Below are 72,089 nucleotides of genomic sequence, written 5' to 3'. Positions count from 1 at the left end.
ATCTGGGAAAGAAATAAAAATAAAGAAAACCATCTCTTAATCTCTCTGCTTTATTCAATCATTGATCATAAATTTCATGAAATAATCCATGGGTCTCATCCTGTAATATTTCAGAATAATTAAGATTATTTGTAAAACACTGGCACTTCTAACTTACATGCAAGTTGTATTATAAAGTTCATTTGTAAGTCAGAATATAAAGGTCAGAAAAGACCTTAGAGGCCATCGACTTCCCACTCTATTATTTGTATAAACCCTTCTGGAACACGCTTATCACTGACAGATGGTCATTCATCCTTTGGTTGAAAATGTCAAGTGATCACAAGCTCAGTAATTTAAAGGCAGCCATTTTGCCTATGGACAGCTGGAGTCTTTATTAAAATTTACTTCTATTAAACTATTTCCCTATATTAATGCATTCTTGCTACAGGTATTTATTAATGACAGATATGTAATCACTGAAATCACATAACTTATAGTCTAATGACAAACACATAGAATAACCAAGTTATAACACAAATATATTATTAGAAATTGAGATAAGCACAGAGAAGGGGAAAAAAGTCACCCTTAATCTTAGGCTGAGAAACCTCTTGTCCTCCAGGGGCTCACACACACACACACACACACACACACACACACAGTACTTATACAGGACCATGATCTGAGAGAAGGGAGGTTAAGTGGAGGTTGGAAGAACAGGAGTGGAGGATGCCTGGAAGAGGGGAGGAGAGAGACGATTCTTTCCCTTCAGAGGTTAGGATGAGAACGCATAGGTTCTAAAGAGGGAGGCAGACAACTGCATTCGAGAAACCAGAAGACAGACAAACTGACTAAAGGAAAATGTACAAGAGGGAAAATGCTGCAAAGATAAACTAGAGAGAGAGAAAAGGTGAGGCACACGTAAGGCCCACATATGGACATATTTGAAGGTCCGTCTGTAGCTACATGAAGACAGTAATGTGAATGAGTCCTGTTCAGGGCAAACTAGGGCTTATAGTTGCTCTTAATCATTGCTTGCTTATCTTTCATTGTATATTTTGCTACTTCCCTTTGACCTCTAGGATTGCCAGATAATATATACAGGACCCAGTTAATTTTGAAGGTCAGATGGACAATGAAAGGGACATACCCTAAAAATAATTCATTGTCTATCTCACTGACCTTCAAATTTAACTGGAGGTCCCATATTTTTACTTGCTAAACCTGGCAGTTATTTGCATCTATAGCCTTCCCAGTGGCCTCATGAAAACTGTGCAAAATGTATTTAAAAATGCATATTTAGGAAACATTGTACAGTCAGTCCAGGGAGCATGAGAAGACAGAGCTAAAGATGAGGTTAGGAAAGTGGACTGTAGCAAAGGGCCTTGCTAAGGGGGTGTTCACTAACAGTTCTCACTTACTGAATATATATGATGTGCTAGGCACAGTGGAAATGGAGGTTACATGTAGAGCAAAAGATAAAATTTGCAAGCTATTTGACTTGGATATATGAGAGAAAAGCAAAGATGATTGTGAAGTACTCAGCTTGGGCATTGGGGTAGATAGTGATGCCATTTACTGAGAGAAAGAAAATCAGAGGAAGAGTGAGTTTTTCACTAGGAAAAGAGAAGGGAAGGCAGAGTGGAGCTTGGGCTTGTTAAGTCTCAACAGTGTTTTCCTTTTTTTCATTAAGGTGACGACAAGATCATTTTGCTTGATGACCAATGAAGTGTGAAGTTGGAAGAGTATTAGTTTTCTCTGGATGGTTGACTGTTTTTACCTTCTCCATTGTCAAGTGCAGGTTCGTACATGAACAGATACATGAGTGGCAATGATGAAAATTTCCCTGGATAATATCTCTAGATCAATATAGTGAGTCTCATTTCTTAAAGTTCTCAGTATTACGTGACAGAGCCGGCTTCATACAAAGAGTGACAGCTTCCCATATTGTGATATAAAAGTAAATTGATAAGAAAGTGGGTGAAAAGGTTATTTCCTGACTGAGCTGCATAATTACAAAATTAGCACCAAGTTCTGCTTTTAGAGACTAAAGTTAAAATTTACTTCCAGAGAATGGAGGAGATTATATATTAGGCATTTAGGAAAAGAGTGCAGAGCATAAATCAGCAATGCATTTGCTTTTGACAAACCAAAGTTATTTTCTGAGAACCTCAGAAGTTTCCTTGAATTCTGTTTACTGTTTACCCTTTAGATCTTTGAGTTGTTAGCAAATGAAATTTGTACTTGTATAATAGATTTCTAATATACAGTGTTTCACTTTTTCACTCCTTTTCTCTTTGCTTCTTTTTTAAAAATAACATTTAAAGAGATAAGGAACCATTCGATAATCTTCCCAATGCTTTGCCTCCCAAATAAGCACTCAGGGAATGTTTTTGATGGATGGGCCAACGTGCATCATTACAGTGAAAGGGTGGGAAGTTCTTTCTTACTGAGGAGAGAACTTAATTAGCTCATTACTTTGCGGCATAGAAACTAAGCTTTGCCTCTTATCCATGGTTCAATAATTTTACTCTGAAAACTGCAAAAATGCAATTTATAGAAATGTAAAATGGAAAGTTTTATTTTAAAATAACTGAAATAAAATAAACCATAAACATTAATTAAAATAATTCATTTTATCAATGCAGACTCACATGTAGAATTAATTTTCCAAAGCATAGCAAAATCACTTTGCTCAACCATCTGATTATTTTTGTGTATTGATTGTGCTTTATACTTAGTAAATTGTAACTTTTTATATTTTACAATTAAGTATATTTGTAACACTGACATTCTTAATAATAATTGAATCTTTAAAAATTATTATTGAGGCATTCTTTCTACTATGAAAACATAACTATTATATCAAGATTGTAAGCTATTATGCCATGTGATTGACGTCACACATGCTTTACTACTTCCAAATCCCCTCTTTCCTTTTTCGTATAGACCAACAATTTTCAACCAGTGTTCCTCAAGAATTTTAAAACCATGCAATATCTGACTATTTAGTTGGGGCACTGACCTCTTCTTGTCCCTTAGATCATCAAATAAAAAGAAACGACAACAGGCAACACAACAATAGCTGTCTGGTGGGAATGAAGCAAAATTATACCTAATTTTTTGTTGGATTGGCAAAAAAGTATATTTTTTGGCGTGCTGCAGAATCTTACTAAATAGTTTATGTGCGCCATGAGATGAAAATGGTTGAAATCACTGGTATAGACCATACATGGAATAAACCACATCCCCCAGATTCTCCAATAACACTAAGATACAGCACATAACTACCACATATCCCCAAATTCTGGCAGCCCTAGGCTGTATACCAAGTCAATGAACATGTATTAAGTACTCACTTTGCAATTAGAAGAGGAAGATAGGCAGTGCCCAGAGGCAGGCACCTGTTACTTTTACCAACCTTAAATTTCCTTCAAAATAGGGGTGGGGCCCCATATCATTTTCTGAGCATATGTAAAAGTCTTTGCATCAGCCAACTACTGAGGACTGTAATAACCTATTCCAATTCTCAGTGGCTTAGAACAACAAATATTTGTTCTTATGGATCTGTGAATTGAAAACGGCAGCTCTGCTCCTAGCAAGAGGTCAGTGGGTCCAGGGCTGTGCTGCATTTGTCCCACCCTCCTCCATCACATCTGAAGAAGGCATTGAGAAAAAAGAATCCTTTTAAGCCTAGACTGGCTTTTCCTTTCCCAGGCTGCTTTTTGGCTGTAGAAAGTTGAGGGCCTTGAAGTATTTTTGGTTTTGGTTTTGGTTTTCTTTTGTTTTTTACTATTTAAAACAGTATTAGTACCTTTTACTTTATACTTATGGCATTTTTTGCTAAGACATCTCTTCTGTGGGCATTCTATGTATTTGATGCTGTAATTTGGGGGGTAAATGTCTTTCTCTCCAGACTGAATTATTTGTGTTTTGGGCATACCTAGCTCCTATGTTTTCTAGAAGACCTTCTGCCTGGCTACATGTGTCCACTAGGGACTACCTCATCACTTTCCGAGAATTTTCAAAGGGGTATTGGACCATATCCTTGACTTGATCTTTTACTCTAAGCTAGACCTGACTGCCCACACCCTGCTTCTGAAATTTTTCTGGTGGAAAAGGCGAGACATAACAATTGTTTTAGTTTCCAAGCCAAAAACTCTGCCTATGAACTGGATAATTTTTCCTGAGCTCTTTGTGTTAAGAAATAGTGTTATATGCAGCTAAAAGCGTCGGGTTCATGATTTACATATCTGCCTGGCTACCATCATATCCATATGGACAAGCTCTTAAGGTACATTTACTATATTGCATGCAACTATTTAGAGGCGACAACTCTATCAAATGTTTTAATATTTCTTTCAGTAATCAACACATACTGATTTGCCCAGGAATTCCCTACACTTAAAGTCCCACAATCTAAGAAACCTCTCAATTCCAGGCATACCATGATAGCTGGTCACTCTTATACTACATAACACATAATGTTTAAGCATTGTATAATGATTTCCTCATATCTTATAACAGGTTTCTCACCTATGACTTCTTACTAGCTATACTATACTATACTATACTGTAGTTAGCTATAGTATATACTATAGCTAATAGTATATATAAATATATACTATTATATAGGTTATATAATATACTATTATATATATACACTATTATATAAATTATACTGTTAATATATACTATTATATTAGTATAAATATATACTAATATATATGTGTATGTAGTTGCAACTCCTCACTTGTCAGTACCCATTTCTGTATCAGTATTACAATGCATCTCCAAACTCAGTAGCTTAAAATAGCAATAGTTCCCTTTTGCTCACAAGCCTGGGTGGTTGACTCACTGAAGCAGGGCTCATCGGGGAGAAACTCTGTTCCACATGTCTTTCCCATCCTCCCAGGACCCGTGAAATAGCCTTGGTAAATTCCTTTCATGCAATGGCTGAGATATGAAAACAAGCCCAACTATGCGAGCCCGGTTTAGCACAAAGCTTCTGCTTTCTTTATATCTGTTAATATTTCCTCGACCAAAATTAATCAAATGGTCAAGACCAACATCAATAAGCAGGAAAATACACTGTGCCTTTAATGGTAAGAAAAGCATGGAAGACAACTATAGCAAATAGATTATATCACATTTTAGGTATTCATTTTTATTATGGGTTATACTGTATTTAGGCATTTGGTACCTAAGAGGTTTAAGTTCTTTTAAACTATTTCATACTATCTAATGAGGTCAAGCTACCATCCTAGAAAAGAATACTCACTGTCCTACTAAGTATTTTTTAACTTAATATACATATTTCAAATTGTTACAGAGCAAGGGGGGGTGGCTCATGATAAATTATTACAGAAAGGATCCCCCCTTTCTGTCTCTGGAGGTTCCTCCCCCTCACACCCACCTGCTAGGTTCACAATGCCCGCCGCCAGAGGAAAGACATCTCTCAATGCCAGAGACTGGTGAAAAGGAAAGGAATTATTTATTTAAAAGTTACACAAACTTAGAGTAATGGCTTAATGACTTCAATAAGATACTAAAGTCCTCTAGAATACCCACAGATGCACAGTCCTTCCCTCTCCCTGTGCCCAGTCCGGGGTACCGTGTCTCAGGAAAGGAAGTAGAAGTCCGTGATTCAGGATCCCGGCACCATCAGCTGTGTGGCTGCTGCAATCTCCAGTTAATCCAAAACCATGCGGCACCTTCTCATGGCCCACCAGCAAGAGTCGTTCCTCCCCTTTTCTTCCCAGCAAAGTCTCTCCTGCTGCCTAAGCTGTGTGGCAAAAAGAAGCACTCCAAAACCTCGTGGTCCTCTTCCTTTCCCTTCAGAACCACATGGTCCTCTCTTCACTTCACCAAAGCTGCCTGATCCTCTCCCTTCTCCTCCAAAACCTTGTGGTCCTCTCTTTCCCTTCATCAGAACTGCGTGGACCTGTATCTATCTACTTCGGAACCACATGGCCCTCTTCCTTTCCCCTCAGACCCTCATGGTTCTCCCCTTTTACTTCCCCAAAGCTGCATGATCCTCTCCTTTCTCTGCCAAAACCTTGTGGTCTTCCCTTTCTATGGCTGCCACGCCTAGGTTTAAATCCCAGCACCCATCTTCCTTTGCAGCCCCATATCCGACTCCTCCTACAGTCAGTTACACCTGCCAGCATCCCCGTATTCTTCCAGCTTTACTGGGCTGCCATAGTAAGTCTGGGCAGGTGTGGCCCCATGGTGTGGAGCCAATCATCTCCAAGCTCTCACGCAGGCCCTGTAACCAGGGGGAGTTGCTTCCCAGTCCCATCTTGGGTGGAAGTCACTCCCATCTCCCTGGCTCAAAGCAGGGCCACAGCTATTTAACATATCTATGAAACCAGTTAAAGGTTATAGATATGTTAAATGACTGTGCCAGGGGTTAACTGCAAAGCTCTTGCTACCCAAAACAGCTCTGAATAGCCCTGTTCCATGTGTCCCATCCCCCCTGGCTCAGGCTTGTGGGGGTGAGGACATCCTACATACATTTTTCTAATATTTCCTGGACATTTTGAGTCTGGACCCCATTACAAATCCCTTCTTGGGGCCCTCCTCTTGGCTGCACCCTGCTTCACAATCACAAAGGTAGTTTATGTTCACTATGAAAAATTAAAATAGAGGTTAAAAAAGTAATTCAGAATCCTATAGACCAGTTACAGTCATTCTTAACATGATACAGCGTATTTTTATATTCTTTTTTCTATGTGTATTTCCCATAAATGTGATAAAACAGTATATAAAATTGAATATATTATTTGACTTCACTCAATACAAAAATAGTTTTGTATTTAAATTACCCCTTCATTTTACAGCTTGTAGGCCTTTTCCTATGCTTAGCTTCTATCTCAAATACTTCTATCAAAACAGATTTTCTTTTACTACTGTTTTCCTGAATGAAAATAGGATATTCTTTTCCTATGTGTTGGGTTCCCTGATATTCAAAAGAGAACAGGTTCATTGGAAACATAATTGTAACATACAGTTCTAAACAAACTAAATGCAAAACGCAATACAAACATGCAAACCCATTTGCACTGCTACTAGGGCTTCTGCCTGGCTTGGCCAGTAACTAAAGCACTTTAATTCTCAAAACTCTTTCACAAGAAGTAACCCTTCCCTGATGACCATCCCTTCCCCCGCCCACACTTCAGCCACAACCACAAAGGCTTCCTGATCAAATGTTGTCCTTGCAGTCTGGCAACGGGTTCAGGAAGATCACCAGCCCAAGGGCTCCTCCTCTGGCTGTTCTGGTGTGGCTCATAGCCATCCTGTCAGAAGACACAGAGGCCCAGGTCTCAGGTGGCATTTCTGAGAGCACTTGAATTCCTGAGCCAGAGAGCAGACAGTCACAGCCAGAGGATTTTTCTGGGATGAAAATGAATGCACAGTATGTAATTTTTTTTTAAAGAATAGTTTCTTCAGCCTTGTAATTAGAAAAACTTCCTCCTGGAGTCTGGCTGATTTCAAATCATAGTTTTGTAGAGAGGTTTCATCTGATTCTGTGTCTTCTTAGATGTGCAAGTTAAATGTCAGAAGAATTTGCTCTGGTGAAGCTAATCAAGTAGTATTTTAAGTGGAATATAATCAAATTAAATTTTTGTTATGTATTTGTTTTATTTGATTTTGATTTGCCTTAAAATGTAATAATAATAACTCTCTGCACACTTTACAAAGTTGACAAAAGCTCATTATATACAGCAGGAACTCCTGACTTTTCCAATCCACAAACCATGCCCCACAAGCAATAATTTTCAATTTTTCAAGTTACATTTTGAGTATTTACTCTAATTTTTAAAAATAATCTACTCTGCTACTTTTTCTTAATTTATTTTATAAATTATCCATTAATATTTTGTTTTCTTTTTATTTTTCTATTTAAACTTTTTTCTTTATTTTATTTTTTGATTATTTTATTGTTGTTCAATTATAGTTGCCTGCATTTTCTCCCCATACCTCCCCTCCACCAGCCCAAGGGCTCCTCCCTCCCTTGCTCCCACTCCCCCCCTTGGTTTTGTCCATGTGTCCTTTATAGTAGTTCCTGAAAACTCTTCTCCCCATTCTCCCTTACCCCTCCCCTCTGGCTATTGTTAGATTGTTCTTAACTTCAATGTCTCTGGTTATATTTTGTTCGCTTTTTTCTTTTGTTGATTATGTTCCAGTTAAAGGTGAGATCGTATGATATTTGTCCCTCACTTCCTGGCTTATTTCACTTAGCATAATGCTCTCCAGTTCCATCCATGCTGTTGCAAAGGGTGCTCCTTCTTTCTCTCTGCTGCGTAGAATTCCATTGTGTAAATGTACCTTAATTTTTTGATCCACTGATTTGCTGATGGGCACTTAGGTTGCTTCCAGTACTTGGCTATTGTAAATTGTGCTACTATACTTTCAGGGGTCCTTTCTATAGTTCCATTGATATTTTGTGATGCTAGATGAGCACTTAGCCTTCCCAGAGTTACCACATTCTTTATTCAAATTGATAAATAGTATTTATATTATTATGATGATCATATAAATATTGTTTAATGTGGTATAGTGGCCTATGATTACTCTTTATATTTTCTTATTTTCCTTCACTTATAGTTTCATTTTATTTTACTTATATAGTTGATATACAGTGCTAGTTCCAATGAAGCATGCCTCTCTGTCCATGCCCTTTACAATGTGACCTAGCTATTCCCAATCAAATTAAAAGTTGGAATCCAATTCCCTACCTCTTGAATTTGGGCTGGACTTTGACTTGTTTTGACCAGTGGGATGTGAAAGAACTGATATTGTTCTACTTCCTAGACTAGGTTTTAACAGTCATTACAGTTACTGCTTTTGTTCTCTGGGAGCTATGAGACAACATGATGTGATAACGCCCAGATAAAGACTATAAGTACTAAGAGGCCAAGCCGACCCAGCTGCCTCTGTTCTTAAAAAAAGACCTTACATCCAAATGCATAGACATAAGTAAAACCATGTACCATGAGCAGAACTGCCTTAGAATCATGAAGAATAATGATCCATGGTTGCTTTATGTAAATTGTTCATCCCATAGAAACAATGGAGTAGAGGCTAGACCAACATGCAGTGTCCGTATAACACAGTACTTGGTGGGAAAAAAAAAGAAGCAAAATGAGATATATCACTCATTGGTATTTACATTAATTAAATACAGTAGTCCTCCCTTACCTACAGGAATATGTTCCAAGACCCCCAGTGGGTGTCTGAAAAAACAGATAGTACCAAACCCCATATATACTGTGTTTTTTCCTATACATACATACATTAAGTTTAATTTATAAATTAGACATGGTAAGAGATTAAGAACAATAACTAATAATAAAATAGAACAACTATAACAATGTACTGTAATTAAAGTTATGTGAATATGGCCTCTTTGGCCCCATTTTGCTATCTGAGATCAAAATATCTTATTGCACTGTACTCACATTTTCACTAAAGGAAGCACTTCATGACTTCTCAGCAGTGCGTGCAAATTGCGAGCATCAGTACTCTTGTGCTTTGAGTGCTTTATTAAGTACAATAAGGGCACTTAAACACAGCACTGCAATACCACAACAGTCAATCTGATAATCAAGATGACCGCTAAGGGGTGACTAATGGACGGGTAGTATATGAAGCTTGGATATATTGCACAAATGGATGATTCATGTTCTGTGCAGATGTGAGATTTCATCCTACTATTCAGAAAAAAGTAAAATAATGGATAAAGGGAAACTACAAACATGTATTCAAAGCAGTACACATCCTATGTAGTTATACAAATAGATACATATACATACATAGATAGTTAGTACATAATACACATACACATCTGTGTAACCTGGCAGCCAAGGGGAGTGGACTGAATTGTGCATGTGCGAACAATGACAACTTACCACTGTACTAGTCAGTCGGGGCAGTAGATATGGTTGAGTGAGCATGTGTACTGTGTAGCTGTCACATTCAAAATGACTGAGCAAGTAGAGCAATGGATCTGCATCAAATTTTGCATTAAGCTAGAACATTCTTCTATGGAAACTATTTGGATGATCAAAGGCTGCCGCTATGGGCAACTGGTGATTTGGCAGCTTTGTCACTACAACATGCCTGCTCATGCATCATGTCTTGTGCAGAGTTTTTTGGTGAAACATCAATTCTCCCAGGTGACTCAGACCCCCTACAGCACAGATTTGGCACCCTGTGACTTCTGGCTTTTCCCCAAACTAAAATCACCTTTGAAAGGGAAGAGATTTCAGACCATAGATGAGATTCAGGAAAATATAATGGGGCAGCTGATGGTGAATGGGAGAGTTGTGTGAGGTACCAAGGTGCCTATGTTGACGTGAACTTAGGTGTCATTGTTCTGTGTATAATGTTTCTTGTATCCTGTGTCTTCTTTAATAAATGTCTCTATACATTCTGGACAGACCTCAAGATAGATAGATAGATACATACATACATACATACAATAAAAAACACATTGAAATCATTTCCTATGGTGGGAGAAGAAATGAAGTTTGGCGTAGGGATAAAAGGAAATAAAGAAGGAGTGAGATGTGCAAAGACCAGTGACAGTAGTGGCCATGAAATGAAGAACATGATGAATTCAGCTCTCTGCCTTTGAAATATGCCCTTCCTCACAAAACCTACCACATCCACCACTTACCCAACTCAGACTCATTAAATCAAAACTTTCTAGTGGTGCCCAACTATTGATATCACTTTAAAGATTCCCAGACTATATTACTGTGACAGGCAATCATGGTTGATAATCATTAATCTGGTATAGTAAGGTTATTTTCTAAATTATAATTTATTTATTAACGTATTCTCTTTGTTGGTTTTCCTGGACTTCTCCTGGAATCTTCTACTTCCAACGTGCTCTCATCTGTTTATTTACAGCCCATCCTAAGAATTCTCATTGCTACTCTGTTCAGTCAGTGATGTTATTTCTTGTTTCCAAGCATTGTACCTTAACTGGTTTACCACCTCATTCTTCGGTATCATAGTAATAAAACATGTATGAGAGGTAAATATTATTAGTCTTTCATGCTTGTCAATGTCCTTGTCTTTGCACTGACTTTATAGTTTTGTTGGAGATAAATTTTTGAGTTGAAAATCAATCTGTGTTCTTCTGGCTCTCGTTTTTTCCCTTATATGTAACTGAATTTTCTTTCTTTATCTTTTTTCTCTTTTTCATATCTTCCTCTAGAAGCCCAAACCCAGGAGCTTTTAGATTTTACTATTTAGCTTGTATCTGGTTCATACAGAGTTACATGTCTTAATTCCCACATACATGAGGACAAGAGATCCAAGCTGTGACAGACAATTAAAGGGAAAACATTATATCAAAACTTTATTTTTCAAGTAAGAATAGTACATATGTTTCCATATATCCAGAATGAGAGGAAATAAATTAATAAAGTTTCAACATTTATTTTGTTGTGCTCTGTGCTTAAGTCAGTGTCGAAAGCCTGTGATCACTGAATGAATGTAAATTCATTGAATGACCACTGCTATGCTAAATCCACATACACCTAATACATAATAATTTTACCTAAATTGTATTAAAACAAAAAGAGATTATTCAGAAAGAAAATGCATTTTCCTAAGAAATCATATCTTTACTATTTAGTAATTATCAGTATTTTATATGTATTAAATGAATGTCTTACCTGTTCACTTTGCAAAAATAAAAACTTATAAATTAGAATTCACAATGTAATCCAGATTCACTGACTGCTAATGTATTATTTCTTTTGGTGAAGATGAATCAGGTATAATACAGTATAATACAGAATCACACATGCAAATGCATGAAATGGTCTAGTGCCTATGCAAAGTATTTATGCAAAACTATCAGCTTTAGGGGGATCAACAGTAAACTGTTAAATTGCCACATCTGCAACTGCAAGAAAGTCAACAAATGCTTGCAATGAAGAAACGGAGAACTCTCCACATATACATACCTCTCCTTTTGCTACTGTTGGCTCTGTGCAGTCAACTGGATGATACAGAAAAGTATCAGAGAATCCTCGCTCCTGTGTCCTGAGAATTACCCGGGAAGGCCTGCCGCTTTCTCTTCAGTGCTGTGCTCCACTGCAGGTGATAGGATCTTTCTAAAGAGAATCAACTTCTGGGGGGGAAAAGGAAAAACTAAACTCAGCTCTTGAGCCATAGCACACAGTCAATAAGAGCTTAGTTTTAGAACTTTTAAATATTCATGTGTCTCTAATAGTTGCAGGCAATAGGGAAACTAAGCTGGCCAGTAGAAAGGATGCTGTCCCTGTGTTAATGTGATAAGAAATGGTATGAAAGATTTATGGTATTAAGTATTCCAGCTGTATCATACTAGCACTGTATCATAGACCTTACTTTTCCCCAGCACAACACAGAAATCATTATTATGTTAAGATGTTTTTCCTAAGAAATTATTGGAGAAAGAGCTAATGGGATACGACATAAAATTAATTATGAGTTCAATTTTTTAAATATATATCATTAAAACTGTTCCCCACATCTAAACATATCTGAAAACATTTGATTTACAGTGTCCCTTGGATATACAATAAAATAATTTTGTTAGATAAATTTTATTACTCTTTATTTTTATCACTTATTAAACATTGACTCAATATAGTTTACATTTTATGTATTCACTGTTCACCATGTAAAAAATTTTATATAATATTTGTATCTGAATCAAGTTCCTATTTAAGCAATGAATAATAGAAAGAACAAGAGAAGTGAAAAGGAAATAACATTTCTTGCTGGTTTGAAAGAAGGGCAGAAAGTCAGAAAAGCAGGAAGGGAAGAAAGAAGGCAGGAAGTTGTGGAGGGAGGAAAATAAGTGGAAAGAAAGGAAGCAAAGAAACAAAGAAGGAGGGAGAGAGGGAAGAGGGGGAGAGAGAAGAGAATAAAAGCTCTCATCCTGATATACACATAATTAGCCCATAAACATCCGGGCTTACCTAGGCAAAGTATTGAAAGTTCCCCTCCCTAACTGCTTTCACAGAACCCTCAGGCTGTGTTCTGTGATTTTTTTTTTTTAATTTCCCAAAGTTTGGGGATTAGTGTTGGGTTAAGAACAAAGAAAAAGATGACAAATACCAAATTATAGAAGAACCTCTTTTAGACACTGTCAGAACTAAGGTCAGAATAACGGGAAATGGCTTCAGGGATTTTCTAGTCCAACTGCTTCATTATACAAATGGATTAACCAAGTAAGTCCTGGCACATAGTTTCAGTCAGTTCAAACTACTCTAATGAAATACCATGGCCTAGGTGGCTTAAACAAAAGATGTATTTCCCATGGTATGGAGTCTGGACGTCTGAGATGAAGGTGGCGATATGGTGAGGTTCTTGGTGAGGGCTCTCTTCTTTGGTTATGTCTGCACGTGGCCTTTCCTCGGTGTATGCATTCCAAGATGGAGAGATCCCATGTCTCCTCCTCTTTCTATAAGGGCTCCCCTCTCGTCTAACCCTAATTACCTCCTAAAGGCCACACCTCTAAATACCATCAACATACACATTTGAGGGAGACACAAACATTTAGTCTGTAGCATACACTGAGTGACTTGTCCAAAGTCACTCTACTATTAATGTCAGACGGAGCAGACCCCGGCTCAGATAGTCTGAAAATTTATATGGTATTTACACTGAAGGTGACCCAACATCTGTTATTCAAAGGGGTTAAAACGAAGGGCAAAAATAAATTATCAGGGGAATCACTCAAATTCAATCTTTTTCAGGGATATGATTCAACTTTATCCTATTGGGGGCTCCTTTCAGGTACTTCTCCATTAACTTTTCCATCTTTAGTTTATCTCTATCTTCCATAAATATTTTTTCTCCTTTAACCTTCCTAATCCATTCAACTACACCCCTAGTGCAATTCTTTTCCCTGCCAAATGTTTGAAAAGTATTTTACATTCATTATTTCTACTATCACGGTTCTTATCTACTACTTAGCATTTGCTGTCTGGTCTCTATTTTTCTCAGTCCTCAAAAGTTGAACGGGGCAAAACCATCTATTAAGTGATAGCAAATATTATTCTTATTTGAACTTCTATTATACACTGCTCATAGTGATAGTAGATTTTATGTATATTATTTAATTTATTCATCCAAAATAGTTTGAGAATTATTTACACTTCAGAGAACTGATATTGAAATATTAAGTAACTTGTCCATATTGTTCATATTTGTCTAGCAATACAGGTCATTGTTACTTATCATATTTGCCTTATAAATTTCTTTTTAACCTTCTTAGTTACAAGTTACATTGGAAATATTTTTTCCATAAATTCTTCAAGATTTCTTATTCTACTACACCAAACTTTATTTTAAAAAAGGGTTTTTTTAGTAACTGCTAAATCCAAAGGCACCTTTTCAATTTTCATTTTTATTTAATTTCCATTTGATTACTTTCTGGCTTTGGGCATTACCAACTCTCACTCTATTCTGGGACAGAGGGGCATTTAAGAATGTGAGCTTCTGTCAGACACACCAAAGTTTAAACTTCATCTCCAAAACTTAGTAGATATGTGTGACATCAAGCAAAGTTAAATATTCTCGTGTTTAGTCACCTCATTTGGAAAATTAGGAACATATTACTTCATACAACTGTGGGGAGGACGACATGAGATAAAGTATGTCAAGAGCTCAGCACAGTGTCTAACACCTAAGCACTCTATTAAAGGTACCCTTTATTCCCCGCTGAAATGATTACTCTCTTCCTCTTCTGGTTCTAAAGCCCTCTCTCTCTTATTTCTCTTTCTCATCCTTTTATGACCGTTTCTTTATTATTATAATACAGATTTCTGCCTTTCACTCCCTCTCAGTCCTCTACCATTATCCCTGGCTGATTTTACCAAGTCCATGATTTCACCTGTCATATCTGAGCTGACTTTTTTCTCACCTGTTTCCATATTGTCCTGTATTTCTAAGTACTCTTGTAATTCTTTCTCAAGCAAGGAATATGATTCCCCAAAAGTTCAATAGATTACTCATCACTTTTCCCCTGTGACAACATGCTCAAAGTTATCAAAGATAAGAAGTATAATCATGCAGAAATTTTCTCAATTCATTAACAATTATTACTATGGAAGACACTTCCCATGTTTTGGTTTTCTTCTCTGCTTTCAAACCATCTCCATCACTCTATCAGGGGTGTCCAGATTTTGGTGACTCTGGGCCACACATTAAATACACAAACAGTAATGAAAACTGATGAGCAAAAAAAAAAGGTTTTAAGTAAATTTACGATTTTGTGTCGGGCTGCATTCACAGCCATCCTGGGCTGCACCAGGTCCCAGGGCTGTGGGTTAGACACCCTTCCTCTACACGGTGGCCTCAAAATAGCGCCCTCACTGGGCAACTTCCCCAAAGTGTTTGGCTTCGCCATCCTGGGCGTCTTTGACCCTGCTGTTCACTCTATGTCTTTATTTGTCTAGTAAATTTCTTTTATGTGATTTTTAACTTCTAAATGCCCTTTTGTGTTTTCCTTCACAAGTTCCCCAGGACTTAACAGATTTTGTTTCCATGTGCTTGAAATGAAATTTAGAGGTAACTTAATTCAGCACATTTTAAAATAAATTACAATATGGAATAAAGTCAAATGATATGGTTAAAATCATAGATGGTTAAAGAGAATCAGAATTAAGGTCTGTTTCTCTGTATCTTGTTCCTATTAGTTCAGGCTCCTATGCCACCCTACGGAATGCTTGACAGACTAAACTGAGACTACTTTATAACGGACTCAAATAAAGAAATTAGAAATCTGTGCGTAGGTAAAGGTAATGTTCAATATATTAATAGTTTAGACCTATTTTAGCTATCGTATATTGTTGACTGATAAAGTAGAAAGACTTCCTACTGCAGCACATTGCTTTGGAAAAATACTGATAATGTTTCTGAAGAAATGTAGTACTAGCAGATAGCAGAATAATATTTAAGAAAATAAAACCCTAGATCTGCTATTAAAAATTGCTTTGTTACAAAAAATATATATACATATTTGCAATAAATGGACATTTTACATAATTGTTAGGTGTCTTAATCTAAGATTATTTTTATATGATCTAATAGATCATATAAAAAGGAAATTTTTTTTCTTTAGGATGACTAAAACCATGTTGGAAAATATGTGGAATAAGAAAGAATATGTAATATCTGATATGTGGAATAAGGTGAGAAGCCAATTGAGCTATCCAAAATTACAACTAAATTAATCATAATGTCAAACTAATTAGTGCCTAATTCATTATATGCTTCTGTAAGTTTACTTTCACATTGCTTTAATGCTGTTTTTCCTTATTCTCTAAAATTAAAGGCTTTTTTAATAAGAATATTCATCTATAATTATAAGCAGATTGTAACATCCAAAGTTGAAAATTTACCAGAACTGTAGTTTGATGAAATATAAAATATAATTATATGACATCATAAGATAACCACAAATAGAATCACTTGTCCTTCCTTGACATTAGTTAGATTTTTAGGGCATGGCCTTTACCTCCCTAAGCCTAGTTTTACCATATATAAAATGAGAGGTTTATACCATCAGTTGGACCCTAAGGCATCTTATAACTCTGAATGTGTATAAATCTAATAGATAATGTTAACTTTACAAATTGTATAAGCCAACCAAATTTGGATTAATATAAATTAATTCTCTTCGATATCCTTTAAGGGATTTATAAAACTCTTAATATTTGGCATTACATTGTTGTCAAGGGTTTCAATAGTTTTCTGACAAAGTAATAAAATAATTTATCAAAATGAGTTAAGCTTTAATTCAAATCAAAAGAAAAACACCTATCTCTAATCACAAAAAACAAAACGTTTGATATCCCTAAATTATTTACTTCATTGTTGCATATACTTTTCATAGCAGGTCCATACAAGTGTGTAACCTTACACACACCTGAAATTACTTTAGCAACAAAATGTGTTTCTTTCCCCCAGTAAACACTCTCTGAAATGAGTTTAACACACCAGAGAGCACTTCTGTTCATTCCCAAAGGAAATTCAGCATCTTCTTCAAGATTTTATGATCCTTGTATTATTTGCTATTGAGCAGGCAATAACAGGAAGATGTTTTGAAATCCAGTATGTGTCTTAGCTTTTTGTTTTCCCTGACTAGACTAAAGCTATGGATAGGAAAACCAAACATCTTCATTTACAGCTTTTGCAGAGTATATATAAATTTATTTTATTAATATTATTTTTTAATCCTCACCCTACATATGTTTATTGATTTGAGAGAGAGAGAGAAACATCGATGTGAGAGAGAAACATTGATCGGTTGCTTCCATACGCACTCTGACTGGGGACTGAACCCTCAAGCTAGGTATGTATGTGCCCTGACCAGGGATCAAAACTGCAACCAAACAAGCAAGCAAAATACAACCAGAAACACTGAAATAAAGAGCAATTTGAAAGTAATCAGAGAGGAGGAGGGAGAGGGGTAACAGGGGATAATGGGTGGCAGGCATGAAGGAACATATATGAAGGACTCGTGGGCAAAGCCAAAGGGGTGGGTTTGAGGGTGATAGATGGTGACGGGGGAAAGGGGAGCATGATGGGTGAAAATGGAGACAACTGTACTTGAACATCAATAACAAATAAATGAATAAAAACTTAAACATTAAAAGAAACCCCGCAACCTTTATAGTGTATGGGACTTCACTCAACCAACTGAGCCAGGGCTAGAGTGTATGTACATTTTAATACAAAAAACTTGAAATCCCTCTGGTGTGTACTTAGGACACTAAAGAGTTTGTCCATGCATACAGCGACTAAAATATTAGGTTTTCTTTGTAGCCTGAAGAAAAAGAACTTCTGTAGCCCCAGGATATGGGTAGAATATCCTGAATGCTTTGTCTTGCTTCATGATTAGTAACCTTGTGAAGTGATGGGTATAGTGTGTCATTTAAGAATCTGAAGAGAATAAACAATTAAGATGCACTTCTTTAAAAAAATCAGGTAAAGCAAATATTGAAACAATCTCAGTCATGTCTGTTGTAAATATCATGTATATGTATAAATATTAACTGAGAACATGTTCAATACATGTACTCATTTATGGATGTGCATTAGATGAGAGTAAAGCTGTGATTTTTTAAAGAAGCCATTTCCTTATGGATTTTTAGTGAAATGGGTGTTCCGAATAAGCAGTCCAAAATCTGTTAATAAGCTTAATTGAAACAAGAAATGGAGGTCATAAAATGACATCAGGTATTATCTTATCAGATATTACCAGTAGTGAGGTTGTTAGGAGTGCTATTCTGCAGCCAGCTTGTCTGGATTTAAATCTCAGTCCCACAATTTACCATCTATCAAAACTTGGACTAGCTACTTTCTGTTGAAATTATTCTAAGTGTTCAAATTTGATTCCCCTCTCTTTCCTCAGCACAAGGGAGCACCATAATTAGCTATCTTTTACTGAGAGGCAAGAGCTGTGGTAAGTTCTGGCCAATGAATGATGACAAGCGGGAAAGATGTGTGTACTGCTGGGCCAAGATCTATGTGAGTTCATGTCTTTTCTTTCCCACAGCAGTGACCCTGAAAGCTAAGAGATGAGACAGAGAAGTCACAAATGCTGGGAGATTCCATCGGCTTGGGCCTTGCATGGGAACACACAGAGACCAACACTGGACATGTAATATAAGCAAGAAATTAGCTTGCTGAGTTAAGTTGCTGAAGGCTTGAAATTAATTCAAAACTGGGATATTAACAGTACCTCATAGCTTTTATGGTTGTCAGCAAGAGATCAATACTGTTTTTTAACTCCTCTTACTAGTAGTAGTATATATATACTCCTTCATTTGACAGATTTTAAGTTGTAGAATATTCCACCTGCCATAAAACCCAACTTTGACCAGCAGTGAGTTCACATTTCTGCAATGCCTATGATCTCAATTTAAAAAACAAAGGCTTAAATTGTGCTTTAATATAAAATAGTTCTACTAAGATATATAAACTGTTATCATATAAATTATTTACATGTTTACAAGAACATGTCAGTTGCTGACTTAATGGTATCTTTGCTTTTTAGAAACAATACCTTTTTTGTATTCTATAGAAGGAAATATTAGCTAAGTAACAGGAAGAAATGAGGAAAGATAGAAAGAGACAATGGAGAAAAGTGGTAGACATTAGAGTACAAAAGATTACTGAAAGATTCTTTTCATGTTCTGAATATAGCTGTATCTGTTGAGCTTCGGAAGAGAAAACCACTGGAATTCACCTCCAATCCTAGGAGTGAAATAAAAAGATTTCTTTTCTTTGCTTCAGAAATGTAAGCTTTTTATAGATACACTTCTTACTTAACTCATATAACATCAGAAGAAGGTATTATTTCCTGTACTTTGCAGATAAGAGAAAACATACCATAGACCACAGGAGGACTAAGAGAGTCACTGCTTACTCAAAGGCATTTACTCTACAGAAAAAGCAGCTCTAAGGTCTTCATTTCCAATCAGTTATTCATTCATTCTCTCTCTTGTTTTAAACTAAAGCCAAACATGAAAAGAACAGTTTCTCAAAGAGCACAGAGAAAGGAAAAGTTTTCCCTGGAGAAGCAAAGTATTTTTACATTATTCTCATTTTGCCAAACTCTAGGGAAGAATTTATTGATAATGAAAGAAATGAATGGATTAACAGATCTCGTGGAACCTACAGTCTCTGGATGCTAGGAGGTCCATCCAGCAGAGAGAAAAATGAGAATGTGATGTTTCCAGTATATTTAATTTGAAGGAAAATAATTTCATAGTTCTTTAATAAATGAAGTTAGCCATATTATACTTTAACTGTGGTAAAAAATATTAATTAAATTGTTTATGCTTACATTAGAATACTGTGTAACACATATTACAGTGAAAGAAAATTTATGTTAAAATATTATATCCATTAAGAATAAATAGTACTATGCTGAATACTACATAAACAGTATTTATAAATAAAATAAACAGGCAAAAATAAACAGGCAGAATCTCCTGCATCTAGACATGTGTCATCTATGTCATAAAGGCATTGTAGAATATTTAATAAAAAGTTAAAATCTAAGAGAAGAGTACTTTCAGCCTTGTAAAAATTATAATTTGGATATAGACTACCAGCCCAATCTGTGTTAGCTGCTACAGTCTCTGTTATGTATTTGGGACACAGCAGATAGAGGACTTCCTGCCAAGATGGAGGTGTAGGTAGACACACTGTGCCTCCTCACACAACCACAGGAAGGACAACAACAAATTTAAAAACAAAAAACAACCAGAACTGACATAAAATCGAACTGTATGGAAATCTGACAACCAAGGAGTTAAAGACGAAACATTCAACCAGACCGGTAGGAGGGCAGAGATGGGAAGCCAGGCGGAGAGGACTCGTGGCAAGGCGGCAGCTGGAGGAGCAGGGTGAGCAAGGCAGCGGCTGGTGGAGCAGGCATGGCAGCGGCTTTTGGAGTGGGCTTTCCCGCATTTGTGTGCAGTTAAACCGGGAGGAAAAACTGGGGAGAGAGACAGACCTTGCAATCCAGGGTTCCAGTGTGGGCAAAGAGTCTCAAAACCTCTAACTGAGAAAACCTGTGAGTGTTGAGGCAGCAGGAGAAATTCCAAGCCTCACAGGAGTGTTCGTTGGAGAGAACCACAGGGTCCTAGAATGTACACAAATCTTACTCACCTGGAATCAGCACCAGTAGGGCCCAATTTGCTTGTGGGTAGAGGAGGAAGTGCCTGAAAATGGACAGAGACTGATGCAAGCAGCATTGTTCCCTCTCAGACCCCTCCCCCACATATAGTGCCACAATGCAGCCCTGCCATGGAGAATAATTAAGGTTCTGCCTATTACTATGTAACAGATGTCCCAAGACAAAAAAAAAAAAGTCCCAAATGAAAGAACAGATCAAACCTCCACAAAAAATGTAACTAAGTGACGAAGAGACAGCCAACCTATCAGATCCATAGTTCAAAACACTGGTAACCAGAATGCTCACAGAAATAGTTGAGCATGATCGCAAAATAGAGGAAAAAGTAAAGGCTATGAAAAGTGAAACAAAGGAAACCAACAGTGACGGGAAGGGAACTGGGACTCAAATCAATAGCTTGAAGCAGAAGGAAGAAATGAACATTCAACCAGAACAGAATGAAGAAACAAGAATCCAAAAATGTGATGAGAGGTTTAGGATACTCCAGGGCAACTTTAAAAGTTACAACATCTGAATCATAGGGGTGCTAGAAGGAGAAGAGGAAGAGCAAGAAATTGAAAACTTATTTGAACAAATAATGAAGGAGAACTCCCCAATCTGGAAAAGAAAATAGACTTCCAGGAAGTCCAGGAAGTTCAGAGAGTCCCAAACAATTGGGACCCAAGGAAGCACACACCAAGGCACATCATAATTACACTACCCAAGATTAAAGAGAAGGAGAGAATCTTAAAAGCAATAAGAGAAAAGGATACAGTTACCTACAAAGGAGTTCCTATAAGACTATCAGCTCATTTCTCAAAAGAAACCTTACAGGCAAGAAGGGGTGGAAAGAAGTATTTGAAGTCATGAACGGCAAGAACCTACATCCAAGATTACTCTATCCAGCAAAGCTTTCATTTAGAATGGAAGGGCAGATCAAGTGCTTCTCAGATAAGGTCAAGTTAAAGGAGCTCATCATCACTAAGCCATTATTATATGAAATGTTAAAGGGACTTACCTAAGAAAAAGAGGATAAAAAATATGAACAGTAAAAATGACAGCAAACTCACAGTTATTAACAACCACACCTAAAACCAAAATGAAAGAAAACTAAGCAAACAACTAGAACAGAAACAGAACCACAGAAATGGAGATCACATGGAGGGTTGTCAATAGGGGATTGGGAGGGGGAGAGAGGGGGGAAAGGTACAGAGAATAAATAGCATAAATGATAGGTGGAAAATAGGGGAAGGGTAAGAATAGTGTAGGAAATGTAGAAGCCAAAGAACTTATAAGTATGACCCATGGACATGAACTATAGTGGGGGAATTTGGAAGGGAGGAGGTAGGCAGGATGGAGTTGAGTGAAGGGGCGGAAATGGGACAACTGTAATAGCATAATCAATAAATATATCAAAAAAAAGAAAAAAAGATACAGCTGAGAGTTAAGAAATTTACCAAATATGTGAAAGAAAAACACATCACTCCATACTCTATTCTATAATGAACTTTATAAAGCAATAAGAAAAACTATCAATTCCCACCCAAAATTTTAAAAAATAAAAGAAATTTTCCATTTTCCAAAGTTACTATTCAATAAAAATGATAAAAAAGTGCTATTAGGTCCTATGATATTGGAAATAAATAAAAATATATCTTATCTAGGAATGATACCAATGTAGAAAATAAGCACTTCGCGCACTGCAAGAGCTACTGCAAATTACTAAAAATTTCTTGAGATATATTTATTAGAACACCCTAGGAAACCTTAAATTTTTATCTCTCATTTTAAACACATAGTCAACATTTAATAACTTATACTAAATAACCATAACTGTTTACAAAGATTGGATAAAGGAAGCTTCACTGAAAATACTTTTATGAGAAATACTGAAGTAAAATGTTTATATCCACATGGCAAACCTATGTGAGTAAATTTTATTCTGTCCCAAATGATAAAGAATATGTAAAGACATGCCAAATGATCATAACTTGCTATAAATTATAAGTGAAATGATTTGAAAAACCTCTAAATTCAATAGGATTCAAAGGAATCAAAATTGAGATAGATTAAGGCACCAAAAAAAAAAAAAAAGGAATGAAGAAACTCACATATGCTGGAGTGTGAAGTATGTTTTGAAAAAGCTAAATACAATGTAGGAATTTCTAATTGAAGAAAAATATATCAGCAAAGGTACAGAAATAGCAATAATTTCACAGTGTGCTGGAAATAGAAAGAAGCATGTTCTAATTCAAGTAAAAATGAATGATGGGAAAGAGAGGGAAAGGAGAGAAAGGAAAGAATATATTTTACAACTAGCATTTATTGAGCCTCTTTATGCCTCATATTAAAATATTGACAGTAACAGTATCTAACCCATATAAATGTTATGAAGATTAAATGATTTGATATGGGCAATACTACCAACTTACTGAACAGGGAATTGAAAACAGGAATTGAAAATCTCAGACCACAAAGCCTAGGCTGATAGGCACAATGCTGTTTCTTTGTGTACATCCACAGGCTAGAGTGAAATGCACTTCCATACATTGGCAATAAAAAATAAAAATAATAAAAAACATCTCTTTCCTGATTTATTAGGGAGCGAAAGCAGGAAAGTGCTCTTCAATGAAAGAAAACAGTGGCTAGACATCAGGCTTCCCCGACTTCCCCGTGCCCTGAGAAAAGCATCTTTGTTTTCCAAGAAATCACGTGTTCATCAGCAGAGAGAATGGTCACTTTGGAAACAACCACCAGAAAAAGGAGCCTTCCAAAGTGCACTTCAAAGCCCTGAGCAGTGGCAAGGAAATCAAAGCCAAATGGCTATGAGTGTTCCGTTTTCATTGGCTGGACAGTCCCAGGCTCAGCCAACTGTGAATAAACATTTGATTCAATTTACAATTTGATTCTTCTTTTGTTTCTGTTTTATTATATTTTGGGGTTTTTTTGAGGATTTAAAAAATATATTTTTAATGAGCTAAGTTTTTTTATTATGGTTTTTTATTGTATTTTTTCCATTACCATTTAGTTCCCTTATAACTCCTCTCACTGCAATCACCACACTGATGTCCGTGTCCATGAGTCCTTTTTCCTTTTTGCCCAATCCCTCCACTCCTTAACCTCCTCCCACCCCTTAGCTGTCATCCTGCTTTCTATGAGTCTATCTCTATTTTGTTTGTTAGTTCAGTTTGTTCATTAGATTCCACACATGAGTGAAATCATATGGTATTTTTTTTTCTATGACTGGCTTATTTCACTTAGCATAATGTTCTCCAGTCCACCCATGTTGTCACAAATGGTAACATGTTATACCCAAAGGAACCCAGAACACTAATTTGAAAGACCATAAGCACCCCTAAGTTCATTGCAGCATTATTTACTATCACCAAGACATGGAAAGAGCCCAAGTGTCCATCAGTAGATGAGTGGATAAAACAACTTGTAAGACATTCACACAATTAAATGCTACTCAGCCATAAAAAAAAAAAAAACCTTTTACTCCTTTTTTAGATCTGTCTTCAGAAAAGAAAGCACTGACTATACCACAGGAATCTGAAAGTCTTTGTAACAGTTATATTTTCATTGCTCATTGATTTTTCTGCACCATTCTTGTAAATATGGTTAATTTAAGTTGGTCTTGTATTTCATTATCCAAATTTGTTATTTTAAGAATGAAAGAGGGCATAATCAATGCCCTGGAACAATAGTTTACAAACAGCATGACATGGGGAAATTGAGTCAGGCTAGGTCGATATGAGTTATGATCTGAGATTTTAAAATGCTCTATCTCCCCTCCTTACGGAAATTACACTTTTCAGCCTGTATGACTGAATAGCCTACTACCTCAGGAACACAGTGCCTGAATTAAGGCACTGCTTAGAATGCTCTAAGTTATGGCTGTGTGATCTTAGATAATGTACTTAAAGCTGTAAGCTGTAATATCCCCATTTTTATTTTTAATACATAATCTTTAATATATATTTTTTCATTACCATTTAGTCCCCTTATACTCCCTCCCCCCCAGCGTTCACCACACTGTTGTCCATGTCCATGAGTCCTTTTTCTTTTTTGCTCAATCCCTCCACCCCCTAACCTCCCCCGCTCACAAGCTGTCATCTGCTCTCCATCTATGAGTCTGTCTCTGTTTTGCTTGTTAGTTCATTTTGTTCATTAGATTCCACATATGAGTGAAAACATATGGTATTTGTTTTTCTCTGCCTGGCTTATTTCACTTAACATAATGTTCTCCAGGTCCACCCATACTATCGCAAAAGGTAAAATTTTCTCCTTATTTATCGCCAAGTAAAATTCCATTGTGTAAATGTCCCATAATTGTTTTATCCACTCATCAAAGAATATAGGGGTGCTTATGCTTTTTTTGAGTTAGTATTTTGGGTTCCTTCAGATATATTCCCAGAAGTGGGATTGCTGGGTCAAAAGGCAGATCCATTTTTAATTTTTTTAAATTCATACTGCTTTCCATAGTGGCTGCACCAATCTGCATTTCCACCAACAGTGCAAAAATGTTCCCCTTTCCCCACATCCTCACCAGCACTTACTGTTTTTTGATGTACTCATGATAGCCATTCTGACAGGTGTGAAATGGTATCTTACTGTGCTTTTTATTTGCATTTCTCTGATGATTAGTGACACTGAGCATCTTTTATTATGTCTATTGGCCCTCTGTATGTCTTCTTTGGAGAAGTGTCTATTCAGGTCCTTTGCCTGTTTTTTAATTGGGTTGTTTGTTTTTTTGGTGTTGAGTTTTGTAAGGACTTATAAATTTTTTATATTAACCCCTTATCAGATGTATTCTCAAATATGTTCTCCCATTCTGTAGGGGCTCAGGACGAACGGGCAAGACCTGACCAGCACACTGCAGCCAAGCAATCCCAGACAGCCTCTCAGGGACAGGTCACATGGAGAGCATGTGCCCTCATATGATGTGATGTGGTCCTTCCCCACACCCACAACCCCAGTCTATTGTGACAAACCCCAATAGAGGAGAGCCTGAAAACACCAGCTGGTCCTTCTCAAAACTGTCCAAGCCTCAACAGCAAGGACAGCCTGAGAAACCATCCCAGCAATTGTTTTATTTTATTTATTTACTGTTAAAGATTTGATTGTTTTCTTTTTAGAGAGAGGTGAAGGGAGGGAGAAAGAGAGAGAGAGAAACATCAATGTGTGGTTGCCTCTCACATGCCCCGCTATGGGGTCGGGGAGGACCTGGACTGCAACCCAGGCATATGCCCTAGACTGGGAATCGAATTGGTGACCCTTTGGTTCGCAGGCCAGCACTCAATCCACTGAACCACACCAGCCAGGGCCGTCCTAGCATTTATATATATAACTCACACATATGCACATTCATAAACAAATCTACATGTATGTGTGTGTCTGTATACAGGGGTGGGCAAAAGCATGTTGACAGTTGTTCATATGGAAAAAGACATGCAGGTTACGATCGATTATAATAATACAAGAATAAACTGCTTTGCATACTCACAACTGTATATCTACTTTTGCCCACCCCTGTATATGTGAGTAGGTATGTATACTTATATACCTTATTCTAGTGAACGCTCAAAAACTAGTAGCTGTTATTTTCTTACCACTCTAATTCAACTTTCTGGGCCTCTTGGGATACAGGCTGCTGACTTTTCTCAAGCAACAGTACTCTGTGCTACTTGGTGATTTCTTCAAACTTCTATTATCAGCTACATTCCAGGAACAGTCTTCTTTGTATTAATATGGTGAAAGCAAAACTATACATCTCAGTCTGTCTTCCTCCAAAGACAGAAATAGTAGTGATGGGTTTTCACATTATTTATGGACTACCTTCAGTACTCAATATGTTACAAGTGTGGACATTGCTGTTTTACTCTAGAAGCATTGCCATATGTTAGATTAATTGGCCTTGAACAGGGCATTTTGAATAAGAAGGAGCAAGTGCCCTTAGGGGGAGGACTTTTAAGTGTCACCCGGGAGACAGGCATTTCAACTCCAGGTGACTTCTCCTAGTGATAGGAAAAATTTTGGATGTGTAGAATTGTGGACTTTACAAGTGGAATTGGGAAGCCTATTTATAGAAATGAATGACTACAATTATAATGAAAGTGCTCTCAGTGAGTAATTACAGTAGAAGAAAACAGAAGACACCTTTGGAGGAAACTATAGTTAAAAAGTGAGAACAGACCCTGGCTGGTGTAGCTTAGTGGATTGACCATGGTCCTGCAAACCAAAGAGTAGCAGGTTCGATTCCCAGTCAGGGCACATGCCTGGGTGGCAGACCAGATCCCCAGTAGGGGGTGCACAAGAGGCATCCACACATTGATGTTTCTCTCTCTGTCTTTTTCTCCCTTCCCATCTCTATAAAAATAAATAAATAAATCTTTTTAAAAAGTGAGACCAGGAAGAAGGAAACCCAGCAGAGTCAAAATAGATTAGAGATAGATGGTACAAAACACAGTTAAGTACAGTGTCACAGAAGTCAGGGAAAGTGTTTATAACACACAACAGCAACAAATAAGAGTATAGCACCTTCTGTGTTGTTTCTACCATTCTTCAGTCTGTTAACTTCTGATGAATATGCTATTCACTTGCCAAAATGTAAAGTTGATTCAAGATTTGTAATATTTTTTGATAACCGGTAAGTGGTGAGATCATATCTTTTTGCCACAAATGGTCACTACTGCTTTGATTATGGTATTAAGGAGACTAACTATAGGCTGCAATGTAACACCTCAGAGAGCCTTTGGCAGGGATGCAGATTCCAAATATCCACGTCTAGTGTAGGAGAGCTTCTCTTAAATATTATATGGATATGTGAAGATGGCACCTCGATCAGTCTCGATCCAGAAGCCCCACAGAAATGCTAAAGTATTCACACTCACAGCTAACAAGGATATGGGAGTTTTCTCAGCTTTAGGACTAGTGTGCTACGCTGTGTGTAAAATGCCTTTTATAGTCATTACTGAACAGTTCGAAGCTCTGGCAGGGCTCTAATAGAGTCGTGGATTTTTTTAAAAGAGGTACTGAGGAGTGGAAGTGGCAGTATGTGTTGCCACCCTTCAAGGCCAGGCAGGTTCATGGAATTCGTGCCGACGGTAAAATATTCATGGAGCTATTGGGATGTGTAGGCACGCCTTTATTCATGGGTGGGTGGGCAAGCCACGCACGCTGCAAGCTGCGTGTCTATCTGCATGTCTCATGTCATGGCCCTTGCTCCCCAGAGTGGCACCCATCGTGGCACCTGTCCCCTTGGGTGACTCTCATCATCATCGTCCCCAGCAAGGAGTCCTACCTGTTTAAGTACTAGAGGGGAACAAAGCCGGAAAGACGCCAGAACATTATATAACATAATTCTGCACATGTGAGCCCACTTCATGTTATGGGAATAGTTTCTCAGACCCAGTCTCAGGCTATGAGAAGACTACTTATCAGGCCCCTCCAAGGCTGTGGGAACACTGTTTCCCTCAGCTACCCAGACACCTGGGTGCAGGAGCCAGACTGCCTCCACTTACCCCACACAGCAACTGTGTTTTAATGCTTTGTTTTAAAGATAGCTCGCCACACACCCACATTTACAGTAAGGAAAATTGCTTCCATAGAGAATATACATCACGCTCATGGCACGTTCAAGGAATCTCTAGTCCTTTCATTTAAAGAAGATGTGCTTTCAACATAAACCTCTCAATCTTTTTTTTCTTTCTAGCTTTCTTATCTCCTCTGTCTAGGTGAGTGTTAAATTGCACAAAGTCTAAATTCTGGGCAATGAAAGTTTTAATTTAGTAATGTTCATCTCATCTACATTTTTGGACTTATTTAAAATCCTAAAAGAACATATGAGTATTTAAAATAAAATTAGCAATTACAAATTAAAACCCAATTACTAGCAATATCCCATTTAAATCTAGTTAATGAAGAATTTACTCATAAGGAGAAGCAACCATAAAAATTATAATAATCATGATTGTATTTCAAATAAAGTTGGTATCAGTTTGACTACATGTAAATGTTATCTCTAATTAAGAATTGGTGGGCCTTTAGGATATGTGTAATTTCATTATCCAGAAACACATTATTGTCATCAAATAAATGTTTTATTGTCATATAACTCCAAATAATGAACAAAAATCCATTTATAAAATCCACATCCTTTTATTAATAATCCAAATAAAATATATGTGTTATTTCATAAATACATTTACATTTTAAGTCCATAGTTATTCAAGTTATCCACAAGTGTGGTATTTCTTGAAAGGATTCTATTGCTTTCAGATTTGCTTCAGTTTCTAATGTGCATGTAGTCATATTAACACATGTGCCTGCTTCAGAGAATATTTGAATATCCCCAATATAGAAAACAAAGATTCACTGACATGAAATAAAACCACCTCAAACTTTCCCTGTTCAATTCTAACTTGGCCACTTCCCAGCTGTGTGACCTCAGGCAACCTACTCGCCCTCTGAAAGCCTCAGACTCCTCATCTTTAAAATGGGGTTCTCCTTAACTGCAGGGAACTTGTGAAGATAATGCCCATCACAGCACCTGGCAAAAGTTAGGTGCTCAGCAATTGGCCTGTGGGCAGTCAATGAAACTGAGGTCAGCAACCTCTACCCTCCTCCCAAAAAGACCTCCAGAAGAAAGCAGCTGGTGACCTTAGCTATACCACCGTGAAAATGTGGACTCCACGTCACTGACCCTGCAGTACCGGTCCAGTGCTGTTATAGCACACACACAATGAGCTCAGCACCCTCACGCGGTTCTCTGCAATCCCTCCTTAGATTCAAAGAATCAGATCAAAAGAGGTTTTTATAAAACCAAGCAAAAGTTCTATCTGAGTAAAAAATTATCTGAGCACAAATTCTCCTTAAGCTTTTAAAATGTACACTTCAATTATTGACGGTGAAGAACAGGTGTCTGAAGGATACAAGGCACAGGATCAGTGCCCTAAAATGCACTTATTTTAAATTATGTCTCTCCTTGTATGGATTTGTTTTGCCCCTGACCTGATTTTTATGCTAATTTATAGGGTTTATGATAGCTTTATTCTCACACAGCTCATACTTCTCCCTTCTTTCAAGTCTCCCAGGGACTGACTCCAGAGGATAAGGCATATATAACAAAAATAAACTGCACTCAGGAATTTCATTATTCAGCAACGGCTGATCCACTTTGTGGATTTTCCTTGCCCTTCATTTCTTCTCCTCCTCAGTCCTACTACCTCGCTTTTGATGATTTCACTGCTCATTATCACCTCTACCAGAAGTGAGACGGAAGAATGTGAAGTTTAAATGAGTCGAAAATGATTTCTAAAATTTATATTGAGGATAAGGAGAGAAAGTCAAATAAGTGAGTTAAAATTAAGCCTGGGATTTTCTGATGATTTCACCTAGCTATAGGTATCCTCGTTAATGTGATGCTAATTGAGTTCTAAAATAAAAGGACCTGTCAACCTTGTCATATCCTTCCCCTTGGAATATATGGAAAAAGGGAAGATACATAAAATCTATTTACACAAAGTTTTCTTAAACAAAATAAAGTACTAGTTGAGATAGACTAATGTTTATAAAAGTCACATTAAGTTGCACAGTATAGTAGTAAATATTTTAGAACACGAGATTGTATTATAGCAAATTAGCTTATTTGCATCCTTTTCATACAAGTAGTGCAAATCTATATTCATTTACTAAACTAATCATACAGCTTTTGTAGCAGAACCAATTCTAAAATGTTTAAATACTTAAAGAACCAATATGCTGATTTCCTATTAGTGTCATAATTAATTTCCAAGTTGTGTAGGGAAATAGCAAGAGGCTTTTTAAAAGGTTTGCCTGATATCCTTGAACAGCAATTTACCCAAATTAGCACTCTTCCTTAAAAAGAGTACTGTTTCTTGTAAAGTCGAGAAAGTAATAATATAATATAAAGCAGAGTAACTAACCACTACTTACAACAATGCTTAAGATCAAGGTTTTTGTAAATAAAAGATGGTTAAAAAAAATAACCTTCTAAGTTTTACTAAGTATTTTACTAAGTTATCCTCTAATATCAGAAACAATCTTGAGGCCAAAATCTACTACTATTTTAAGAAATAGAAGTATTCTGAGAATTTATTTTTTATTATTGAATTTATCGGGGTGACATTAGTTCACAAAATCATACAGGTTTCAAGTGTACAACTCCACAAAACATCATTGGCACACCGCATCTTCCATCCAAGCAAAGTGTCCTTCTATCCCCATTTTCCCCTCCTTTGTCCACCTCCACCTATTCCCAATGCCCCTTTCCCTCCATCACCACATTGTTGTCTGTCTCCAGGTGTTATGTATATATGATTTTTGTTAATCCCTTCACCTTCTTTCATCCAGTCCCCCAACACCCCTGGCCTCTGACAGCTGTCACTCTCCCGTATCCATGCCTCTCTTTCTATTTTGCTCATCAGTTTATTTTGTTCATTAAAATCCACATATAAGTGAGATCACATGGCATTTGTCTTTCTGACTGGCTCATTTCATTTAGCGTAATAATCTCCAGGTCCACCCATGCTGTCACAGAAGGTAAAATTTCCATATATATATATATATATATATATATATATATATATATAGCCAAGTAACATATTCTGTTTTGTAAATGTACCATGCTTTTTTTATCTTTTCAGCTGCTGATGGGCACTTGAGCTGTTTCCAGATCTTGGCTACTGTAGATAATGACGCAATGAACATAGGGGTACGTGAATTCTTTTGAATTTGTGTTTCAGGTTTCTTAACACACATTTCCAGAAGACGGGTCAAAAGGCAGTTTCATTTCTAATTTTCGGAGTTTTCACTGTTTTCCACAGTGGCTGCACCAGTCTGTTTTTCCCACCAACAGTGCACTAGGGTTCCCTTTTCTCCACATTCTTGCCAGCACAAGTTGTTTGTTTGTTGATTTATTAATGATAGTCACTCTGACAGGTGTGAAGTGATATCTCATTGTGGTTTTAATTTGCATTTCTCTGATGACTAGTGACATTGAGCATCTTTTCATATGTTTATTGGCCATGTGTATGGCCTCTTTGGAGAAGTGTCTATTCAGTTCCTTTGCCCATATTTTAATTGGGTTGTTTGTCTTCTTGGTGTTCACTTGTATAAGTGGTTTATATATTCTGGAAATTAACCCCTAGCTTATAAGATGTATCACTAGCAAATATTTCTCCCACTCAGTTGGTTCCCTTTTCATTTTGTTGATGGTTTCTTTGGCTCTGAAAAAACTTTTAGTTTGATGTAGTCCCATTTGTTTATTTCTTCCTTTTTTTTCCCTTGCCCTAGGAGATATGTTGGCAAAAATATTGCAACAAGAGATTTCTAAGATTTTACTGCCTATGATTTCTTTGAAGATTTTTAATGTTTCATGACTTATATTTAACCTTTTATCCATTTTGAGCTTATTCTTTTGTTTGGTGTAAGTTCTGGTCTAGTTTCTTTTTTTTTTTTTTTTGCATGTACTTCTTCAATTTCCCCAACACCATTTACTGAAGAGACTGTCTTTATTCCATTGTATGCTCTTGTCTCTTTTGTCAAATATTAATTAATTGACCATAAAGCCATGGATTCATTTCTCGGCCTTCTGTTCTGTTCCGTGGATCTATATATGCCAGTAAAAGGCTGTTTTGTTTACTATGACCTTGTAATATAGTTTGATATCAGGTATTGTGGCATCTCCAACTTTGTTCCTTTTCTCAAGATTGCTGAAGCTATGCGAGGTCTTTTTTGTTCCATATAAATTTTTGGATTGTTTGTTCTACACCTGTGAAATATGCAGTTGGTATTTTTATAGAAATTGCACTGAATCTATATATGGCTTTGGGTAGTACAGACATTTTAATGATGTTAATTTTTCCAGTCTGTGAACAGGGTGCATGCTTCCACTTATTTGTATCTTCCTCAGTATCTTTCTTCAATATCTTAAAATTTTCCGAGTACAGGTCTTTTACCTCCTTGGTTAAATTTATTCCTAGATACCTTATCTTTTTTGTTGTAATAGTAAATGAGATTGTTTTCTTAATTTCTCTTTCTGATAGTCCATTATTAGTGTATAAAAATGCCACTGATATCTGATTATTAATTTGGTATCCGGTTGCTTGGTGGAATTCACTTATTATATCTAGTAGTTTTTTGGTGTAGTTTTTAGAATTTTCTATGCACAATATCATGTCATCTGCGAATAATAACAGTTTACTTCTTTCATTCCAATTGGCTGACTTTCATTTGTTCTTTTTCTTTGATTGCTGTGGATAGAACTTCCAGTAAAGTGTTGAATAAAAGTGGTGAAAGCAGACATCCTTGTATTGTTCTTAATCTTAAGGGAAATTCTTTTAGGTTTGCCCTTTGAGTATGTTGGCTGTGGGTGTGTCATATATGGCTTTTATTATATTGAAGTATTATCCCTCTAGTCCCAATTTGCTGGACATTTTTTTATCATAAATGGGTACTGGATTTTTAAATGCTTTCTTGATATCTATTTAAATGATCATGTGATTTTTATCCTTCATTTCGTTTATGTGGTGTATTACATTTATTGATTTGTGAATATTGTACCAACCCAGCAAGCCCAGAATAAATCCCACTTGATCATGGTGTATGATCTTTTTAATGCATTGCTGGATCTGGCTTGCTAATATTTTGTTGAGTATTTTAGCATCAATCTTCATCAGGGATATTGGCCTAAAATTTTCTTTCTTTATAATGTCTTTATCTGGTTTTGGAAGTAGGATAACACTGGCCTTGTATAAAGAGCTTGAAAGCCTTTTTCCTCTTTAATTTTTTGGAATAGCTTAAGGAAGATGCGTGTTAGTTCTTATTTGAATGTTTGGTAAAATCTGCCTGTGAAGCCATCCCTTCCAGGATTTTTGTTTTCTGGGAGTTGTTTGATCACAGCTTCAATTTCAACTTGTAATCCATCTATTGAGGTTTTCTGATTTTTCCAGATTCAGCTTTGAAATATTTTATATTTCTAGGAATTTATCTCTTTCACCCATTTTATCCAATTTTTTGGCATACAGTTGTTCATAGTATTTTCTTCAATCCTCTGCATTTCTATGCTGTCAGTTGCTACTTCTCCTTTCATTTCTGATTTTATTTATTTGGGTCCTCTCTCTTTTTTTCTTCATGAGACTGATTAAAGGTTTGTCAGCCTTGTTTATCTTTGCAAATAACCAGTTCTTGATTTCATCTGCCTCTTGTAATTTTTTCTCTATGTGATATATTTTCACTCTAATCTTCTATTATTTCATTCTTCCTACTTACGCTGGGCTTTGTTTGTTGTTGTTTTTTTTTCCTAGTTCCTTTATGTGTAGGGTTAAATTGTTTATTTGAGATTATTCTTGCTTTTTAATGTATACCTGCAATACTTCGAATTTCCTCTCAGGACTGCTTTCTGTGTCCCTTAGATTTTGAGTTCTGGTGTGTTCATTTTCATTTGTTTCCTGGTAACTTTTTATTTCTTTCTGGATCTCAGTGACAATCCGTTCATTGTTTAATAACATGCTATTTAGCCTCTATATGTTTGAATGTTTTGTAGTTGATTTCTAGTTTCATACCATCATGGTCAGAGATGATGCTTTGTATAATTTCAATCTTCTTGAATTTGTTAAGACTTATTTTGTGTCCTAAATAATGGTCTACCTTTGAGAATATTCCATGTGCACTTGAGAAGAATGTGTATTCTGTTGCTTTGTAATGAAATCTTCTGTAATATCAACTACATCCATCAAATTCAGTGTATCATTGAAGGTCACTGCCACTTTGTTGTTTTTTGTATAGAAGATACATCCATTGATGTCAGTAGGGTGTTAAAATCCCATCCTATGACAGTATTTCTGTCAATCTTTCCCTAATGTCCAGCAAGATTTTCTTTATATAGTTAGGTGTTCCTATGTTGGATGCATATTTTTACAATGGTTATATCTTCTTGTTGGATTGATTCTTTTAGTATACCTTCTTTGTCTCTTGTTATGACCATTGCTTTGAAGTATATTTTGTGAGATATAAATATTGTTACCCCAGCTTGGTTGTTTGTTTCTATGAATATTAGCATGGAATATTTTTTTCCATCCCTTCACTTTCAGTCAGTGTGTATTTTTTGTTCTGAGGTGTCTATAGACAGCATACATATCGGTCAGGTTTTCTTATCTATTCAGCTACCCTATGTCTTTTAATTGGAACACTTAATCCATTTACATTTAGCTTAGCATTGATAGGTACTTATTTATTGCCATTTTATTCTTTATACCTATATTCCTGTTTCTTGATTTCTATTTTTTTTTTCTTCTTAAAGCAGTCCCTTTAACATTTCTTGCAATACTGGTTTGGTGGTAACAAACTTCTTTAGTATTTTTTTTTCTTTTTGTCTGGGAAGTTCTTTATTTCACCTTCAATTTTAAATGATAGCCTTGCTGGATAGAGTAGTCTTAGTTTTAGGTCCTTTCTTTTCATCACTGAGTATTTCATGCCAATCCCTTCTGGCCTGAACTGTTTCTGTTGATAAATCAGCTGACAGCCTATGGAAGCTCCTTTGTAAGTGACCAACTGCTTTTTGCTTGCTGCCTTTAAGATTCTTTGTCTGTAATCTTTGGCATTTTAATTATGGTATGTATTGATGTGGGCCTCTTTAGGTTCATCTTGATTGGAACTCTCTGTGCTTCCTTAACTTGAGTGACTTTTTCCTTCACCAGGTTAGGGATGTTTTCAGCTATTATTTCTTCAAACAAGGTCTTTATCCCTTGCCCAGTCTCTTCTCTTTCTGGTACCCCCATGATGCAGAAGTTTTTATGATTGATGTTGTCCCAGAAGTCCCTTAGACTATCCTTAGTATTTTTAATTCTCTTTTCTTTTTGATGCTCTGCTTGGGTGCCCACTGTTATCTTGTCCTACAAATTTCTCATTCGGTCCTCTGCCTCGTCTAACCTGCTGTTGATTTCATCTAGTGTGTTCTTCATTTCAGATATTCTATTCTTCATTTCTGACTGGTTCTTTTTAAGGTTTCTATATCTTTTATAAGCTTGCTATGTCATTGTTGAAGTTCTCACTGAGATCATCAATTCCTTCCCTAATGTCCTTTAGCATCTTTATAAGCATTATTTTAAATTTTGCACCTGGTATCCTGGTTGCTTCTATTTCATTTCATTCTTTTGGGGGATGTCTCTTATTCTTTCATTTGGGGCACATTTCTTTGTCTCCCCATTTTTTGTTTGTGTATTATGTAGATCTGCTATTACTCCCAAATTTGTGATGATGGCTTTATTATGAAGGTAGTTTGTTGGACTCAGTGCACAGCCTCTCAGAGCACCTGAGCTCTGTGCTCCAGGAATGTATCTTGTAGGTTTTGTGCACCCTCCTGTTGTAGTTGAGTCTTGAATGCTGTTTGCCCTTTTTTGGGTGGATTTAACACTTCAGGCAGACTCACCATAAGTATAAACCTTAGTCACCATGTATGAGACATGGTGCTGGGGATGCCCCCCTAGGCAACATTGTTTGTAGCAGGATCTGGTGCCTTTTGAATTTTCAATTTGTTGTGCGCTTGTGTGGCTAGTTGGGTCAAGCTCTGGTGTTGTCTGAACCCCACCACTGGTTGTGTTGGTTCTGGGTCATCTTGGGCAGGGCTCAGGTACAGGTCAATGCCAGACATTGTGTGTGACAGGACTCGGGCTACCTATCTGAAACTACCATACTATCCACTGTTGGTGGCTGTGTCTACCAGGCCTGGATGTGCATGGGAGGGGCTAATCTGTGTAAAAGGGTCAGTTTCTTCCAGCTTAGGGCTGGGGTTAATGTTTAAAAGGCCAGAAGGTAGCTGAGGTCACTTCCACCAGTCAGCTACTCTACCTCTCCCTGAGGTTGCCTAGTCTTCCTCCAGAATCTCCTGAAGAAAGACTATAGAGTGGGCCAGGCTGGCCACAAACCAGAGACTCTTCCACAGGTTGAGAGCTTGGTAGGTCAGGGAAACTGGGGTCAGGAGGACAGTGCTAAGGGGTCCTCTACTGGGGAGAGTAGTCACATGGTCAGGCCCTCAGTGAGGCCCAAGTTGTCCCTACTCCAGAACCAAACCACTCAGTCTCTGCCAGAGTCTTCAATTGTAGTTCCTCCAGGGTGGGGTGTGCTGCAGGTTCAAGTTTGGTGCAGTCAGCCAACCCCTCTGTGGAAGCAAGCTCAGCCATGCCAAGGCACCCAGCTCAGGAGGACAGATTAAAAGAGTCTCCCTTTGGAGGTGATGCCAGCTCAGCCTTCAGTTGGCCAAGCAATTTGTCACAGTCCCAGACAATAGCCTCCCAGGGACTCACACTCTGAATGTCCGAGCTGTAAGCAGCTCTCCTTTCCCAATGGACCTGATGTCAGCAGGGCATGTGATTCAGGGCTTGGAAAAGCAGACCCTAACAGCCCCCCTGTGGGGTGGTGTCTGCAAGCCTGTAGGAGGGGAGCAGGCACTTCTTCCTCTTCCTGGGGTAGTGTGGACTGAGCCACAGGAAAGGTAGGAGTGCCCTGCCTGACCCATGATGTAGCCACGCAACCCAGAGCCCTTGTCTTGCAATCAGACTGGCCACAACCCTTTTGGCCAGTGTGATTGCAGGACAAAGGCTTCCCCAGGAAATACATTCCAAAAGTCCCAGCTCTGCATGTTACCCCGATGCCCCTACATGACTAAGCACAGCAGGACAGGGATAGCCAAGTGTTTCAACAGGTTGGGGAGTGGGGTGCCAGCTGTGCACTCAAGGTTGGGGAGACTGGTCCCCTTTCTAAAACCACATATTTCAGTCACTGTCTCAGTCTCTGCCAAGATCCTCCCCAGAAAAATAATGTCTCAAAGGTCACTGCTGGGTAGAGCCAGTAGATCCCTCATCCAGACCCAAACATAGCAGAGTGGCCTCATCAGCAGTCAGGGGACTGGACAGTGCACTCCCCAGGCTGGTGCTGTAATAGGCATGCTTGTCCCTAAGAAGTGGCCTCTGGGTTTCCAGCAGACTCTTATGTCTCCCAGGTGGACTGAATGTTCGTGGATTTTCACCACCAGATGCATTGTAGGCTCCTCTTCTTGTCTTTGCTATTCAGGGTTAGGGATCGCTGCATAGGGTTGAGACCACACACTTCTGGGGGGATGGAGTTTTGTAACTGAGATATCCCTCTGGCTTCCGGCTTCTCAACCATTGCACCTGGGTGAGGGAGCCAACACTTTCTGTGTCTTTTCCCTTCTTACCAGTCTCTATGTGGCTTTTATAATATGTTATTTCAGCCAGACTTCACTTGGTTACTCAGGTTTATTACTCTATAATTTAGCTATAAATTCAGTTTGGGGCCAGGTGCAGGTGAATGTAGCTTCCATCTATTCTGCAGCCATCTTGGAATCCTTATTTTGAGAATTTGAATTAGCTATGGGCAATCTCTCTTGTTCTCAACTAATATGTAAAATGACAGCTAACTAGGTGGTCCATAATATTACTTAAAAGTTTGCAAGACTTTCATATATATACACAAATATACATACATAATATATTTTTAAGTCTACGAGTTGGGAGAACCAAGCTAAGAAACACATGAGTTTATGTCTGTGTGTATGTATCTGTTTAAGAAATAGTAATTAAGTAAAGAAGTTTTCACTTCAAAAAGGCATCATACAGCAAATCTATTCCCACACTTTTTTTAATTGTAGGTGAGTGATAAATGTTTGTTAGTTTGAAGTCCATTTAAACATATATAGGTCCTTGATCCACCCATTAAAGTGGGAAGGGTAGGCTAGACTGGAAAGTTCACCTGCTTCAGAGGCCACAGATTGGAGTCCTGTTGCTGTAGACACTGACAAATATGCAATTTATGGCTATAAAATTAATGTAATAGTATCTGTATTATAACACTGTCCTGAGTTTTAAGTAATTAAACATGTAAAGCATCCCGTAGCATGCTCGAAAGATAATTGACAATTAATTGTTGATATTATCATTTCTCAAATATTGTATTACTTTTACAAATAAGATTACCCCTTCTCCTGCCTATTGGCTCAGAAAAAAGAATATTTTATATTTATTAATATAAATTTATAAATTCTGTATTTTAAAAATGTATTCTTTAAAAATTGTCATATCAATATGTTTATGTGTTCATAATGATTACATATTATATTTGTATTACATGCCATATTTTTGTACTGTTTATATTTACATGTGTACATACTAAGGGGGACCCCCAAAAATGGAACTACCTTCTGGAGGGTGGGATCCTTGTAGTACCGGCTTCCCCCACCAGGAGAGTGTTTTAAGAACTCCTCTGTATCAGTGCACCAGCTGGCATTTTGTGAGGGGCTGTGTTTGGCTTCAGTGAAGTTTTTCTGAAGACTCTTCCAATGTGTTTGCCCATTTCATGATGGGTGATTCATGAGCGTGCCAGCTCACACTGTGTGTGCCTGCCCACACGTGCTGAGTGTTCAACACTTCTGACCAAAAACAGCATGACGCGTGGGTCCCACTCTCTCTGCTCACCTGATCTCACCCTGAGCAACTTGTTTTCTTTCCCAGATGAAAAACGTCCTCAATGGGAAATGTTTTGCTGATGCGGAAGAATTGAAACAAAAAAATGGCAGAAGCACTAAAAGGCATCAAAATCGATGAGTTCAAAGACATTTGAGAAGTGGGAAAAATGTTTTGATAGGCGTACTGCATCAAATGGAGAGTATCTGAAGGTCACTGAAGTTTAAACATGTGAGAATAAGTACTAATTTTAATAAATAAATTCTGGGTTTCTTGGGTCTCCCCTCGTAAGTGAATATATATATGTGTATACACACACACACACACACACACATATTCTAAGTCAGCTAAAGGAACTCTAATTACATATTATATTTGCAAGGAAAAAATGACATAGTCCTAAAAGAAGTCATATTCTAAATTTATATTTATATGCAATCTTGAATTGATTAGAATACTTATAGAACTGTGACTCAAAATAGGTATAAATATCTATGTATACTTTGTAGATATCATACTGTTATTAAAATACTTTAAATGGTACAATTAGAATTAATTGAAAACTACAAATAAAAGCTACCTAGAAAATGTCAAAATTTTTTAAAGTTTTTAGGGTATTTTCCTAAATGTATAAAGTTTGCAGATGGTATCCTCACAGACATTTATAAGAATCCTCCCAGCTTTTTAAAGAGAGAAATTATACGGAAAGAAGGCTTGCAGTAAATAAAAAAATATTATCCTTCAGTGACATAATGTGATACATAATGATCAAATTAACTGCTTACTAACATGGGGTGTCTTTTAATGACAAATATTAGGTCATCCAATTCCTAAGTCTATGGGGTGTGGGGAAGGGGGTTATGGGAAATTGAACAGAAAGGTGTGATGACTTATCTAAAGTCGCACAGTAACTTAGCACCAACCAACAGAACAGAATCCAAATCCCCCAGCTGGGCTCAGGGTACCATCTATTGCATCTAGCTGTTTTCCTTGTTATAGAAAAAATAGACTTGGGAGGCACATAATCTAACGATTCTTCTGGATCGATTTTTATAAAACACCTGGGAATCAGGCCCAGAGAAATGGATACATCTGAGAAGTTTGTAAATATTGTTTTCAAGGGAATATCTGTAGCATTGAAGCTCTCTAAGTCATCTTTAGAAAGAAATATGTGACACCAGGTGGTAGGTCCCAGGTGGTGATTCCACCACCACGGAGCTGGAATCATATGGAACAGGAGTTAAGGAATGTTTTCACAGTGCCCAGAGAAATGGCACAGGATAAGGCATTTGGTCTTTTTTGTTGGGGAGGTGGGTGAGGAGGAGCAATTACAGCATACACCATCATGAAACCCTTAGTTAGATCTTCAAAGAGGAAAGATAATAACAAGAAGCTCAGTTAACAGTTTAGAATGTGACATGTAAGATATTAACCAAAATTCTGCCAAGGTCTCCCAGTCTTGATAACAGACTTCCATACAGAGACTTTGCAATCACCATGGTGACCTAAAGCAAGGGCACTTTTTATTGTCATTTCAAACATTATCTCCAGAACGTGTTTAATTCCTGTTTTAATGTACATTATAGTTTCTGTTTGTGCTTTTTAGAAACACTCTACAAAGTTATTTTTGAATATGTAGATTTAATTTTTTTGCCAATTTAGCAAAGGGGAAAAGGAATAATAACCTTTTCCATGGAGAGCAGCTGGAGGTTGTGGCTAGAAGACCAAGATCCTGCTGGGAATGGACACACGGACACTTGAACAAAACGCATCCCCGCTCAAAGCGTCCACTGCAAAGCAAACAACCCAAGGTTTCAGGGAAATTTAAAGGTAGTGGAGAAAATAATTACAAGGAGTGATGTCACTTCAATTAGATTATCTTCATAAATGATAGTTCCTGTGTAGTGTCCTCATAAACAAAGGAAAAACTAAAGAAAGAGGCATATTTCCCCCTCCAAAAAGGCAAATGATCTTAACTTGTTGGAGCAGCTGTGAGCAGGGAGGGGACATACAGTCCACTGCTGTTACCCACGTAGCTGTAGAATTAATTTGGATTGTGGGGCTAGCCTGCACATACACTGACGGATTGCCTAATCCTGGCCATGTGCCCCAAACTTCCAGAAGCTGTGGGTATTATGTGAAGACATAAATTCAACACAGTTCAGAAGCAGCTTGATACTGATTTTTGGAGTCCAGTATGTTTCAACTACAAACCCCAGAGTAAATATTTACCACTCAGGACTAGCAGCTGAAGAAGCAAGGAGAGGCAAATCATGTGTCCTGACTGTGCTTTGTTTACCAGTTGTACAATGGCCTTACACAGGTGAGCATGTCCTTGTGTGTGTGCTTTCTCCATCAGCACTCCAATTTCACTCTAAGGAGTTTAAGGGAGCTGATTTTATATGCCAATTAGATTATTTGCCAGACTGTGTTACAGGCAGTTTTGTTTGTGAACTCCGTGTATAGTTGCATTTGGTCAATACGGAGCTGTTACACACCAGGTGTTCTGATGTGCGGTGTCAATATCAAGGACTCTGTGTTTTAGGATTAGTGGATGAGAGAAAATAGGAAGGGACAGAAGAAAAACAATTAGCTCTGCCAAGTAATTCATATTCTAGTTAGCATAATGTTGCATTAGAAAGAAAATTAGAAGTGGTTCCTATGGAAAGCACAGGAATGTCAGGTCTTCCTAGGAGAGGAAGACTTTTTCTATTCTAGGCTCAGTCACTGGGCATTCAGCCTGGAGGGTTTTATGCTCAGGGCAGAGCACAGGATACCTGGAAACCTAGTGATGAAGAGCAATGTCTGCTCAGGGAAACGCCAATGGTCCTTTTCATCACTAATATGACACCCTGCAGATCAAAAAATGTTTCACTGACTTAATGCACTGAACTCTCTCCAGCCCTGATTTTATAAATGAGGAAACAAGTCACGTGGCCATTCAGTGTCAAGGCCAGAGAGGATATCCAAGTATTTTGCACCACACCCCTTCAGGATTCCTTTCTAAAGGAGCACTTTCCCAGGGAGCATTACAAGGAGAAAAACGTAATAATTTGAAAAGTAACTTTTTTTTTTAAACCCAGGCTTCAGTGAGCACCCCCTCCCTAAATGTGTCCCTTAGAGAAATAGGTTAAAATTGCCTGCAGGCAGAACCACTGTGTTCCCCCACAACTGCGTCCACTTTTCCCCTTGGTTTCTTCCCTTGGCCAGAAGCCGCAGCTGCCTCTGAAATAAGACCGCAAGGCAGACACCCAGAGAAGACACTTGTGCCTACAACTAGGAAACCAGCAGAAGCTCTGCCACCACCAACAGCAGATTCCAAAGTAGAGCTTGTCGAACCATCACCGAATTCACCTATTTGCTTTTCTGGCTCAGGTCGCCTTCCAAAGAGTTTGAAATTCCTACTCTCCGCAAGTGCATTTTTTTTTCCTCTGCAAACACTACCGGAGCCAAACCTTTCTTGTAATAACTGGTGGCAAGGCGGGCGTTTCGGGATCGCACCTGCGACTACTCTGTAGCGCCGAATCCCTCCCTCTATAAATAAGATGTACTTGCAGGCTTATGTATTCTAATTCTCCCTCCCCTGCTCGCACACTGTGGACTTGGGTTCTGACTGGGGCGGCCAGGAGAGAGACTGTGGGCAGGCGCCCCGGTGCCGGGCCAGGTGACGCCTCGTCGCAGTCTTCAGAGGCAAGTCCCCCATTCTGGCTCCTCCTGTGAGATCTGGACTTACCCAAGTGCTGGGCAGGAAACCAGGGCCGTGCCCTGCTGCCCCTCGCCCTCCTGCCCCGCTCTGCTCCCGTCCTAACTGGCGAGCCGGTGACTATTGGCTGAAGTTCCCCAGCGATTTGCATGCACGGAGAGGGAGTGTCTTCTGCTGTCCTCCCACCAGGAGCGCGCGGACTGCAGCCTCGCTGGGAATGCGCAGCCGAGGGCATGCACGCAGCTCGCGGACCCCGGCGGTGAGCTGGCGCCCGGCGACCTGGCACCCGCGCCCGGATATGGGGCGGCTAAGTCGTCCCGGGAGCAGCACCGGCCGCAGGAACCTGCCGGTAAGGGCTGGGGGAGCACAAGTTGCAGGGCTGTGGGCAGTTCCCAGTCCAGGAGGGTTTTCGAACCTTTAACCTTAAGCCAAACTTCATGGGAAGATTGAGGGGAGGGAAAGGGGGGTTGGGATAACGTATTTTCATTTTAGCAAGGAATGGGCCAGACCTTGGGCGGTGAGAGGAAGTTTCTGAAGCAGAAATGTAGGCAGAAGTAGTGGAGGAGATGGGGGTGCAGGCTCAATATGCTTTACGTACTGGGGTTCAGAGACCGTTTCCCGCTGCCGGCTTCTGGCTGAGACGGTCTACGGCAACTGACAAATTGTTCTCGGATAATCTTTTCCCACGTTTACTTCTTTCTGTCCGGGGGAGGGGGATTAGTGGGGCTTCATAAGGGGTGGAGATGCAGATCGTTCCTATTTTTGATCCATGCTAAAATGAAAATCGCTTCTTCTGACCGAAAGCGTTTATTTAATGGGGGGGGGGGTGTGAGCAGAAAGCGTGATTGTGTTTTCATATTATTATCACTAACATTGTTCTTGTTGCTATTGGTTTCATAGTAAGCGGTGTAATATATTATTTTGCGTTCCCGGGATCTTAGTGGTGGGAGCATTGCAATGGGAAAGAAATTGATAAATCGCCCACCTCTCAGCCCTCTCCCCCCCCCCCACCTCCTTCCCTCTCTCCAGCCTCCCCGGGTGCAGCCCTGTCGCGTTGCGCAGTCCCAGAGTGAGAGTCCTGTCCGCTCCCGCGGTGCTTCCAGGGATGCTCCACGGTTAGGGATTCGGATTGTTAACTGGATGAGGAGGGTGAGGGGTGTGCAGGGAATGAGTAGAAAGTGAACCGAAAAAAATAAGTTTTGGAGACAGCATTGCTCCGTAGATCTCTTTGCAGTAAGTTTCCTCTTCACCTCGCTCTGCCTAGAGAGGGTTTGCCTCTGGGAATGGTAGTGAGAGCGGCCATCACCCCGGACTCTGGTTTCTGACTCCAAGCGCTGTGTTGCCGCCAGTATGTAACGAGGTTTCTCTCCCCCCCACCCCAACTTTCAGCATCTGTTTCTCTTTTTCCTCTTCGTGGGACCCTTCAACTGCCTCGGGAGTTACAGCCAGGCCACGGAGCTTCTGTACAGCCTGAACGAGGGACTGCCCGCGGGGGTGTTCATCGGCAGTCTGGCCGAGGACCTGCGGCTGGTGCCCGGGGCGGCGGGCAGCCAGGATCCGCGGTCGCAGCCGCCCGAGCGCTCGGGCGCTGAGCCGAGCCCTCCTCTCTCCTTCAGCCTGGCCTCCCGGGGACTGAGTGGCCAGTACGTGACCCTAGACAACCGTTCTGGGGAGCTGCACACTTCTGCCCAGGAGATCGACCGAGAGGCCCTGTGTCTTGAAGGAAGTGGAGGGGCTGCCTGGGGCGGCAGCATTTCCATTTCCTCCTCCCCTTCTTCTGACTCCTGTCTTTTGCTTCTGGATGTACTGGTCCTGCCTCAGGAACACTTTAGGTTTGTGAAGGTGAAAATAGCTATCCAGGACATCAATGACAACGCCCCGCAGTTCCCCGTTTCCCAAATCTCGGTTTGGCTCCCAGAAAACGCACCTGTGAACACCCGACTGGTCATAGACCATGCTGCCATGGACCCAGACGTGGGCACTAACGGGGTGCAGACGTACCGCTTACTGGACTACCATCGCATGTTCACCCTGGACGTGGAGGAGAATGAGAACGGGGAGCGCACTCCCTATCTAATTGTCATGGGGCTGCTGGACCGGGAGACCCAAGACCAGTATGTGAGCATCATCATAGCTGAGGATGGTGGGTCTCCACCACTGCTGGGCAGTGCCACCCTCACCATTGGCATAAGTGACATTAATGACAACTGCCCCCTTTTCACAGACTCGCAGATCAATGTTACTGTGTATGGGAATGCTACCGTGGGCACAGCAGTCGCAGCTGTCCAGGCCGTGGATAGAGACTCGGGGATCAATGCTCAGATCACCTACTCATACAGCCAGAAAGTCCCCCAGGCATCCAAGGACTTACTCCACCTTGACGAAACCACTGGAGTCATCAAACTTTCCAGGACCATCGAGGGCAGTGTCCTGCAAACACACAAGCTCACCATTCTCGCTAATGGGCCTGGCTGCATCCCTGCTGTGATCACCGCCCTGGTGTCCATTATCAAAGTCACTCTCAGACCCCCTGAAATCATCCCTCGTTATATAGCAAATGAGAGAGATGGTATTGTCTACCTGAAAGAACTGGAACCTGTTAACACTCCAATTGCTTTCTTTGCCATAAGAGACCCTGAAGGTAAATACAAGGTGAACTGCTATCTGGATGGTGAAGGCCCCTTTAGGTTATCACCCTACAAACCGTACAATAATGAATACTTGCTAGAAACCACAAAACCTATGGATTATGAGGTACAGCAGTTCTATGAAATAGCTGTGGTGGCCTGGAACTCTGAAGGATTTCATGTCAGAAAAGTTATTAAGGTGCAACTTTTAGATGACAATGATAATGCTCCTGTTTTCCTTCAACACTTGATAGAACTAACCATTGAAGAAAACAACATGCCCAACGCCTTTTTGACTAAGCTGTACGCTACAGATGCTGACAGTGGAGAGAGAGGCCAGATTTCGTATTTTCTGGGACCTGATGCTCCATCATATTTTTCCTTAGACAGTGTCACAGGAATTCTGACAGTTTCTACGCAGCTGGATCGAGAAGAGAAAGAAAAGTACAGGTACACGGTCAGAGCCGTTGACTCTGGGAAGCCACCCAGAGAATCAGTAGCCACTGTGGTTCTTACAGTGTTGGATAAAAATGACAACAGCCCTAGGTTCATCAACAAGGACTTCAGCTTTTTTGTGCCAGAAAACTTTCCAGGATATGGCGAAATTGGAGTAATTAGTGTAACAGACGCCGATACTGGGCGAAACGGATGGGTCGCTCTCTCTGTATTGAACCAGAGTGATATTTTTGTCATAGACACGGGAAAGGGCATGCTGAGAGCTAAAGTCTCTTTGGACAGAGAGCAGCAAAGCTCCTATACTTTGTGGGTTGAAGCTGTTGATGGGGGTGAGCCTGCCCTCTCCTCTACCGCAAAAATCACAATTCTCCTCCTAGATATCAATGACAACCCTCCTCTTGTTTTATTCCCTCAGTCTAATATGTCTTATCTGTTGGTACTACCTTCCACTCTCCCGGGCTCCCCAGTGACAGAGGTCTATGCTGTTGACAAAGACACAGGCATGAATGCTGTCATAGCTTACAGCATCATCGGAAGGAGAGGTCCTAGGCCTGAGTCCTTTAGGATTGACCCTAAAACTGGCAACATTACTTTGGAGGAGGCACTGCTGCAGACCGATTACGGACTCCATCGTTTGCTGGTAAAAGTGAGTGACCATGGTTACCCCGAACCTCTCTATTCCACCGTCATGGTGAACCTCTTTGTTAACGACACTGTCAGTAATGAGAGCTACATTGAGAGTCTTTTAAGAAAAGAACCAGAAATTAATATAGAGGAGAAAGAACCGCAGATCTCAATAGAACCGACTCACAGGAAAGTCGAATCTGTGACCTGCATGCCCACCTTAGTAGCTCTGTCTGTAATCAGCTTGGGTTCTCTCACACTGGTAACAGGGATGGGAATATACATCTGCTTAAGGAGAGGGAAAAAGCATCCCAAGGAAGATGAAAATTTGGAAGTACAAATACCACTAAAAGGAAAAATTGACTTACACATGAGAGAGAGGAAACCGATGGATATTTCCAATATTTGATACTTCATTGAGGAGTAAAACAGAGATAGTTTAACTGACCTTGGGTGGTCTTCACCACCCAACGAGATGGTGTGGACAGCAGTTCCGATGAAGGACAACTAATTTATAATTTGTACTATATTGTAAATAGCTGTTTACAGGTTTTTAAATTCAAAATCAGAGGTTATAAAATGTGTACAGCATTTTTTAATGAAAATTAGTACTAACAGCTCTAAAACTATTATAAAAAACCTTGGGTGCGGTTTGCAGGTTTCATACACCAAGCAGATGATTGATAAAAGCTGGGAGTCAGGTAAGAAAATGGCACATGCATTTTTTGTCTAAAAAGTCTTTAACCACAAGAGGGCATCCGCTGCTCCTTTGCAGGGAACTGTTCTGAGGTATTGCACATGATACTTGTTGTACATCAAATTAATGACAGAGTATATTTTAAATAAATTGTTTTTAACATTGAACAGATAGGAAGTTAAAGTGAATTGAACTTCACCCCACTTAGATACACGATAAAAAAAGGCATTTGTAAACAGAATGTTTACCTCACGAGTACATCATTTGTAGTTTGAAAGAGAAGGCATTACAAAGAAGTGCACTTTTTTTGTTAGTAAGGATAAAATCATTGCCCTGTGTAAAAGATTTGACCTGCTGACAACTGTTTTACTTTCTGTGTACTCCAACTGCTTTCTGTTTGCCTTACCACTGCACTTGCTATTATTACAGGGGGAAATACATATATTCTTCTTTACAGAAAATGTAACTAGAAATTGTATCCAAGAAAAACAGCCAGAAGCAAGAGATGTTTCAATCCTTAGTTGCTTCAGAGAAGTCCATGACATTTTGGTCCTTTCAAAATGTGTAAGCAGTGCTTCGTATTTGGGTTATATATTAGTTCTTATGTGCTTAAATGCATCCATCACATAAGAAAATTTTAGAAACCATTAAAGCAGAAATAACCTAGAAGCTGATGTAGATTACTGGCTGTTTTAGTTGGGCCTTTTGTATGAAAATTATACTTATCTTTTTGTTGTTGTTTAGGTTTGTTGGCTACCATTTCTGGCTTCCTTTATTTGGCATTGGATTAAGTCGAAGAGTATTTGTACGCCCAGCAGCAGATTTCTTTGATAATTTAGATAATTATCAATTTCTCTGATAATTTCTTTTGCTGAATCTTTTGCAATGATGCAAACTGGTTCCTCAGTGATTGATCACTTCCACTTCATTGTGTGAGCTGGAAATTTTATTGTCTATGAGAGCTAAAGCAACATTATCTGTATAAGCAAGTAATGTATTAGCTTAAACTGGATCATTCTACTTCTTTTGGCTTCTTGTGTCTGTACTGTACCAAAAGTGTTTATATGTCTGCAGATTAAAAGTATATATTTTCATAACTTCTTTCTCATTTATACCATTTTCTATTTTAATCTGGCGTGTTCTTTCACTGAAGTGCCTGTTATTGGCATTTGTTTGCTTCTAAAGGTAAATGTGGGTGAACTGTAAATATTCTGTTATGCTAAAGTTTATATTAAACTAATTCATTACTCAATTAAACATTGGGTAAATTATTAAATATGCATATAATTACAGACACATACATATGAGAGTATGCCTATATGTTTGCTAGAAATTCATACAATAATTTATACTCGTGCATGTGCACATGAATATTAATTTATTGATTTAATATCAATGTTAAACAATCATATACTACATAATTATAGCAATTCTGTTAGCTGTTTTACAACAGCTTCCAATACATTTTTAAATAAGAATATACTGTAAAAATTTTTTTGAATGCAAACACCTAAAACCTTTTGGATTTGTATCAACCTTATTTTTCTCATTTTCATCAATTTGACAATATGAATAAAATGTAAGCATATGAGACAGCAGTGTTTGTTACAAAAAGGAAGTATATTTTTATTGGCAATTTATTTTGTAGGAGAGGCACCTGAGCTAAGAAACTAAGAGCATTTAATCCTTAAAACTTTTCATTTCTAATTGATGAATAACCATGGAGGAAACCATTCTTTACCAGACCGTGTACATGTGTATGTTTGTACATATCTTATTTCTCTTTTTTTAAAGGAAGGAACTACACTTGAAACAAGTAGCATCATTAATAAAAAAATTCTCCATAAGTACAATGACTTAACCATCAGTAAAAATAACAATATTTTATTCATTTCTACATTTGGAGAAGGCTCACGTGTTTGGGGGTATGGACTTCATCTATGGCATGAGAAACACCTGTAACATTAATAAAAAGACATATTTCTGAATAACACACTGTGCCAGGATTTCCTTTACAAAAACATCTCATTCACATTTTAAAAAAATTTATAACAAGGGAATTAAAGTAAATTAAACTCAAAGATAGTAGCTTCTTTTTACTAACACCTCATGCTAGAACAGTTGCCAAAATGTATGCTAATTATGTCAGTGTTGTTCGTTGAGCTGGCACAAAAATAAACGTTCCATTCATTAAAACCCCTAGTATCCATTTAACAGTTTGAGAACCAGGAGTCCTCGTTGCCCAATTTAATGAAGAAGAGATTGCTCTGATCTTTGTACTGCCAACTCCGTTCTTCTACCACAGAGAAAATTGTTCATTAATTTGGATTGGGAAATGTAAAACCAACATAGCAATTTCAGCTACAAGAGAAGCAGTTTACAGCGTTTGACTCTTTAGGGTAGATTCCACCATCCTATTTTTTTTAGAGTTTTCTTGGCATTTATACTCCTAACAGTGGTGGCTTAAAAGGAAAAGAAAATGCTTTAGAAACAGTTTTATCATCCCAGTGTATTTTTTAAGAATCCATATTTTTTGTGTTTTGGGAGCTCTGCAAGTGTTTTATGACAGGCGTGATCTCGCTATGACATGACATCATTGAAGAAATATTAGGGATGGTGTATAAAGTTGACCTGATGGCAGTAAAATCTCCCTTAAAGATTCAAATTTGTGCTCCCAGAAAACGTCTCAGTTGACAACTGTTAAAGGAGAAAGTAAGCAGCCTTTCCTCTGGAGACTCAGGTTCCAGTCCCTCCTCAGTGAGGTGAGGACTCCTGGGGTCCTGACCTCTGGCAGACGATGGGGATGGTAATAGATGAAAGGACAGCCTGAGCATATAGTGCTCTTCAGCGCCACTGGGCAGCCTTGCTCACGGAGGCCCGAGACACAGGCAACTAGGCATTTTCTTTCCTGTAAGGTAAATTTGCTCACTGCAGGAAAGCAGTCAATTGCTCAAAATGTTATTTTGTTGACTTGTGTAATTTCTTCCTAGCAATATGCCTTTAGAGTGTAGGTCATCAATGATTATTTACTGAAAGAGCCTTAACAGTCTTTCATTTAGTTATATATTTACAGCAGAAAAAACTTAAAGCAGAAAAAAATCAATCAATTAAAAAACTGGTGATTCCTGAGCAAAAAAGACACACCATGTTTTTTCTAGGTATTTCTATTTCTGATAAAAATACATATATTTTTCAGAGGCTAGATAAATGCATACATTCTATAATCATTTTTAAATCTCAGTCATTGTATGTAATTGCTTTAAAAATAGTAGCATGTTTTTCTCTAATAAATTCCTAAACTGGGAATGTATTCCTTTAAGGGCATGAAACAAAATTGGGTGAACTTTAAGACTTAACCCACTAATGTCAAGAAGTAAAAATATTGTGATGACTAGGAAAGAAATAATTTAGTCATTCATTGTATGCATGTTTATTTTAGTACTCTAATTTCCAGGGATGTGGCGGAGAGGACAGAGTCCCTTGATGAATTAGATGATGATTTTAAAAGGCCAATGAGTAAACGTTCCATCTCAAAACATTGTGTCGGATGACTACCTATTGCCAGGATGCTGTGTGAGCAGGACGTAACCCAGTAATGGGAATTCTTGGAGAAAGCTTCCCGAAGGAGGTGATTTCTAGGTAGGGCCCTCTCAGAGGAGGTGATGTTTAAATTGAGAATAAGAGAAGAGGAAATAGCGTGCAAGGCACACATGTAAAAGTGAGCATGCCATGATTGGAGAACCACAACTATGATTATTCTTGGCTGACAGGATGAACAAAATAAAAGATACTGTTGGCACTAAGCTTGGAGATGTAAGTATATTTGCAAATAATAAAGGGACCCATATGCCATACTTAGAGATTGCACTTTTATCCCAAAGGTGATGGGAATTTTGAGGATTTTGGTCAGGGAATTTTTATTTAAAAAAAAAATCACTTTGGCCACACGTGGAATTTGTGTTGAAGAAGTTTCTGGAGAATGGATGGAAGGTAGCCCTGACAATCTAGGTGAAAGGTGGAGCCTTAAACCAGGGAATATGAAAGAGATAGGTTATAGTACAGAATATAGTAGGTAAACAATTTATTGTTGATGAAGAAACTTGCTATATTAATAGAATAATCCACATGTGATAAATGAGAATATTTATAATGTTCATAATTTCCTTTCCAGCCTATTTTACAAATTTGAAAAGGATAGGGAACTCATTTACTAAACATTACATTAGCGACAAAAGCACAGGAGCCATAACTCCCTTTTTAACGTTGGATTTTATGATACAGGATGTTATGGACTTTTAAAGACATTAATTTACCCAGTTCATTTCATACTTAGGACTGTCAGTTCTGTTCAATTTAACAAACACTACTGTGTGTGCATGTGGTAGATATTGCAACCTCAGGTTGACCATATCAAGAATATTGTATCCAAGGCATTTGCAATATTTTGCTTGTAGTTGCACTAAAAATTCCATGTTGAAAATTGAACAAAAAAGACCAAAAAATGTCAAATGTGAAATGTAAGATACAAATACAATTTCACGCGTTGTGTTACTATCAAGAATGAATGATGTGTCTGTTTCAGGCAGTTCTGAACAAGATCCAGGAAATATAAATAGGTGAAATGGGTAGTTAGGGCCAAAAAGGACATAGGCCTTGAGATTAAAGATCATTTTTGGTTTTAAAAAAGGCACTTAACATATATTGTGCCTCAAGTTATCTTGTGTAAATGAATTTAATAGTATCTAGTACCCACCGGTGGAAGTGTCAAACCCAGGCTAAGTAAACACATGGTAGATGTAGAAACGGTATTGCATGCAGCCCTGGTTTCAAGAAAAGTCACTTGTCCAATCTCCCCAAAAATTACCCTCCTAAGACTCATCTGTATGGAAATAATGAACTTACTCTGTCTCATGGTATAATTTTAAAGATCAAATAAGTTACTTGATGCAAAATATTTCATACAAATCAAGCACTCAAATATTAGCTATTCTCATTGCTATAGGAATTAAACAGTGTGCTATGAGGCTGTCTTTAGCAGTTTTTTCACTCCAGTCAGATTCATTCAACCAACGTTTTTATTACAAAAGAAAAATCCATAAAATTGGAAGTGTTTTAGCTTAAGGGCCTATTTGCTCAACACATTATAATATATTTATCCTCATTATCCATTTGTTAGGCCCTTTGACTTTTTTCCCATTTTTCTCGTGGTGATTTCACACATCCCTTTTCATTAGGAAATCTCCTGATGGCTGGGACTATGACTTCGATTGTCAGACCATGGAGCTTACGAGACGACTTAGTCCAATCTCCTCATTTCAGAGTCGAAGAGACAAAGACATAGAATGTCAAGAAAAGATTTGGCATCTGAGGGGGATTAGAAGAGCAAATGGCATTCATGTGTGTAAAAAATAAGTCATACAACAGCAGAGTTACTTTCCTTCAAATATTTCCCTTGAAACACATCCTTTAATATCACTTTCACTGGAAAGTTAACCAAAGTGGTATACTTGCAAAGACAATATACCAAAATATTAAAGAAAAATCTCACCTAAAAATGAGTTTGATCAAAACTAATTAAAGTGAATTATTAAGAATCATATATCTCACCTTCATGCACTTGGAGAAAAATATATATAATTTAAAAATTAAGTTAATTATCCCTAATAAAGAAGAAAATAAAAAGTTATAAAAATATAAAATTATGTATTTGATAATATAACTGCAAGAAAATAAAAAAATAAAACTTTAGGAGATTAGAGAACAAATGAGAATAACCAAGGACAATTTTATGAGCCCTAAAGAAAAATGAAAAGAATAAACTTGATTTATAATATGGGAATAAATATTTACTTACAGAAATTCATGTATTTATTAGATATAGAAAAGGCAAGTTCAAGTATGGATACAAGGGATATAATTGATTCAAAAATAAAGGTGACCAGGCTCACATATAGTAAGGTAAATTAAGGTAAACCAAGAATGACTGAATGTTAGGAACACACTAAATCACAAATTTTACAACCTTAAAGGAACTTTGAATTATTTTCCTTCTTATAATTTTGGGTACAGTACCCTGAAGCTTTAACAAAACTAAAAACTATTATCATCAACTATTTACTTTCTAAATATACTGATTATGTTGTTTATATTCGTTTTCCCAAACTGGAGAATAATCTTTTGAAGAATGGAAGAAAACTTACCCTTGTGCTTAGCACCATGTCTTGCTTTCAATAGGCACAGGCTAAGAGTAAATCACCGTACTTGCACTGAATCATCTAAGCATTCACATTTAGCCAAGCCAACTATCCTGCATGTATTTGATTCCTTCGTCTAGTCCTACAAAATATTTTTTTCTTACAAAAAACACTCTAGGACAAGTCATTTCCCATCACACTTACAAATATATTTAGCAAATGAATGTACAGATTTCAGGGAAGAATAACTGGGTCTAAGTTGGCCTATAAGATTTTTCAAACTAAGAGATTTAATAGAACTTAAGTGATTAAAGTTAATTCCTTTTTTGTGCTTTATGTTTGACTCAGGACACGTTGTTTGACATTCTGTGACATACCAACATTACCAATCAAAGTGTTTGGTGGGGAATGTCAATCAGCCCAATTGAAGATGAGTTTCGAAGGACCTAAACATTAAATGTACATGTAAGAAAATAAAAGAAAAACTTACAAAACATCTGTCTTACTGAACCAGGAGGAATCTTCAGCTATCAATATTTTCTTCCCTTTCGAGCTTCCTTAATCATACTCAATTATCCTGTTGGTCTTTCATAAGGGAAGCTCAATATTTTCAGAATCCATGCATTAGCTTGTCTGTGGTAGGCAGAGTAGCTCCCCCAAAGATGTTCATGCCTTAATGCATGGAACCTATGAATGTATTCTGTTTCATGGCAAAACCTTCCTTGCAAAAGTAATTGACACTGTGAACCTTAAAACAGGGATATATCCAGGCTTAAGGAACTAGAAAGACTCCTAATGGGGATTTCAGTCCTATAACCACATGGAACTGAATTCACCAACAACCTGAATGAGAATGGAAGTGAACTCATCCACAGAGCTTCCAGAAATCCATATGGCTCTCTCGACACCTTGATTTCTGCATTGCAAAACACCAGATGACCAGCTGAGCCACTCTGTACCCAGACTCTTGACTTAGGTCTGGGAATTACTAAATGGGTATTCTTTTAAGCTGCTAGTTTTGAGGTAATTCATTAAAATGGTATTAGAAAACTACTCTAGTATCTTGAAAACTACAGGGTGCATCAGTTAAAGGCCAAGTGGAGTTGACTCATTCTAAGAAAGCATTGTTGTATTTTGGATAACTTTTATAACAGATGCTTGAATATTTTTTTAAATAAAGAGTATTGAGTACATACCTAATTATAATTTGCTAAGTAAAGAAAAAACAATCAATATAACTATAATGGAAAAGAAAACCATGTACTGTGAACCTACTGTTTTCCAGGCAGTGTGTTCCTGCCGCTTAGACTCTATGTTCATTTTTCTTTTACTACATCACAGAAATAAACAGAAAATTATAAAAGACTTCCTCAGTTGACTAGAGCTGTAATAAATAGTGCAGAATTGTTGAGTTCATCTTAGATCCAATTTGGGACGAGATGAAGGGAATAACTGATATTTGTAATTGAGGTATACTGTGGAGGGTGTACATGTTGCAATGGCATATATAAAAGGTTGCTCTAATGAAAAAAAGATGCATGTTAAAATGTATCTCTTTTGTTGTTTTTATTGCTGACAAAATAGCCTTTCTAATGAGTAAGTCTGCAATGGATGAATTATTTGAAGTGACCTATAATCTCTAACTCTGAAAAGGAACACTTTGGGGAGTTTTTTGTTTCTTGTTTTGAATATATTTGTATCCCACTTTCCGACCAATTCTATGTCCTATTCCAAAGCTGCCTCGCTCTATACAATAAATTCACATTAGAAGATGAAATTCATTAGAATCACTGGTTTAGTATGCATTGACTTTTTATTGGGCATTTACTATTGGTATATCCAATACATAATGCATAGGACTATATTGGAGAATACATTTTGTACTGGTAAAATGATAGCATTTTGCAAAAGCAGTAGAGTATTTTGGATTCATATCAGAACTCCTGTGACTGAAAGGTTAAAATGGTTTTCCTCATTTTGCAAAAAGACAGGTTTCTTTCTTAAATGGGTACATTTTTTTTCACATGTATGTCAGTCTTTTCTTTTTGTTTTTAAAGTGTATTGTAGTTCTATTTCAATTGTCCCAAATTTTCCCCTGTTGCTCTCCCCTGCCCTGCCTGCCAGCTCCCACCATCAACCCCCACTTTGTTGTCCATGTCCATGGGTCATTTATACATGTTCTTTAACTAAGCCCTTCCCCTTCTTTCTCCCCTTTTCCCTCACTCCCCTCCCCTCTGGTCACTGTAAGTCTGTTCTTTATTTCCATGCCTCTGGTTCTATTTTGCTCATTTGTTTCGTTCATTAGGTTCCTGTTATAGGTGAGATCATATGGTATTTGTCTGTCGTCACCTGGCTTACTTCACTTAGCACAATGCTCTCCAGTTCCATCCATGCTGTCCCAAAAGGTAGGAGGAACTCCTTCTTTCTTTCTGCTGCACGGTATTCTATTGTGTAAGTGCACCACAGGTTTTTGATCCAGTCATTCATTGATGGGCACTTAGGCTGTTTCCAGCACTTGACTATTGTAAATAGCACTACGAACACTGGGGTGCCTGGGTTCTGTTGAATTGGTGATTCAGGATTCTTAGGGTATAATCCCAGCAGTGGAATTGCTGGGTCAAAAGGCATTTCCATTTATTTATTTATTTATTTATTTAATTTTTATTGTTATTCAATTACAGTTATCTGTATTTTCTCCCCACCCCTCCACCCCACCCCAGCCAAACCCACCTCCCTCCCCTGCCTCCACCCTCCCCCTTGATTTTGTCCATGTGTCCTTTATAGTAGTTTTCTGAGGAAATGTTGTGCTGTATTCCACAGTGGCTGCACCAGTCTGCATTCCCACCAACAGTGCATTAGGGTTCCCTTTTCTCCACAACCTTGCCAGTACTTGTAGTTTGTTGATTTATTTATGATGGCCATTTAGACTGGTGTGAAGTGGTATCTCATAGCAGTTTTAATTTTATCACTCTGACAGCTAGTGATGTTGGGCATCCTTTCATATGCCTATGGGCCCTCTGTATGTCCTCCTTGGCGAGGTGTCTGTTCAGGTCCTTTGCCTATTTTTTAATTGGATTGTTCATCTTCCTGGTGTTGAGCTGTGTGAGTTCTTTATATATTTTGGAGATCAAACCCTTGTCCAAGGTATCATTGACAAATGTGTTTGCCCATGTTTGATGATGTTTTCTTTAGCCAAGCAGAAGCATTTGAGTTTGATGTATTCCCATTTGTTTATTCTTTCCTTTATTTCCCTTGCCCTAGGAGATTTATTGCCAAAAATATTGGTGTGTGGGATATCTGAAATTTTACTGCCTATGTTCTCCTCTAGGACTTTCATGGTGTCCTGGCTTATATTTAAGTCTTTTGTCCACCTTGAGTCTATTCTGGTGTATGGTGTAAGTTGGTGGTCTAGTTTCTTCTTCTTCTTTTTTTTACATGTACCTGTCCAGATCTCCCAATACCATGTATTGAAGAGGCTATTTGTACTCCATTTTATGCTTCTGCACCCTTTGTCAAATATTAATTGACCATGAAGACTTGAATTTATTTCTGGGCTCTCTAGTCTGTTCCATTGATCTATGTGTGTGTTCTTATGCCAGTACCAGACTGCTTTGATGACAGTGGCCTTGTAGTGTAGTATGATATCAGGTGTTGTGATCCCTCCTACTTTGTTCTTCTGTATGTCAGTCACTTCTGATGATTGTACAGATTTTGTTCTAAGTTAAGAAAAAATTTGAAAGTTGGAGATACTGATTCAAATAAATTTAACATCCAAACAAGAAAAACATATTCCAAAAATAAATTTTCTTATAGTTAATAAAGAAAGAATTGGTGTGGAGAGCTAGGGGATTACACATGATCATTTAGGGCACATTTTAGAAAGAAATTGGGATGATCATTCATGGAGCAAGATATGGCATTTCTAAATGTTTCCTGATTCCAAGCTACACTTTCACGAAAAGAACGTGTTTTTCCCGTCACTTGTCTAATCACCCACTGGGGTGTGGAATAATTTGTACCCAGGTTATTCACTCACGAAGCACATTTAGGATGTGGAGAAGCTAAAAAAAAAAAAACCCTACAACTGTACATACAGATGATATGCTTTTTTTCTTCTCTTCCGGGAGGTTTAATTGCTGGTTGAATATGAGCCAAGTACTTCCTGAAGAACTTGAAGGAGATCAGCATCTCCAGCTGTATGTCCAAGTGGTCCCTCTCATGTTTGGGTTGGGATGGGGAGTTCTTTCACACTTGTCAGAAAAACCTACAACATCAGAGAGTCTCTTCCCTGAGTGGTTTTTACGTAGTTCCTGCTGCATGGAACACTGCCGTGCCTCTACTGTCCTGAACGGGGTTTGAGGTCTCCATTGTGCAGAAAAGGCTGGCAGCGAGCTACACACCTTCACAGTCCTGATAAGGTGATAGGTGTTGTTTAAAGCCTTGCTACTCAGTGGGTAGTAGGCAGAACAGCAATAGCATCTGATCACTTGTGAGATATGAAGATTCTAGGAGCCACCTCAGCTCTGTTTAACCAAAATCTGTATTTAGTAAGATCCCCAGTTGATTTGTTTGTAAATTAAAAATGGACAAAAATGTGTTTGGAGCATTTCCTCTCAAGCTGTCCGCATGTTGAAAGAGCTTGCTAAATTAAAAACAAACAAAACTGGTATCTGGGTTTCTCCCCTACTTTAATTGATGTGGGGTATAGGGTAGGAGTGAGGATCTTTATGACGTTCTCTGGGTGATTTGAATGTGCAGCCAAGTTTGAGAATCACCATCTGAGAGTTCCATTATTCCTATCACTTGCCATTTTTACTTAGTATTCTAATACCTACCTTATCTGGGATTTTCTTTATCACTAGCATCCCCTTCCAAACTGCTGTAAAATAGGACACTATTTCCAATACCACCCAAAGATTGAACTCATAAGTTGGTATCAATCAGATCATTTTTATGCACATCATCATGAAAATATTGTCCTGGTCATCAACAGCAGGCAAATTAATTAGAATGATACAGGCATGTTTACCTTCTGGAAATTTTAGTCTAGGACAGGTGCTGGAATATAAGCCTGATGAGCACAGCAACTTCGTCTTTTTTATTTCTAAGTAGTAGTTCTAGAGCCCAGAATAATGTCTGGTACGTAGCAGAGACTCTGTACAATTATTTGTGCAGTGAATGAATAAATGCATGCGTGAATGGTAGGGAGTCCTCACACATGAATTAGAGTAGTTATGTACTTCAGAAGAAAACCATTTTATCTTGACTTTATAGGGCAAGGCAGCAGAGGTTTGGAGCTGGAACTGAGTCTGGGAGTAGTTCTCTGGGGAGGCTCTGCAGTGAGAACAGGTATGATCTGCCCCATTGGCTTACATACCCTAGTGCTCTGGTAGAGAGTAAGACATGCTCAAGACGGCAAAATGAGGGAGTGGTCGCAGCAGTATAATGTATGGCCATTGGGACCAAAGATACAGTCTTCCATGAGGCTTTCTTTTTCCAGGGTCTGTAAACCCTGTTTCAACTACCAATATGAGAGAGGTTTAGTAAGGAGGAGGATTATAAAATATGGAAGGAGGAGAATATAGAAAAAAAATTCTAGGTATGAAAATTTGAAGTAAACAAAAGTGGAATTACTAGCAATTTTAATGTTGGGAATGAAAGGTATGCTGATGAGAATCTCACTACTTACCCTCCAATTTTACATGACTGAAAAGAAACAGGAAAATACTGCCTAAATAAATGGAGTAAAAGAAGACTAGCAACAACCAACAAGGTAAAAATATATGTGTGTGTGTGTGTGTGTTTACAACGTGTATCTCCCAATGACTGGTGTTAAAACCTTGGGGAAACTTCATAAATACCTGTAAGCTACTCTTCTCCCAGATGTACACAAGGAAATGACTGTGGGTTGTTCTATGAGTTAAAGACAATGCATGTAAAGCAGGTAGCACTATGCCTTGTACATGGTAGCAAATCATTCAAATATTAATTTCCTTTTCACTTCCCTTTTGGCGTCCCCACATTATTTAGAGTGTGAGGGGGACCCAAAAAACTGGAATTGATTGATAAAAATTTGTTTATTTATTCCTCCATGTTTAAACATCAGTCACCTTCCAAGTACTCTCCATTTGATGCAATACACCTTTTGAGACATTTTTTCCACTACTCAAAACAGTTTGGAACTGGTCGATTTTGATGTCTTTTAATGCTTCTGCCATTTTTTGTTTCACCTCTCCCACATTGGCAAAACATTTCCCATTGAGGGCTTTTTTCATCCAGGGAAATGAACAAACAAACAGAAAAGTTGCTCAGGGCGAGATCAGGTGAATAGGGAGGGTGGGGTACAGGGGTCCTGCTGTTTTTAGTCAAAGTGCTGAATAGTCAGTGTGGTGTGGCAGGAGTGCTCATAAATCACCATCATGAAATGGACAAACACGTTGAAAGAGTCTTCAAAAGAAATTCACTGAAGCTGATCACAGCCTCTTTTAACAACACCAGCTGGTGCACTGATACAGACAGGTTCCTAGAACACTCACCTAGCAAGGGAAGCCTTTACTACATGGGGCCTGCTCTCCAGAAGATAATTCTTGTTATTTGGGGGTCCCCATGTATGACACATCAAGGCATAAAAATTTCCCTGGCCAATTTTTGTATCATCAGGGCCTTGCACTAAACATTTGTTGAATGAACAGTTGAAGGTGGCAGGCATTATTTTGGGTTTCATCTCCTTTGAATGGGGGCAGGAGGAAAACCCATGCAAATGTATTAAAATTTAGTCATAAATTAACTTTTTAAAAATTCTCGGTAAGCATCTAGAATGCAGCAGGTACAGAGATACTTTAAAAATGCACCATTGGAAATATTTTCTGCAGCTCAGAGTTTAGTTAAGGACACTGAAAATAAAAGTGCAATTTAATGGGTAAATGTCTTAATTGGAATAAATGAAGCCAAGATAATCAATTCAAGCATTTGGTTTACATTATTTTGTATGCAGCTGGTACCAATTTCAAAATTATTAATAATCTCAAGGCTGAGTACATTTCAGTGTGTCCACACAGATTGTCACAGCAGAATAAGCAGGAAAGGCAAGCTGAAAGATTAGGGAGTTCGGGCTATTGAGGCATCATCTGTTCCTTAGAATACAGACTTCCTCTTTCTTTCCCCTGCCTTCTGCTTGCTAACACATCCAAATGGTTCTCTCATTCATTTTCCTGTCCCTTCCAACTGAGCTATGATGCCAGTAATACACGCCATCTTCTTTGTGGACCTTTCTTTCTAATCTGCACTGCTAACCTATTGTTTTGTAAAAATGTAGGATTTGTCAATGCTCTCTCCCACCTGTCATACTGCTTGAGGGAGATACACTCACATATTTTAAGATTAGAAATTACATCACAGGATAGCAAATGTGCTGAGACAACCGTGTCTGCCACCCTTTACTAACCAAACCATGAATGGATGCAGAAGACAATAGACAGGTCCTGTTTTCTGAAAATATACAGCAAAGAAATTCTCTTCCGGTAGAATTGTGTTATACTGACAATTACAAAGATACATATTTTCAGGGAGTCTAAGCTATTAGAAGATTGAAATAAGTCATTGCTGAGGCAAGTAAAAATTTGAAATATTTTTCTGGAGGGTTAATTGTGGATATATATATTTTTTAAAATATACATTATCCTTTCCCTTGGCACTTTTACTTGCAGAAATATAACCAAAGAAAGCTGTGTCAAACTTGTGGTGCAAGCATACTTGCCACAGTCTAATAGCAATGGTAAAAAAATAAAAAACAATGCTACATTTACATTAATATATAATTGGTTGAATAAATTATGACATAAGCATAGTAAAGACTATACAATATGTCTACCATCACAATTCCCATAGCAACTTTTTGCCCTGTAACTACTAGAGTTATCTTGTTTTTCTCATACATTCTTGACAAAGTTTCCCCATTCATTTAGAGCAGGGCTCCTTAACCTGTTATGTATATAACTGGAACATGCATAGAAAGTAGAAAATATAGTGGGAGGGGGCAGTAGTCGCATATTATTAAGACATTTACTTTCACTCACAGATTAGTCATGAAATGAACACACTCCCTGTGATCCCGGAATCTGGGGATGATTTAGTTTAGCACTGCTGGTGGCTATTTTGGCTTCTCTGGGGCAAGAGCTTATCTGAGGATCAGAAAAAGAGAGGGAAAGGGAGGTGAAGAGAAAAAAAGAAAGAAACAGAAGGAAGGGAGGAGGGAAGGGGGAGGGGGAGAGAGAAAGAGAGAGAGAAAGAAAAGAAAGAAGAAGAAAGAAAAAAAGAAAGAGAAAGAAAGAAAGAGAAAGAAAAAAGGGAGGCAGGGAGGAAGGGAGGAAGGGAAGAAAAGAAAGAAAAGAAAGAGAGAAAGAAAAAGAAAGAAAGAAAGGGAAAGAAAGAGAAAGAAAAAAGGGAGGCAGGGAGGAAGGGAGGAAGGGAAGAAAAGAAAGAAAAGAAAGAGAGAAAGAAAAAGAAAGAAAGAAAGGGAAAGAAAGAAAAAGAAAGAAGGGAAGGAGGGAGGAAGAGAAAAACAACACGGAGTGCTGGCTTCGTGTTTTGTTTTGTTTTTTTAATTTTTTTTTTATTGTTATTCAATTACAGTTGTATGCCTTTTCTCCCCATCCCTCCACCCCACCCCAGCTGAACCCACCTCCCTCCCCCCTCTCCACCCTCCCCCTTGGTTTTGTCCATGTGTCCTTTATAGTAGTTCCTGTAATCCCCTCTTCCCACTGTCCCCGCCCCCCCCCCCCCCCCCCCCGCCCTGGCTATTGTTAGATTGTTCTTAACTTCAATGACTCTGGTTATATTTTGTTTGCTTTTTCCTTCTATTGCTTATGTTCCAGTTAAAGGTGAGATCATATGGTATTTGTCCCTCACTTCCTGGCTTATTTCACTTAGCATAATGCTCTCCAGTTTCATCCATGCTGTTGCAAAGGGTATAAGCTCCTTCTTTCTCTCTGCTGCGTAGAATTCCATTGTGTAAATATACCATAGTTTTGGGATCCACTCGTTTGCTGATGGGCACTTCGGTTGCTTCCAGTACTTGGCTATTGTAAATTGTGCTGCTATGAACATTGGGGTGCACAGATTCTTTTGGATTGGTGTTTCAGTGTTCTTAGGGTATAATCCCAGCAGCGGAATTACTGGGTCAAAGGGCAGTTCCATTTTTAGTTTTCTGAGGAAATTCCATACTGTTTTCCACAGTGGCCTCACCAGTCTGCATTCCCACCAACAGTGCACGAGGGTTCCCTTTTCTCCACATCCTCTCCAACATTTGTTTGTGGCTTCGTGTTTTAAATCCTCCCATCCATCTGTGCTTGAAACCAGGCACTGGAGATTTTCCATTGCGTGAACAATAAATCCACTCTGCTGTTTTTATTCCTTTAAACTGTTTTGAATTGTCTCCCTGGTAATTACTTTTTTAAAAGTCTTGACTGATGCTTCGCTGGAACAACTGGTTGTATTTCTCTAAACACACCAAGGTATCTATGTCTTTGCATCATGCACATGCTGGTCTCCCCACTTACATGCCCTTTCCTCCCTTATCCACCTGAAAAGCATCTCCAGTCCAGTAGTATTAGCTCAGTTGCTGTTTCTTCTTGAAAGCTTGCTCTCAAGAGTGCATTTTCTTCTATTTACAGGGAATTTTGCATATATCTATTACATAGCAATGAACTGAAAATTCCTGTGAAATATAACTATTCTTCTGAATAATTTTATCACCAAAATATAATCTCCTTAATAGAAAAAGTGTTGTGAAGAAAGGGGGGCCAATTTGGATTTTTTTCCAAATAAGATGAGAGATAGATTAGAGATTAACTATTCAATATTTGGCTTTTTATTCCAATGGGGCCAGTTCCTAACATTGGGAGAGCTTTTACTCTTTCAGTGTTCTTTATACTTCTGCTCCATTCAGTTTACATTCCACAGGAGCAATAGTCTCTTTCTAACATGTTGAATGTCTGTATTTTTACTCAGAAATTCATGAGGTGAAACTTTTCTCATTAGCTTCCTTTTTCCCAAGAAATGTCTGTGTCTTTTAAATTATTAATAACTTCAGGTGCTCTGGCCTCTACCATCAATGCAGGCCACGGAAATATATGACCTTAAGTAAAAAAAAAATAAATTGTAAATATTCATGAAATAATGAATATGAGAATAGAATTTATCCCTCTTATTTACCTGTAGCAAAACATAGAAGCCTGAGTCAGAAGTCTTTGATTCAAAATCAGTGTTTGCAACCTATAGATATAAACTAGGGATACTACTATAAGGTTTAAATAATACTAAAAGAAAAGAAGGTAAGTGAAAATGATTTGTATTTGCTAAAATGCCAGATTGATCTAGCAGCAAAGAGGTCACAGTGGCCTCGCCCAGAGAAATTTCAGTGGAGTGGTGGGTGTGAAGGCAAAATTACAGTAGAATTGGGAGTTAATAGAAATTGAATAATGGTAGACAATTCCCTTAAAGAAATTTGGCTTTGAGAAAGAAAAAAGATAGAGGGCAAAGTTGAAGAAGGATATGTTGTTAGAGGAAGTTTTCTTTCCTCCTGCCTCCTGTGAAAAATATTGCATGCAATGGAATCAATAGGGAAAGAGATTTGAAGGGAGGAAAGAGAATGGAATCAATAGTTCAAGTCTAAGATAAATTAGGCGGTCATGTTATCCAAAGAAGGGGTAGAGGTGGTGGCCAGAGTCAGGGTGAAAGATGTTTCACTGCAGTAAGGAAGTGGCCAAAGATGGGTGCAATTATAGATGGGTGAGATTGTAGAGCTGGGTGAAGGAATTTCAGGAAGCAATAACCCATTCTCTCTGTGAAATTAAAAAAAAAAACAGTAGAAAGATGAATTCATCTTTGAGAATTAAAGGGAGGTGGGAGAGGTAGAAATCTGTGGACAGTAGGGATGTTTAAAATAACTACTTTCAAAAAAGGGAAAGAAGCTGATTGTGGAAAGGACACCAACAGATACTTTGACCATGAATTTGCATGATTTTGTGATTTTCTAAATCACTGTGCATAGGCACAGATTCAGGCATGAAGAAAGGTGACATGAGTCCCCACTGAGACTGAAACTTTGCCATACAGGAGTGACAAAAAGAGGACAAAGGGGATGAAGACAGCAGAAGGATAATGATTAAAGTGGAAAGAACACTGAAACTTGGGGAAGACAAAAACATTTTGATGAAGAGAGCGAGCTCCTATGAAAAAATTATAGAGGATTGCATAGATTAAAAATACACACACACTGAGGTATAGATATTGATTCACTGAAATTAAATGAGTAGGATAGAAGGTTATGGTCAGACAAGACTATTTACTTATTATTTTAGAACTGCGGCAGTTCTGGCTGGCTGCATGGTCCAAGATGTGACCGTGGGGAGGGAGGTTGAAACAGTGGACGTGAGCGGGTCGCTGGACATAAGGGAATGAAATACTGTATTTTTCAGACTATAAGATGCACCCCCCAAATTTGGAAGGAAATGGGGGTGCATCTTATAGTCTGAATGTAGCTCACCTGGCTCACTGAGGGGGGGCAGCTGTGGAGCGGGTTTTTTTTTTTTTCCTATTTTCCTCCTCAAAAACCTAGGTATGTCTTATGGTGTGGTATGTTTTACAGTCCGAAAAATATGATATCGGAGTACTGTCTGGATTAACTGCATGGATGGTCAAGTAACCCATACGTGTGGTAGGGCATGAGGAGGTAGCTAAGAATATGAGGAATACACCATTTCTTCAGTAAGTGAGTGGGGGGGTATGAGGAACTTTGAGGCTGACTGTGTGACAAAGAAGAGCACAGCAGAGTGCAAATGTTTCATTCTTAATTTTTATTACATGAAATTTTACTAGCATGAAATTTTCACTCTTCTTATCAAAAATTAAAACTATTAGTATAGCAAAAAAATTCACCAAGGGGTCCATCTTGAGGTACAACCTTTATATTTATATATAGTTTTAAATTTGTTGAACTTATTGGGGTGACAACATTGGTTAATAAAATTATGTAGGTTTCAATGGTACAGTTCTATTTTTTCGGTTTTTTATTATTTTTTTCAATTACAGTTGTCCCACCTTTTCCCCCATTGCTCTCCCCTGCTCCTACAGCCAATCCCCACCCTATTGTCCGTGCCCATGAGTGAGCAGAGGAGAGTCAGGAGGGGGATAACAGGGCAATGTTTCATTCTAAAACACTACTTATGGTAGAGAAACATAGAACTTTGAAAAAATTCCATGCTGTTATTTAACATTTATTTATTTACTCACTACCCTTAAATAAAAAATCAAACAGGTCTTGATAACTTCTCTGGTGAATTTTAAATTAATTTTTAAAAATGTTTTTTAATCTTTTGTCAAATCTAAATATCAAAACACTGTTTCAAAATCCTTTTTCATTAATCTTAGTCTCAACCCTTCTATACTCTTAAATAGAATGGGAATTTAAAGTAGTTACGTAACTGGTGTTTTATCTAAATTGTTTGAAAATTCCCACCTTTGTTATCACAGTTTGAAAAGTGGTATCAATTTTATCTCATTACATCAATGCCCACTTTAAAATTCTATTATGTGAGTGCCCTGAATCTTTAAGTAGCAGGAGTTTCCACAGGAGATTGGAGGAATGACAATTATTCCCAGCATAATAAAGTGGACACTTGTATCTCTTGACCTTGAGCTACATGAGGCATGGAAAATCAGGGAATTAACTGGGCTTATGGGCAGCAATGCCCTCCAGAAAGAGCCATTTTTCTGCCTTAATTCAGGAAATCAAAGCAAGAGTCAAAGAAGTATGTGGAGATGTTAGCTGAGTGTGGCAGAGTAATAATCTAAGACATTAATCATAGAATATTTTTTCTGCTACCCCATGACCACTGACGTTCAGAGTGTATGGCTCAGGACCACCGTTCACTGTACATGGAAATAGTTGCATTAGAGCCAGGGAGAGAAAACATCACATTTTTCTTTTCTAGGTGCAGAAGCCTAGGTTTCAGATACAAGGCACAAAATCCCCAAATACTGGCCAAAGCAGCTCTTTCCTAAAATCTCCAAACTAGAAAATGCTTAGAATTTGTTAAGACAGACAGAGTTTTGGAAAGAAGAGCCAATATGTTAGAAGTAGCCTGTGTATGTGGCGGGAGGTAGTGGAGGCGTAATGGTGATATAAATTCACTGCCTCCACCTTCCAGTCTGGAATCCACCAAGTCTGGAGTTCAAGAGCAGGCATAGTCTCTCTGAGGCAGAAACGAAGAACCTGGTGCTGAAGAGAAGTCAGGTGGGGATGTGTGGCACTTAACGGCTTGTGATACCTGTCCTTGGACCAGAAGGCAAAGTGGAAATGAATAACATACTTTAACTTCATTCCACTCACCATTCTGTGCCCATGCATAAGACTTCAGATGTTTTATATTCTGAAGAATCTAGAGATTCCTATCTCCACCATGACCTTCCAGCAACAGGTGTACCTACCTGGCAGAACCTATAATTTGATTAACCTCATTACAGAAGGGCAAGGAGAAAACCTCAGAAGTATACTTAAATCTTGACATGATTGAATTGTAAGCCCATATTAAGTAGAAATGACAAATTTTCCTGAATTTACTTTAAGTTGGCAAGATTAAGTTTTCCATTACAGAGTCGGATCAGGTTTCAAATAACAAGTTAAAGAAAAATATGGTTACATTTTTGCATAACTGAGTAAACAGTGAAATATGTGTCCACTACAAACAGAAGCAAGTTACATACTAGGAGTGAGATAAGTGGGAACCTGGCCCAAAAGTAAGGACAATATAGGTTGAATAGATGACTGAAGAGGCATAAATCTTAAATGTATACCAGGAAAATATGCAGTGCTGGATTTAAGGTTAAAAAGTAATTCCTGATGATCCCACAGAGAATGGGAGACAGGAAGTTGGGAGAAGGAGACATTCAAGACAGTTACCGTTCACTTGCAGGTGAAGTAAGCTGCAGGAAGGACTGCAGTCTGCGCGTATTTTCACTCCATCCCTCTGCAAGGTAGTAATTATGGGTTGCTTCAACTCAAAAGCTCAAGGGAAAAGGAAGAGAATCAAAACCATAGGTATTTAATTTTACAGCTTCATGGAGGATCCAGGGGTTGATCATAGAGGTGGTAGTATCATATTTCATGAATTCTATGGTGCAAAATTGCACATGTACCATCTCTGAAATAGAGATGGATTTTCCACTTGCAATCGACATTGTTTTTGCTGCCTTAGAGCTGCACATTATAATCAGTGACATCCAAGTGTCAGTAGAATACAATATGTATTACACAAATTTTCATTGGAGAAATGACAGTTTCATATCTGGTGCCCTTTCTATTGAAATGAAAAAGTGAATAAACCTTGACTCTTGTATTCAAACCATCCATAATCTAGTATAATGACACAATTGAACAGAATGTATTTGCAAAAGGCAATACGTGGTTGGGAATGCAGCTGTAAGTCAGAGTTAACTGACTCATTCACAAGAACTTGACTGCATTCAATCCTGTTTATAACAAATGCAACCATATGTGCCTTAAGGCTAATTTCTTATTAGTAGTAGTATATTTCACCAAAAGTTTTCTAAAATTTTAGGGACTTTTTAAAAAGTTAACATAAAATGACAAAATATTTTTTATTTGTACATTTTACATTATAAACTCTGATATAAAGTAAAATGACACAATAAAATGTAATAACTTTTTTGTATTTTGAATTATCCATTGAATTATGATCTTTTATTATTTAAAAAATCTAGATTTTGGTTTCAATTCAGAAGATTTTCAATTTTTCTTCTTAACAGAAAAGAAAAGCACTCAGAATTCATAGAAACTCATCAGAGAATGTTAAGATTTCTTGATATAATGGCCTTTTAAAATTTAGGTGACTCAAAGGCAAATGTTTGGATTCAAAATATTATCTAGAAATTTTTTCTTCAATTTGGAAGCTAAACTAGTGCTTAATGCTTTTACATTAAAACTTTAAAAACTTTTTTCCTTCAGTTTTTACATTAATTTTACAAATCTTATAAATCTGACAACATTAACAGTGATTTCTAATGGATCTTTGAAAAGTAATTGGTTACAAACTTGGAAGAAAGACAATAAGTCTAATATAGTATGAGATAGTTTTCTTTTATCCTTCTAAGAAAGTTACCTTACATTTCTAATTTAAGTGCCATTTTTAAGAATGGATTTTAAATATTAGCGATGCTTTGGTACCTTATTTTTTAAAAATCTATTCATACTCATTTAAAAAAAAATTTCTTGAATATGATATTGAATTATTTCCAGGTGTATTGATTAGGATTCTGCACTTAGATTCATAAGTGAGATCATACACAATGGAGATTAATTTCTTCTTTCATATTTTTGGAGGGTTTTGTTTTATTTTTCTGTATTTATCCTTTCTCTTTAATTTTTCATAACCTCAAAGACATGCTGAAATTATAAAATAAAATATCCCCTGTATTTTATGCTTTGGAACAGGTAGGTAGGATTGAGTGAATGCATCTCATACCACTGTTTAGGGAACATTCTAAGGAACGCTTGGCCAAAGTCGTCCATCCAGGAGTCACAGGTCTCCCAAACACAGGTCTGTCTTAGTAACTCGCCAGTTAAGTGTTTTTCCTAGAGCATCTTGTGTGAGGTACACAGCCTTGGCACAAATGTGGTGACGGATATCAAAGCACAGCACCTAGGAATCCCCATTCAATTACCCTTTCTGTAGTAGCAAGTGCCTAATCATGGCCACCGTAACCACGTTTAAAATTTTCTGTATGTACTTAATTCATCTGTAAAATAAAAATAAAAACTTCTTTCTAGATTTGTTCTCAGGATGAAATAGTGCATGACTACAAGAGGAAAAATGCCTTACACAAAATATATGCTATAAAAGTGTCTATTAAAATAAAATAACCCTGGCTGGTGTGGCTCAGTTGGTTGGCACTTAGTCCTGTTAACAAAAGGTTGCAGTTCAATAGCCCTAGGTTGTGGGTTCAATCCCAGAACCCCAGTTTGGGCACTTACACACCCCATATGATCTGGGGGCCTACAGGAGGCAGCCAAGCAATCAATACGATCCTTCTTTCTTCTCCCTGCGAAGATTTTCTCTCTCCCTTCCTCTCTCTAAAAGCAATGAAAACAAAATGTCCTCGGGTGAGCATAAAACAATAATAATAAAATAAAATTCAATAAAAATATGCAAACCATTTGTAGGACTGCTCCTTAGATAGTCGATTTATAAGCACGATGTCCTTTTCACTCACATGGACGGCAGAACTCACTGGGAATCCTGCTTATAAGTTTAAATCCACTTCAGTGGAAGGCAGTGTCTCTGACTCCCCACAGAGGTGGTTGCCATGTGCATCTGAACAGCAGCATGTTTTCGTAGGGATGTGATTTGTGTTTCCTTGTATTTTGGAGGAAATCTATGCTTGTTCAGTATTACAGCAACGTAGAAAGTAGCCTGTGTTCTGTGAAAGACTGATGCGATTCTCTAACATAATTTTTCTCAGTAGGTCTTCAGTCTGGATTAAAAGAGAACGTCATATAGAAAGGACACACACACACACTCTGCACACAGAGGAAGGTGTATCAGCAGTGGCAGGTGACCAGTTGGGAGTCTGGCTTCCACTTGAGCCAGGATAGAGATAGGACTGACACACTTAGGGAGAATCTGATGCCTGTGTGACAGAAATGGGCCCCAACAATGAGTGTCTTAACATATGCTGAGTTTGTTCTCACTTCCACAAGAGTCTGTCATTCTCTTTGCTATTGATTTTAGAACATTTGAAAGTGACTGTGCACTTCTTTACTTGTCCCTTAAACAGCACATAGTGTGTGCTGCCATCTTTTTATGAGCATTAATTTTTACAAAAGATCATTTGAATGTGTCTATAATAATTTTACATTTGCCTTAAATGACACGAGATCTAGAATAAAATATTGCTCCTTCTTGCCTTTTTAATTCATCAAAAATAAATCACTTTTCTAATTTTACATGAAACAACCAGTGCCTTTTATTAAACTATTATTATAAAGTTGCTTCATATTCACATTACAAATCTGGCTCTTAATTATGGTAACGTCAGTCACCCTCATTTCTCAAGGTAATTGTTCACTTACTTTAGCTTTTAATAAAAAAAAAAAAAAAGGACCTGCTACTGGACTTAGGAAGAAAGGTAGGAATTTGACGTTTTAAATAATAAGTACAATCTCAGACAAGTGTTTACCTGGCATTTTTAATTAAAAAATTTGAACAGACTTTCCTAAAAAATTTTGCAAAGAGGCAGTAACTTCTATTCAAAGCAAGAACTTACTCAGTTATATTGAGAAGACCCTTCAGTGTTATGAAACCATAGTAAAATAATTAGGCTTTTTCTAATATTTTGATTACAATATTTACTTTCTGAAACAACTTTACCTGTTAATATTTGGGTTTATTTGTAATATATAAAGAGCAAGCAGAGAGAACCAAGATGGCGGAGTAGGTAGACACACTGCGCCTCCTCGCACAACCAGAACTGATAGAAAATCGAACGGCAAGGGGGTCCAACACCAAGGAAATACAAAATAAACATTCATCCAGACCGGTAGGAGGGGCGGAGATGGGCACCGGGGTGGAGAGGACTCACGTGGCGGTGGAGGAACTGAGACTGGCGGAGTGTGGGACGAACGTGGGACTAACGGGGCAGGCAGTCCGAGCACTAGCAGACCCTGCAACCCTACTTTTGTGCAGATAAACTGAGAGGGCCGGACTCAGAGTGGCGGAGAGCGGGGCAGGCAGAGCAGTGGGTAGCACCCCGGGGCCCCACGTTCGCACACAGATAAACCGGGCGAACGGCGGGGATCGAAGCAGACTGCGCAACCCAGGGCTCCAGCTCCAGGAAATAAAGCCTCAAACCTCTGATTGAAAGCGCCCGTGGGGGTTGGGGCAGCAGCAGGAGAGACTCCCAGCCTCACGGGAGAGGTCGTTGGAGAGACCCACAGGGGCCTAGAGTGTGCACAGGCCCACCCACTGGGGAACCAGCACCAGAGGGGCCCAGTTTGATTGTGGGTAGCAGAGTGAAAGACTGAAATCCGGAGGAGAGTGAGGCGGGCGCCATTGCTCCCTCTCGGCCCCTCCCCCACGTACAGTGTCACAGCACAGTGACCAGCATTACCCCGCCCCGGGGAACACCTAAGGCTCCACCCCTTAAAGTAACAGAAGCGCCAAGACCAAAAAAAAAAAAAAAATGGCCCAAATGACAGAACACTTCAAAGCTCCAGAAAAAATACAACTAAGCGACGAAGAGATAGCCAACCTATCGGATGCACAGTTCAAAGCACTGGTTATCAATATGCTCACAGAATTGGTTGAATCTGTTTGAAAACCAGATGAAAAAATGAAGCCTATGCTAAGAGAAACAAAGGAAAAAGTACAGGGAACCAATAGTGAGGCGAAGGAAACTGGGACTCAAATCAACGGTATGGACCAGAAGGAAGAAAGAAATATCCAACCAGAAAAGAATGAAGAAACAAGAACTCGGAAAAATGAGGAGAGGCATAGGAACCTCCAGGACATCTCGAAACGTTCCAA

At 38.2% G+C, this 72,089-nt stretch overlaps 1 protein-coding gene across 1 annotated transcript; it reads left to right on the top strand.

The window, feature by feature from the left end:
- The first annotated feature begins 42,750 nt into the window (after window positions 1–42,750).
- On the top strand, window positions 42,751–49,262 carry PCDH20 (protocadherin 20). Its single transcript, XM_024567246.3, has 2 exons — window positions 42,751–43,238; window positions 44,279–49,262. Exons 1-2 carry the CDS (start codon window positions 43,107–43,109, stop codon window positions 47,003–47,005), a joined length of 2,859 nt encoding a protein of 952 aa, XP_024423014.2. The 5' UTR covers window positions 42,751–43,106; the 3' UTR covers window positions 47,006–49,262.
- Window positions 49,263–72,089: the final 22,827 nt, after the last annotated feature.

Source organism: Desmodus rotundus, chromosome 13 (genome assembly GCF_022682495.2).
Source record: "Desmodus rotundus isolate HL8 chromosome 13, HLdesRot8A.1, whole genome shotgun sequence".
NCBI lineage: Eukaryota > Metazoa > Chordata > Mammalia > Chiroptera > Phyllostomidae > Desmodus > Desmodus rotundus.
Note: the sequence above shows the minus strand (reverse complement) of the source record. Positions and strands in the feature narration are given on the sequence as shown.

What these genes read in the sequence shown, in the direction of transcription:
- PCDH20 (XM_024567246.3), top strand. Translation starts at nt 43,107, where the DNA reads ATGCGCAGCCGAGGGCATGCACGCAGCTCGCGGACCCCGGCGGTGAGC. An exon ending in CCGGCCGCAGGAACCTGCCG is followed by an intron (nt 43,239 to 44,278) that starts GTAAGGGCTGGG and finishes CCCAACTTTCAG; the next exon opens with CATCTGTTTCTCTTTTTCCT.